This window comes from Haliaeetus leucocephalus, unplaced genomic scaffold (assembly GCF_000737465.1).
Source record: "Haliaeetus leucocephalus isolate CR32 unplaced genomic scaffold, Haliaeetus_leucocephalus-4.0 Scaffold626, whole genome shotgun sequence".
Classification (NCBI taxonomy): Eukaryota; Metazoa; Chordata; class Aves; order Accipitriformes; family Accipitridae; genus Haliaeetus; species Haliaeetus leucocephalus.
In genome coordinates this window covers 592,073-655,984 of record NW_010973062.1, presented here as the reverse complement: position 1 = coordinate 655,984, position 63,912 = coordinate 592,073, and the positions used below count along the sequence as shown (strand labels likewise).

The 63,912-nt window shown below is 39.2% G+C and overlaps 2 protein-coding genes and 1 long non-coding RNA gene across 3 annotated transcripts in view; 1 reads left to right on the top strand and 2 right to left on the bottom strand.

The window, feature by feature from the left end:
• Positions 1-9,032, top strand: part of UGGT2 (UDP-glucose glycoprotein glucosyltransferase 2) — an 87,499-nt gene extending 78,467 nt beyond the window's left edge. The window contains exons 33-39 of the mRNA XM_010578332.1: positions 403-487; positions 904-1,086; positions 2,356-2,516; positions 2,824-2,938; positions 6,590-6,706; positions 7,978-8,122; positions 9,010-9,032. Of these exons, the coding sequence (XP_010576634.1) occupies positions 403-487; positions 904-1,086; positions 2,356-2,516; positions 2,824-2,938; positions 6,590-6,706; positions 7,978-8,122; positions 9,010-9,032 (829 nt within the window). The remainder of the gene's footprint in view (positions 1-402; positions 488-903; positions 1,087-2,355; positions 2,517-2,823; positions 2,939-6,589; positions 6,707-7,977; positions 8,123-9,009) is intronic.
• Positions 9,033-12,404: 3,372 nt separating this feature from the next.
• On the bottom strand, positions 12,405-15,176 carry LOC104838517. The gene is made up of 4 exons (XR_775070.1): positions 14,972-15,176; positions 14,437-14,862; positions 13,096-13,255; positions 12,405-12,690 (listed from the first exon to the last, which is right to left on the bottom strand). It is a non-coding gene; the product is annotated as an uncharacterized LOC104838517 (long non-coding RNA).
• Positions 15,177-19,117: 3,941 nt separating this feature from the next.
• Positions 19,118-53,113, bottom strand: DNAJC3 (DnaJ (Hsp40) homolog, subfamily C, member 3). The gene is made up of 12 exons (XM_010578280.1): positions 53,010-53,113; positions 46,548-46,658; positions 43,369-43,493; positions 42,192-42,266; positions 33,657-33,809; positions 32,155-32,336; positions 29,913-30,032; positions 28,121-28,226; positions 27,884-28,004; positions 22,647-22,779; positions 21,673-21,821; positions 19,118-19,358 (listed from the first exon to the last, which is right to left on the bottom strand). The coding sequence occupies exons 1-12, from the start codon at positions 53,089-53,091 to the stop codon at positions 19,201-19,203; spliced, it is 1,515 nt and encodes a 504-aa protein (XP_010576582.1). The 5' UTR covers positions 53,092-53,113; the 3' UTR covers positions 19,118-19,200.
• Between the last annotated feature and the right edge of the window lie 10,799 nt (positions 53,114-63,912).

Sequence of the window (63,912 nt, the reverse complement as noted above, 5' to 3'; positions counted from 1 at the left end):
TCCTTCTGTTGGGGGGGGGGGGGGGGGGCGTGGTTCAGAAGCTTATTAAACTCAACCAAATACATTTCTAAAATAAATTATCTCAGTTGCCAAGTTAATATGAGGTATTAATCATTATGCTGATTTTGTCAGGCACATCTCTTAGAATAAAACTTGTTAACAGATCCACTTTTGAAATTGTTCCTTCTAATATTGCTCAGCCAATCTGGATCAAATAAATCCATCTCAAAGCTGTCTTGAACAGATGTTCTGTAAAGCTTTTTATTAGAAATAGACAGAAATTTCTCCTTACACAGGGTAAAAGAAAATTACACTTAAAAAATTTTAGCATCTTTTAGATGCAGCTGAAATGTAATGACCTGTTTGTATTTGTTTGTTTATTATAGACTTATATTTCCACAGAATTATGATGCTTTCTGTCCTGCGTCATACAAAAACACCAGTTAAATTTTGGTTTCTGAAAAACTATCTCTCCCCAACATTTAAGGTAGGGGAAACATCCTCCTTTTATTAATTTGTCTCAGAAATTTTAAGTGGTTTTAAAAAATATTACAACTGCTTAATTATATAATTAAAATTTCACAGTTAGAAATTATCTCTGAATGCATTAAATACTGATAGTTTTAAGTCTCATGTCTAAGGTTCTTCTTTTCCAGAACCCAAAGCCCTGTGATATAATAATTTATTCTTTTCTGATAGTCTCCAAGAGCTTGAAAGAAATGCTCTTTGTATTTATGTAGCTGAGGATACTGCTAAAACTAAAGAAACATTTTAAAATAATAATTTATGTAGTCAGTAACACCAACACAGCTGCAACTATGTTGCAACATTCCCTCTTTTTTCTTCTGAGTCCTTGTGTGTGGCATACATGTGCAATTAATTGTTTTTTGGTTGTTCTTCTAGGATGTTATTCCTCACATGGCTAAAAAGTATGGTTTCAAGTATGAGTTGGTACAATATAAGTGGCCCCGGTGGCTTTATCAACAGATAGAAAAACAGAGAATTATCTGGGGCTACAAAATTCTTTTTTTGGATGTTCTTTTCCCTTTGGCTGTGGATAAAATAATATTTGTCGATGCTGACCAGGTAAGAAAAAATAATTCTGTATCAATGTATGAGGAATTCATTCTGGCTTATATTAATCCAGTTTCATTCCCTGTGGCCATTTTATTCAAATGTTGGTCCCATAAGACTATTGCAATTGTACGAGCAGAACCAGTGGTGTTGCAGAACATGAAATGCAATAATTTCACTTGTCTTTAGTCATGTAGAAATTAAGAGTCTTATCACACTGAGTTGCCTTAAATTTCCTGTAATGCCCGTGGAGAGAGAAAGGCACCTGGAGAGATATGTGCAATCTAAAGGTGCATTTCACCTAAGGTTTATTTGAGTGATTCAGTCTCTGGCCTGATTGTGAGAGGACTTCTCCACTCACTACGAAAGGGGTCTATTAGTTCAGACTATCTGAACAACTTCTAGATATTCTAAATGGCTGATTATTTTTTTTTTTTTTTAAGATGAATCCTGCCTCTTTTGTTCTTAAATTTGTATGCAGTCTTTCACTCAGAAATTAATATTGTGTAACATACTGAAACGTAACATGCTGTCTCAGACAAGACATTGAAGAGTCTATCACATGGTTATTGAAAACCTCAGAATAAATACTATGTATTTTAGTCCTTTTCTGAAGCTTGAGAATAAATTAAATTTAGATGTAGCAATGCAGACTGCAACTTCTGCAATTTCCTCTGGATACAGTAGTAGTACTGGTCGTCTGTCCTAACTACTGTAAAGATTTCTCTGTACTCCAGAAGAGCTAAAACTTTTTTTTTTTTTTACCACTGATAAATTAGATTAGTGGGGTTTGATGGAAGAGTGATTGATTAGTAAATAAAGGACATATTACAAATTTATAACCTATTTTTAAAAGTACTTTACGGCTAAATAAAAAGATTTTTCAAACGATGCAATAATTTTGTAGTACCCAAGTTAATATAACAAACAGGAAGGATTTTTTCAGAAGGGAGATGCTCAGATTTTGAAAGTTATACTCCTGCATGAAGGAATTTAATATTAGGCAACCAGAAACAATGGTCCATAAATTAAAAATACTTTGCCTGTTTTATTTAATTTATTTATTAAATGTATTCCACAGACGGCCACAGAATAAACACATATTATTTTCCTTGAACAGTAATTTGGTAAATGTCATTCCAGTGGAATACTTTATACTCCACTGCTGTAGTGTCTGGGTTTTTTTAAATTAAAATTAAACTTTGGGAAGCTTGCTGCAATAACTACCCTCATTTGCATGCCTTAAAAACAGTATTAAATGGTAAATATATTTATATTTAGATTGTGAGAAGTGACCTAAAAGAACTCAGAGATCTAGATCTCAATGGAGCTCCCTACGGATACACACCTTTCTGTGACAGCCGTAAAGAAATGGATGGGTACCGCTTCTGGAAGTCGGGATACTGGGCATCACATCTTGGGAAAAGGAAATACCATATTAGGTAGGATAACTCCTTACATACTTTTGTGCATTCTGTGAATTTGATTAAAATCTGAGCCTTGGTATTGATCAGATCTTGGGGCATTCGAAAGCAATTGCCCTATAGTCATTCTCAGCAAGAGATGAATAAGGCATGAATTCTGATGACATATTGATTTCATTTTTTTTATTGTAGCTTCAGCTACTTAATTAAAACAAAATAATTCTTTAGGATAGGAACAGTTTTTGGTTTCTTGTTACTTTTATTAATGTTATCAAAAAGAAGGTGAAACGCTACAAATCTTATTTTATTTTTTTTATCTTTGTAGTGCCTTATATGTTGTGGATCTTAAGAAGTTCAGAAAGATTGCAGCTGGAGATAGGCTTCGGGGCCAGTACCAGGCTCTTAGTCAAGATCCAAACAGTCTATCAAATCTAGATCAGGTATATATGGCTTTAAGCAATTGGGGTTTTATTTTCTTTATCTTTCCCAATATGCATGGAATTATTCTGAATTTCAATGTATATGTTATATAATTCTGAAACTATTTGCCCTTTACTGCTGTTTTAGAACATTTTCAAGTGTGCATATGAGCACAGTTCAGAAAACTGAACACTAAATGATGATTACTTTAAGTAATGGTTTAATACGAAAAAAAATGAGGAAAAACCAGCATAGTGGACTGCTGTCCTTTATGTGGTTGTTCTGTGTGCATTTGTGTTTTTCTAATGATAATTCTGTATTCTGATAATGGTAATTATATTCTTATTTAGCAAGTGCTTTTTCCTCTTTCTTCTTTTTTTCCATTAAGTAAATTTAATTTTTGTAAGCTAACTGCTAATACACTCTGGTGGTTGCTGTACATGGTGACCCAGGAGTGACTGTAGTCTTCATGTCTATAACTCCACCAATTTTTAAAGCTGGGTGGGGTAAGTCAGGGTGCAGGTCACAAGCACGTAGGTAGATCCCAGATGTACAGAACATACTTAAATTTATTTTCTCCTGTAGTAGTAGAGGTTCTTTAACTCAGTAGAAGAATGATAATGCAGCTCATCTGATTTCTGCCTGAGTAAATAATACTTCTTATTTATGTCTCTCCTTGGGTGAACTTCAGAAGGCTTCGTAAGTGAGACTGTCCCTGCTTTTGTAATTTTCCTTGTGGAATTACTAAAGCACAAAAGATTTTACCTTCCTATAGCAGTAAAGGGATCCCACAGTAGCAAAGCCCACGTCTCTCAGTGCCTGCCTTCCACCCCCTTACTCTGCAGGCAAGTTTCTCTCTCTTACATAAGTACATTATTGCTACATGCATTTTTTCCAGAAATAAAATTAAAAATTGAAAATAGTAGTTCTTATGATACTGGACAAAGAAAAGTGGAAATACAGCTACACTACAAACTTGAACTAGACTGGACACAGGAGTTGGAACAGCCTTTAGCTGTAACTGTTAAGAGCAAAAGACTGATAGCAACAGTCAGATTTTACCTCTTTTTTCTGGACAACAGAATGAATTATTGGCCCTGTATCACACACTTAGAGAGTCCTGATGTGATAAGCTGTATGTTTTTCAAACATTGTCTTACCCGTAAGTACAAGGTGTATTTCAGAAAAAGACCACTGAGATTCAGAAGCTGGTTACAGGGCTTCCACCATAATTCTGCTTTTCAGAAATAGTAATTAGTTTTATCTAATGTTCTCAAAATATTAATAATGTATATCTTTCCATTTTAAGATTCTTATATTTTCAATTACAGCATTAATACATGATTGCATATAACTCTTGTAAGTCTGTTGGTTCAAATCAAAAGCCACTTAAGTGTCAGCTACCCTTCCCTCATTAGCAGACATAAAGGTAGCTAATTCTTGGCAGAACGGAATTGGAATTATTTTGGAAAGGGAAATATTTCAAAGTAATATTTTTGTAGTAATATGCTTTCTGACTGTATCAACAGGAATCACTTTCTGTCTTCGTTGCTACTACTTACACCAAATACAACATTTTTTGTAGAAATACAAACCACAGTGCAATACATTTCACAAGAGTCCTGGAGAGCTTTTATCTACTGATGGGGATGCATTATGATAAAAATATTTCTTTTTATTTTTGTTTTAAATACCTGACTGGAGTGCTCACTGCCCTTCTCAAAGAAGAAACAATCTCAGTTCTTTGCTAATCTGGTAGCACTGCTGCCATCATGGGTGGTAGTTAAGGTTATGCTAATATAAACCAGAAAACAGAAGTAGATAGAGTGGGGAAAAAAGGTACTTTTAAATGCCAAGGACAGTAAGTAAAGAACTCCTAGGGTGAAAAATTATACATGATAAAAACTAGACTTCCAGTACAGTATATTTAATTGTCCTTTTTAAAGAGAATTATGGAAATGTCTATATAAAAATGACAAAACAAATATTTGACAAGTATTTATACTAACAGCATTTCATTAAAAAAACAATTAATCATCTTGTTCTTTACTTAAAGAATAAAAATCAGCAGAAAGCACTGTAAGAGTAGAATCTTTTATTAAGAAGAAATGTTTTTAAATTTTTAAATTTAGGTTTTATTTTCTAATAAAGATGCTGCTGTAGAGGAGTACCCCTTTAAGGTTATGTAGGTTATCTGACTAAACATGAAAACACTCATACTGTAAATCAAATCGAAGAACAAATTTTTAAATGTTGTGTGTGAAAGTGTAGAAGACTTTCATTTCAGCAGTTTACGTTTTTTGGATGAACAAGAATTTTGGCACTGGCAGTAAAATCAATCTGGTCTTATGCTTGTTCTTTTATTTTTCTGACTCATGAATATTTCCTCTTTGATCTTCTAGATGCATTTTAGTGTTTTGTGGGTTTGAGGATAAATCACTTTCTTCTGAAAGGATAAGCAACTTTTTGTTCAGAAATTTTTTTTAAATTTGCTGCTGTTTACTTTAAATCCTGGAACTAGCCAGCAGTCTTTCTACTTTCTACCCCATATAACATTTGTAAATTCACAGCTTCAAGAGTTACTGTAGTAACTCTGGAATTGTGATTTCATTTAGAAGGTCAGAGAGGCACAACAGAAACACAATCTCTTTGCTCTTGAAATTGAGATGGTGATAAACCATTTATTTTATCTTCCTAAAATTCATGGAATCAGAAGTTTTTCAAAAAGTAAAACATTGAAATAATGTTTACATGTCTTGACTCTCAGTATAGTTATTTGATTTAATTTTCCTGTACTAATGTCTATATTTGAATTAAAGGATATGCTTCTTATAATGCAGGTATATGTGCTATTTTATTCTGTCACATTTAGCAATGTGAATTGGCAAAATAAGATGTGACTAATACTTATTTGAGTACTGACATTTATTTTTAAAATATAACACGGGGTTGCACATGTGAAGGACCTTATGAATGCGTCTACAAATTACAACTGTTATTTTTAACTGTGGCCAGAGTACATGCAGTGTATGACTGCCTGAAGTTTTTCTCATTTGTCAATGCTGTTCCCTACATTCAGCAAGCTATTGGTTCAGAGTTTTCATGTTGAGAGTACTTGACTATATGATAAAGGTTAAAAAAAAATAATAAAAATTAAGTGAAGTAAGGAAAGAGAGCCAGAGTTGCAGTTTAATAGCTTTTCCTTTTCATACTCATGTTTCTGGAATCCAGTGTCCTAGAAGGTGGCTAAATTTAGAAGAGTGGCATAATCCTGGATTATATGCTTTTGAGCTTTTTTTGCAAATTCGAGGGATGGTTAAGTTATGTTTTAATAATTGTACACTGTCTAATTCTGCTCAGCAGTATTTATAGTATGACATGCAGTATCTGAACCCAAAGTATCAGACAGTAGTATGGCTTATGTGAAGGTAAGGAAGAAAGGATGTAAGTACAAGAAAAAATTACTTGAGAAATGAGAGGTGGAACTGGCCATCAAAATGAGCATGACTAAGTTTTGAATCTACTTGAAAAAGAACTAGGTGAGCACTTAGAAATGTAAGAACAATTTTCAGAAATGGCAACAGGCTAAGATATTCTACTTTTAAGTAGTTGCCTGATAACCAGTTACATTAAATTCAATGCTAATTTATGATTTTACAAAATTTGTACAGGATCTTCCCAATAATATGATTCATCAAGTAGCTATTAAGTCTCTCCCTCAGGAATGGCTTTGGTGTGAAACCTGGTGTGATGATGAATCCAAGAAAAAGGCTAAAACAATAGACTTGGTGAGTTGATTTTGAGTTAAATTAGTTTTATAGATGTAAAAACTTTGCTGTAATTTCTGTGGCTTTTGAGATACCCGTGTGTGATGTCATGGAGGCAGCCTTGCTGGAAAGCACTGGAACACAACTTTCTTTCCCCTACAATACAGCAAATTTTCTCCCTTCCTCTGAGACCTCTCCTGTTTGCTCTGTACCAAATTATGTTAAAGCTGAAAACGGTACCCCAAAATTAAATGTTGCTATCTGTAACTGGACAGGATTGGGGTTTTTCACACCTGCACATGTATTTTCCTTATCTTTTTTTCCATGTTCAGCCAGGTTAGTGGAACTCTGATGAAGTACTGTTAACTGCCTGGGTATTGTGTGCTGCTGTTGTGCTCCCTACAAAGAAGGTTCCTCCAGAACCGGCTGTGGAGAGGACTTAATGTTATCATGATTTTCTCGGTCCATTTCACCACTATAAACAGGAGATAAAGCAGAGCTTAAAAAGTGTAATACTGAGGAAACTGTCCATATTTAGAAAGTGTCTGTCTGTCTTTGGGAATTGAAACACACAGAGAGAGAACATTCTGTCTCTGTCATTACCCCCATCCCATTCTTTCCCCCATTCTCATTTTTGACAACCCCCACGCACTGTAAGTAAGTGATGCTTCAGAGATGTAATTCTGAAGAAAAACAGACAGCTGGAATCTGGTGCAAATATTCAGTATGTAAACAGTTTTGTTTTCTTTGGATTGTTATGGTTGTTAAAATAAGCTTTTTTGTGCACTAAAGGTGGGTGTTCTCTATTCAAGAAAGATTGAAATTAAGTTACTAGACCTTCTTTCAATCCCTGTTATCATTTATCACTTTTTATTATGATATCCATTTATGTTATTTCATGGAAGTATTCAATACATTTTCTAGACAACACTAGAGGAAGCATCACAAACTTAAAAACCATATCAGATTCAATTTCAATATGGTACTGTATATCTTGTATCTCCCTGTATAACTTTGTCTAAATCTTAGTAGTCTTGTACTAGCCATGTCTCTGTTACCCATACAGTCAGGAGCAGATGGAAAAATGAAAGTATTTACAATAAAATGTTTTGCGTTATTTAAACAATGTTTACCTACAACTTGTGTGGGTTTTTTGATTAATATCAAGGTAACTGACTTTGCATGCTGTCCTTCAATGAAATTGTAAATGCTGACAGAATTATTTAAGTTCCTTGGAAAGGTGATATTTTCACATTTTCTTTGTTTACATCTAGTATGTTTTAAACTTTCAGTGCAACAATCCCCAAACCAAAGAACCAAAATTAAAGGCTGCTGCCCGGATAGTTCCTGAGTGGGTTGACTATGACTCTGAGATACGAAAGTTAATACAGCAAATTGAAAAAGAGAAGAAAAATCTAACATCGTTCTCTCAAAAAGGTAATTTACATGCATATTCATCTGTTAGCTTTTAAAAAATAAATAATATAGTTGAAAATTAAGATCAAGGTCAGTAGGCATCAATACTGTGTTTATGTATTTCCCTGCTCTTAAGAGAAACTGTGTGGGTTTTAAGAGTTGCATGATGCTTCTTTACACAGGAGTTACACTAAGGATAAAATCTTTTGTTTCATGCCAGAATCTAAGAGAAAATTTAGTGGTGTCCTATACTTGCATCTCAAACACAACCAACTGTTCCACATCATTTGAGCCACAAATATTAAATAAAGCACATTAGCCTAGACTTCACTTAGAGAATCTAAGGCTAATTAATGTCTATTAAGTAGTAGGTAACTGAGTCTCTATTAATTTGTCTCTGCATCTCTCTCTCTGGCTTACCTACATGGGGCCTTTTTGCACCAGACTAAATGGTGTTTTAGTTTACAAATAGGTTTGTTTGTGGTTTTGTTTTGTTTTTTTTTTTTTACTAAATTATTTTAAACCAAGTTAGATAAATAGCATGAGAAAAAAACCCAACTCTTACAGGACTTCCAGTAAGACTTGACTTCTTGGAATAATGTGAAACAAAAAAAAAAAAAGGTGATCTCAGCTCTCAAGGTTGAAGAAACAATTTAGCAGATAAACATTTAAGTGTCTTGAATCAGGGAACAACTTCACTTTTCGTTATAAAGAATTCTTAGTAGTTTTTACTCTTTGTGAAAGCTTATGGTCAACTTTTAGCGAGGATCTAAAGGTGAAGTTCATGTTGCTCAACTGACCGACTAGCAGTAAATAGAAAGTAAAGGGTTTTCTCCATGTTTTGCAAAACTAGTCATTAAGTCTGTATATAACTGGTTTTGATAATTTTTTTTCTCCTTTGGTTACAGGTCTTAAGCATGATGAACTTTAGCACAGCCTGTAAACAGCAATGGTGACGGCTCAACCATCTTCTGTGAAAGACTGAATGGGAAGTTACGAATGTTACACTGGCACTATTTGTAACATTCTTTAATGTGAAGTCAAATATTTTATAACTTATACTGTTATTTAAAATGTTTTAAATGAAATACAAAACCAGAAGAGAAATCCACAGGTACTTCATCTTTTTTTAAATGGTGAAGAGAGGCTTTCTTAATTTCTTTGGTTTTCTTTTCTCTCACTAAAAGACAGTTTGCCCAGAGGATTTTAGAATATAAAGAATGGTGTCCAACTCTTCAAAGATATATTGTGTCAGTCTAGGGGAGGACACACACATTAAATATGTACATGAAAACTGTTTTGTGCATATTACATGCATTAAGCTAATGTATTTAAATATAAAGAATTTTGGTTATATGCCCATAGTTTTCTCCCTGGAGAAATGCTGTGGTCATAAGAAAAAAATCTCAGCATAGCAAAGATAAGACATAAAAAACCAGCTTGTGTAATTTAGACCACAAAAATCTAAGTCAATGTGGGAGCTTACTAAATCAAGGAATGTCACTTTTCATTTATTATGCAGGATTGCTGCACTCTTACTAATTTAAAAAAATCTTTTTTGATTCTTAGGCGCCTTTTGGTCACTCAAATAGTATGTCATAAAATTCCATTATGTTTTTTGGTTACAATGGTTTTCCAACCAGCATACATAGCATCAGAAGGTTGGTACCTGAAAGCTGTTTCCACTCAGTTTTGATAATCATCATCCTGTTTAGAATTGAAAATAAAATACGTGAGTAATTTTGACTGTCAGTGGTGTCTCCTGTAACTTTCTAAATATGCACTCACAAAACTGTTGCTTTAATGGGCTGCTGACATTTTGATCCCAGGAAAACAGCAGTAAAAAGTTCTTGCAGTACACATTTTAAAATAGGGAATTTATTTCTTACACTGAAGTCTAGTGCCTTAAATACATACTCTGTTGTTTAGGCTGTGCTTGTTTCAAAATAATTGGATATGACCACAAATTCTTATAAGAACAACTTAATGTAGCCTTTCATTCTTGGTGCTTGAAATTATAAGAGATTTGCACAAAGTGGGTGAAATCACAATGATTTGCATAATATTTCCATACCAGCAAATAATTGAATAAATAAGAAAAATTAAGCATATTTTGCATGTACTGTCATTGTTCTCAGGTGTTGGTTACTTAAAATTTCTTACTGTAAGAGCGAGTATTTAAAATCATGCTTAGCTGATATTTTACAAGTCTTGGTAATACAAGACATGCAAATTTTTTTACAGCTTTTTATATTTTTCATTGTATTACCTTTATGCATTTGAACAGTTTTAACATCACATATGGATTTTAAAAGGTATGTTGTGGGCATTTTCTTTGTATGAAGTACCCAACGAAGTATTTCCTCTGTAACCCATCAGCAATAACCAGTAAATGCTCATGTCAGTTCTCTTTAGCTATCCCATTTCACTGCAGTATCTGTTATGCTTGTTCTCCAACATACTACTTAATGATATCAGGCAGCAAGTTGAACATATTTGAACACAGAACTTCTAGAAGGTATAAAAATACCAACTTAAAGATGGACTTATAATTGACTCAGCAGATCTATATGCACCATTACTATAAATTCAATGCGTAACAAGGGAACAACTGATACTCTGTATCAAAGAAAAAAAAACATACTGCTTGCTGCTTTTTTTTTCTTTTTTTAAGGTTATACTTCCATCCTGATGCTTTACGCTGTAGCACTGTTTCACATCAATCTGCCTTGGATTTCACGCTTGAGGTGTAAATTGGAAAACTTCTTTTTAAGCCAGAAGTTAAAGGTTCTTTAAGAAACCTTAGTTCTCTTTAATTATGATTATCTGTGTGGGAAATTTCTGTTATGCAGTATAAGAAGTGGGTAATACATGCACTGATTTCTTGTTCATTTTATCTGTAGCATCCTGTTCTTTTTAAAATTGGATTACTTCTACAGGCTTTAAAAAAGAAATAGCTCTTTAAATACTATTTCCTTGAGATTACTTAAATGATTAGAATGTAATTTTTAGAAATGTAATTTGCTGGAGATATATTGAAGTTTTAAAAGGTTTCATGCCATTTTCTACAGTGTTGTATGTATTTGTAAAAAATGTTTTACAGCATTTCTTTTTCCTGCATAATAATACATTCAAGGAAAGCTCTTTTTTGAGATATATATTGGTTTATAAAACAAAGAGAGTCTAGCAAATATATTCACTACTTTTCAAAGACCTCTTTAAAGCAGCACTTTGAATCATTACCATATCATTATATTTTTAATACCAACCCAATGGATTGTATATGTTGTACAAGATATTAAAAGGTACCACTGGAGAAAAAAATCATTATTTTCTGTTCTCCTATTTTGTATAATGCAATAACCATTAAATACTTGGTTAATAGAACCAAGGCAAAAAAATTGCAGCAAGTCCTCAAACCTCTTTAATCTGAAGAAGGTGTTTGTGCTGGGAAGCAATAGCAATGTTCAAAACTAAGAATCTGCTGGAGGGTGAGAACTGAAAGATACAGAGCGAGCTTATTTCTAGTTTCTAATCTCTGTGCTCTGCCCTGTGAAAGGGAAGAAAACACATCCTGGATTATACGAGTGTTAATGAAACCTGGTTCAAATCAGTAAATAAGCAAAGTAACATTTGAACTGTTAAAATGAAGAGTTTATACAATTTATATTCATATTACTATTACAGTGTCTTTTCTAGGTCTTACTCTTCTTAATACCAACTTGTAAGTTTAACAGAAAATGAACAAACCCGATGCTAGTGCAGTATTGTTGACAAGACAGAGCTTTAGTATTAAAAATATTTCTCAGTAAAGGTCTTTTTTAACCTTTTTCCTAAATCAAGCGCTTGCCTTCACACCGAGACTTCATAAAAATCAAGAATACGAGTTAGAAGAGACCACAGGGATCATCTGGTCCAACCTTTCTTGGCAAAAGCACAGTCTACACAAGATGGCTCAGCACCCTGTCCAGCCGAATCTTAAAATTGTCCAATGCTGGGGAATCCACCACTTCCCTGGGGAGATTATTCCAATGGCTGATTGTTCTCATTGTGAGAAATTTTCCTCTTGTGTCCAGTTGGAATCTCCCCGGGAGTAACCTGTCTTTTCCATGCGACTCCTTGTAAAAAGGGAGTCTCCATCTTCTTTGTAGACACCCTTTAAATACAGGAACATGGTGATAAGGTCTCCCCTAAACCTCCTTTTCTCAAAGCCGGAAAAACCCAGTTCTCTCAGCCTTTCCTCATACGGCAGGTTTCCTGGTCCTTTGACCACCCTTGTGGCCCTTCTCTGGCACTTCTTCTTCTGACACTTTTCGGCCATCTGCATGTTGAAAGTCTCCATTTGGGTTGTGAATTCCTCTCCCAGAGGCACAAGTTGCACAGTTAAAGCCACAGTCAGTATTGCTGAACCTCAATCTCTCTCTGCTGATGGAGGAGGTCTTGATTCTTTTGCCTTTGAATTCTCACTCTTTTGAATGAAGCATATTCTGGCAGCTTTTCATCACACATTGCCAGAAATATTGAAAAGGATGTCACAGAACTAGCTGTCATCAGTGTGTCACTCTGGACCAGATTTTGGGCTCTGATAACTGTAAAATACAGAGGTGCAGATGGTTTTTAAAGTGCCTTTTGCTCAACACAGAAATTATTTATATTCATGGCTTAAAAACAGAATCATTCAATGCTGCACTCACTCTTTTTTTAACCTAAAGACATGCATGAAAAACACATTAATAAAATTGTGTAATTAGTTACATGGTTGCTGACCTTTTATTATCAGATAATTATTTTCTTTCTTTGCAAGAGATAATGGTTCTGCACAGATGAAAGGCCAGAACAGTTCTGCAGGCCAGAAAGTGCTTAGTCTCTCTACACCTTTGAGGTGTTTTATCTCCAAGGATACAGTACCGTAAGGTCAGAGTTTCCCAGCACAGCACAATACGATTTAGCAGTGTGTAGACATTGCCTAGGCCAGCGAGTAGCCAGATTTGCACCCTGTGAAAGGGTTGTGGTAGACACTCCGATAGTACAAACTGCATCCTGAGCTGATGTTGGACTTCTTGAAAAGAGACCATCTGTGCTTGCAGATCCCTTCGTTTCAGCACAGAATGGTGGAGGTGAAAGAGAAGCAACCAAAACATCTCTCTTACAGACCTAAGGAGCAAAGGCACTTTCAGCAGGGTCATTTTTTTCTCCCACAGGTTTAGTTCTGAGAAGCCAGCTTTCAAACATGGTTCCTTTCAGTTGACTTGTCATATTGACTGTTTTTAACTTCCAGGTATTTAACAGACTGATGACACACAGTCAAGCTGACTCACTCCTTCAGTGTAATGTATCATCTCCTCTGCAATGTAAATGTTCTGTTTGGCCATGTGGATGCACGTAACACCTTTCAGCAGTGGTGTTTGTCAGGGCCCGTAGTTTTAGCTACTCATTCAAATGCATGAGGCACACTGTCATTCCACTATGATTTACCTCTCACATGGACATGCTGTGTAGTAACACCACATTTTCAATTCTTTACCACCCTTAACATGAGCCATCCTATAGCAAGCATCTGGCATTCTCTGGCAGTTACAACAGTAGGGAAACACATTTTGCCTGTAGAAAAATTCTTCACGTTTAGGAAGATGATGCAGGAGATACACCACTCTAGTGTTCTGAGAACTGACAGAACTTGGCAACATTATAAGCCCTGACAAACAGCTGCTCAGCTGTGACTCTACCAGTAGCTTCTCCTGTCTCTGGACATTGTGTGTCCCTTCTCTCCTCAGTTAGGTGGACACTCTGCTTAACAGCAATGAGCCTGAAGAAAAAAACCACCACCAGCCACACAACTGCCCAAAAACCAGCCCTACACCTCTGCTGCAACTCCTTCCCAAATCCTCAGAGAATTCAGATTTCAAGAATCTCTCCTAGACCGTAACTGCACCTCTTACTGTTGTGCTTTTTTGAGCTCAAGAAAGCCTGAAGTGCTCGGATCTACCACGTAGGCCACGGGTTTCCAAAGACAGACCACACCAGGGAATCTCACATAAAACCTGGCCTCTTAAAGAAGCCCTTGCTTCCAACCACCTCCCAAAAATCTCATCTCGCCTTCTGTCCTCTGTTCACCTTCACACATTTGGCAGCTGCAAGCCACGTAATTGTAAACTCAGACACCTCCGCTCTCAGCAGCTGTGTGCACCCATGCTCTTCACCACTGTACACACACACAAGCCGATGCGTACAATAAATTGCTTCCAACCAGGATACTCCTAAAAATTAACAGTTTCTAAGAAAGAGGTTAAGAAAGTAACAAGCACGTTTTGATGACTGATAAGAAGCTCGCTTACTTGGTCACACTGCTATTCGTGCGTGTATACACGCTCTGGATGCCTTCAGGTAGGACTCTCATCTTTACAGACGCCACAGATATAACTCCGCTTCATTTCTCACGTTGCTGCGCAGGGGTTATATTGGTGATTGAGCCCTCGGTGGCACTTTATGGCATCGTGTATGAATCGATGCTTTCTTCGGTGAAGTCACCAATGGAGTTCAAGCTCTACGGGAGTACTTTGAGGGCACTGACTGCTCGGAGGCCCATGATGCAGTTTCTGCTCCAGCCTCCTACAGACTCTGCCTTTGCAGAGCAGCGCTGCCTCTTGTTCCCTTTGCCTGGCCTTGAACCAAGCTGCTGCATAACTCACTCCTGCAGGCTCAACAACTTCTCACCCGCCTTCCAAGTTCTGGTACTTTTGTCAGCCCCATTGGAACACCTACTGGATTAAAAATAAACAGAAAACATCAGTTCACTGTCTTTAGTTTTCATCATTGCCTAGAAATCACACTTAGGGTAGGCGCTCGTCCCACACGGCCACAGCCACCCACCTTCTCTCCCCAGAGCTGACTGCGAGTTCCAGCCTCAGGAGAGTGGGCAGAGAAGATTCCTCCCCTCCCCTCCTGTCACTGGCAACCAAGGGGCCAGAGGCTTTCCCAGGACAGGCTGCTATCCAGAACAACTGGCTGCGATTTGATTCTGCCCCCCAGCCCCCCAGAAGAGAGCTGGGTACCGGCTGGGACAGTTTGTCAAACGCTGTCCACTACCTTCGACGTGTCCTGCTACCTGCACAGCTACAGGGAGAGGGGGCTGCACCCACCAGCAGGAGCTAGGAAGGAACAGGAAGAAAAGTAAGTTTTGAAACCCAAGTGTGAAGTATCCAAATGCTGCCTCACTCTGTACCGTACATGTTACAGCCTGACAACATTTGCAGCATTAGCTGCTTCAGAAATTTTAATTTAGACCCCACGCCAGTGCCTTGGCAGCCCTCTATACTGCATTTCTGCACAGCTCTAGCTTCAGATTGGGAGAGCACAGTGAGGAAAGAAGGGCAGACAAATACACTGCAGTGCTTTCTTGTCATCATAAATATCTTTATTGTGAAAAATACCATAAAATAATTCCCACAGTTCTAGAAAAAACAGTTCTTGCTTTTTAGATTTATGATTTTATATAAAGACATTTTATAATCTGAAACATTTGATAAATCTCTGGCTAGCTTTACTTATCCTTCTTAACACATAGAACTGCTACTTTGAGATTCGCTGAGGGCAAAAAAAAAAAATTATTCTCCTGTTTATTTTTTCTTTTTTTTTTTATGGATAAAAGAGTGTATTACAGAGCAAACAATACCTTACAATAAGGCACTTTTAAATACAACTAACCTGCTATGCTATACTGGCTAGTTTCCAGCGAAGCTCCTACAAATCACAGCCCTAAACAGAAGAATAATTCTTATTCCAAACACTGGTCTGAAAACCAATGACAATAACAAGCTTTATTTAAAAAAAAAAAAGTTTAAGCTGACACATCTTCTGCATATGTCACAAGTCTGAGCTCTTGAGTTTATAATTCACTCTGAATCTGTTTTAATACTGATTTATTAATACATCAGTATTAAGCATGTATCAAGGTAAAATACGCTCCCCCCACCTTCATTTTAAAACAAGTTGGAAACTAGGTTATTAAAACTAGAGTTCAACAGAGAAAGTTCGCATCTACATATAGGCCAATTATTGTAAAGATGCTTCATGCATATCTCAGGGTTTACAAACTACCAAGACATTTATTTCAATGTTCAGTTAGTGAACATTATTGCACTACAGACACCTGCTAATAAATAAAAAGGCGAATTCAGCTTTGATGTACATCGCTTGCACCACTAATGCTCAGTGTGTTACCAGCGCTTCATTTTCTGAAGTCACATCAGGAAACGCATCACCATATCTGGAGATCGTCAGAACGTAAATGCTTTCTTTTTAACGCAACTTTCTGTATTTTCGGAAGTACCTCAGAGCTACGAGCCAGCATCTGCTCCCTTAAAACTAGCACTGGAGTGGTAACACTTCTGGTAATCAGCAGCTGCTTAGTATCAGAAAGCCTTGTTCTCCATTGCCAGTTGTTGTTGTTGTTTTCAAGACAGTCTTCCACAGAAGGAATCTATGAACAGCATTCACACATCAAACATCTTCCTCCTGCTGCTGACTACATTCAAGCCTTTTTTTTCTTCCTTAATATGTCATTTTCCCTTTCCCATTAATTCTCAAAATAAACCTAATCCTTTTTGTTCCTGACTGCTTCCAGCATACAGCAGAACTGTCCACTGACTTCGAGAAACAAATCTGCACTGCTCTAACATCGGTACCTTGTATGAATAATTTACTTATGAGGGACCATCTTATTCCTTCCCTAAAAGAAAAAACCTAAAAACCAGGAAACAATTTTCTCAGCTATAGCTTTTAAAACAGAGAAGGGATGAGGAAAAAAAAAAGCTGAACAAAGGCAGTTCTTTAAAAGAAGATGTATCATTTCTAGCACTCCCCTAGCACACCAACGTAGCTGTCTGTGGTGTTTATTGTGACTTCCTGAAACCGAACAACACTCCCGTATGTAAAAATACGACATATTGCTTGCACTGGTCATTCACTAGTAATTTAAAAACAGCCCCTTCTGTAGTGAACAAAGCAATATAAAAAGTGTTTATACAGAGCAATGGCTCGCACACAAACACGTGCAGCCGGCAATCCACAGAGCAGCAGCCACCCAGCCCGCAGCGAGTGCGGCTGGGTCGAGCTCGCCCCACAAGGACAGAGGGCTGACGACAGCCACGAGAGGCCATCATACGTGAAAGCTACCTACCGGTCTTTTACTTACTGTGAGCGAAAAGCACATGCGCAGAGAGCTGCCTGCATCGGCTGATACCACGGGGTAACAGGTTATTTATTGGGCAGCAACTTCCTACGTCTGAGCCCTAGAGGTCCTGCGAGAACCACGCTGGCCTAGAACGGCGTGAACAGCGTCCTGAGCATCCTCTACAGAGTTTAAACAAAAAGCTTTCGGACAGGTCAAAAGTAGAAGTTCAACTTCTGGAAAGTCAGTCAACATGGAAAATATCTGATGCTGGAGTTTAATAGGCTGCTGGGGTGTTTCTGTACCATAAACTGTTAGGAATCACTACATACACTCTTCAGCTCGAAGATAAATTTCTGCTGAACAAACACTGACCTTTAAATTGCTGTTGAAAAACATTTTATGAAGCCACACGGCCTCACAATTATGTTTGTAAAGTACTTGAGGCAGGAGATAAGGGTTATGCTTCAATAGCAATTCTGCCTACAGTAATAAAACCCCCACTTTCAGACTGAAGGCCTTATTTGCTAATTTCGTTTGTTTTACTGAGGCTGCTTATGCTTTCAAATGCCATGAGTTAAAGTGAGAGAAGATTCCTATCAGCTGATTGTTGTTTTCCAGTTAAAATCCAATTAAGAAAACATTGATGAACTGTAATTCTTCCATTCTAAGAAAATGGCTGCTGATGAAACTCATCAGTAATTTCCATATATTCAGTTACAGAATAAGACGACTATTCACTCATAGCAGCTACAGTCCTGGTAATACCTCACATCGCATTCACACAGTTCGATCAATTACACTAAACCAATTTTAGCTACACACATATAGTAAAAATAAACCAGACTTTTGGCTAATGGAAAGTTAGTCCCTCTTTTTGCACACTAGCAGCTGTTTTTGCAGTACTGTGGCTGTTACGCAAAACATAAAATTACTTCAGTTTCACACAGTATTAACTCACTGTTCCATCACCCAGCAAGAAATGACAAGGTCTTATTACGTACAGGGTAAGGCCAGCGCTAATATCATATTCCTACCGTCCGCAGTACACTCACCTCACAACCTGTATTGGTTCCGAGTTTTACGTACAAAGAAGTGAGAAATTGCTGCATAGTCAGGGAAATGTCACATCAAGTTTTTTGCTCAAATCTCAAGCAGATATTTTGTTAAAGTGCACACTACTCAAAGATACCTAAACATCCCAAATCACATTCAGAAAAAGTCTCCCAAAAAACATCAAGTATATTTTTTTACTTTCATATTTGACAATTACCGCCAAGGAAATCATCCCAATTCATTTCAGGTTCATGAATAAATTGAGCAGACATTTTCAAATACAATTACTTACAAGCAATCTTCTTTCAGAGCAATTGTTCAGACTCATTCAGTACACAGCCGCTTCACCCTACCTATGGCACTGCCGACAGAAATACCGCACGCAGGTGGTCACTAGGGTTTCCTTTTAAGAATACTGAGAGATGGATCATTCTGCTGAGCACGACAACTAACAATTTGTTAACGTAGAGACTATTGTAACTACCCCTTCTGTGTTTATTAGGCCCCGATTCAGAAAAATATTTACATGCATTTTTACCTTTAAGCATATACTTAAGTCCTAAATTTATGTTTAAGTGTTGTCCTAAGTAGCCTCTTACTGCTTTTCCATCCATAGGAATAAACATGTCCTGCATATCCACAACAAATACATAGGCAACAAGAACCCCCCCCCCCCCAAACCAGTAGAGCTTGTCAAGTTCACCACAAAGCAAACCCTCTGAATACTAAAAGAAGGAGCTTTCTTCTAGTGCAGCAAGACTCTGGGTTAAGGACAGCATTAGAAATGAAGATTTTGGGTTTTGAATGGAGAGATTTTTTATTTTTCAACCAATTAAGTAAAAAACAGCAGCAGCCACCAGAAACAGTCTTGGCTCTAACTGAAGTGAAATTTGAATGTAAATGGTCCTCCTCCAGAACCAAAGGGGTTGAATCCTTGCCATGTGTTCCAGTTCCTGTGGAAGGGGTTACCCCCACCCTGCTGACTCTCCGCATCCAGTGGGTCCTCTCCTGCATCAAACTTCCGCCTCATTTCTGAAGGAAACAAAACCAAGGTGTAATCATGGCACAGTAATTAGGGCAGTAACACCAAGCGCATTTGATGACCAAGAACCAATTCAGACCCCCCCCAGGCCAGTGAGCTGCAATTATCACTTGTATTGGCAGCATCTGTAGAGCCTAATTTTGAGTTTTTCAAAGCTGTCCAGGAGACTGGCAGAGGAGAAGAGATTACCTCCACGGAAACACTATACGAAAAACTTCAAACAAGACTTTTAGTTTAAAACAAGGCAAGACAGTACCTGGCTGTCCAATAGGACAGGCATGAATTTCAACAGGGACAGGACAGTTGCACTTTGACCAACTGCATCCCACAAATAATTGAGACATTTTGTCCTTGATGAGTTTATTGGACCTATTCTCTCATAGCTGCATGCATTCAGGATGGCTGGAGGACAGACCGTGCTGTATCCTGCCAATTCTTCACAACCAATAAATTCCAATATTGATCGTTCAGCAACAGCACAAAGTCAGCATGCAGAGCCCCAGACTTTTTCATTCTTCTCCACATACCATTCAGGCAGAGCACTGTCTAGGGGACCGCAGTTTGGAGGCAGAAAGCATGTTCTTTAAGTAGTTTTGTCGAGCGGGGACAAAGCTGAAAGCCTTCCCCAAGACCCACAGAGAAGTCAAAGGCTACACCACTACTCTGTTATTTACACTCACATATAACTTTCAAGCTGCCTGCAAGCACCACAAGGTTTTTGATCAGCCAGCACTTTTTCAGGACACCCATTTTACCAAGACAGAGAAGGGAAGCAAAGGAGTTAGTTAGGGGGAAATCATGAGACTGGCTAGGGGAGAAATGTAGAACATGGCCTCAAAGTACACCAGAGCCCTATGATAATAAGCTTGCAAATCAAAGCTCAGAGATTCAGATGTCCACAGGCTTTATAGTTTTTCTTTACATAACCAACATGGTCACTAGAGCCAGAAAATGACCTGGGAAAAATATCTGGGTGGAAGGAAAGAATGTCATTGCAGTAAGAAGAGATGGAAAGCAATACAGATGGCATTACAAAAGCCAAATACGACCAGTGTTACTTTTCTTGCCCAGTTGGTTTGACAGGAACGGTAAATATGACACAAGAAACAGTTTCAAGAAGAAAGCAAATGAATATGTCCCGGAGATGCTGACAGGTCAAACAGCATCTCAAACACTCCCAGTATATCAATCTCCTAATTTGTGTTCATAATTATGAACAAAGATCACATTAACACAGAAAAAAGATTTTCTGACCAGAAGTGTTTGTAATGCAGTTCATCACTCCCAGATCCCTCCTTCCTCCAAGAAAGTCTGAGCCCATCTGCCTAATTATCACCTTGATGATCCTGAACGGTTAAAGATAAAAATGGGAGCCTCCGATATCTACATCTTTTACACACTTCTCTCTTTCCAGCGACCATAAAGAAACAGTTTAAAAACAAGAACTTAAAAGATGGCTCTGGTTGAGGTTTTGGGGTTTTTTGTTTGGTTGGGGTTTTTTTGTCAGTTGTTCAGGTTTGTTTGTTTGTTTGCTTGGGTTTTTTTAAAGGAAGTGAGATAACCACACCATTCCATTTTTTATTACATTCTTGAGACTAAATGGTCCGATCCCTTCTGTTCATCTCTTGGCAACACAGACATCAGATCTCCTAGTTGCCACACCACAGGGTCTCCCAGGACAGTGGCCACATTCTTCACTTTTCCCCCCCTCCTCCAGAGCTGACCAGCAGACAGTTAGCCCTGACAGGGCTCCTTGCTCCTAGGGACTGGGCTGGCCCCAAGAGCCTTGGCCATAGAGCAGCAGTGAGGGCATCCTTTCCCTCAGGCCAACAGGAGCCAAGAACCCAGTCCCCTGCCCTGGAGGAAATGCTCTGTTTGCAGAGCATTTGTTTGCACAGTGTATCTGGGCTTTGATACACACACCAAGGGCCAATTTTGAGGGCTTCTCTGGAGCGCTTTAGGTGCTGTTATAATCTAAATGTAGTTTGCAATAGAACTTTAGGCAGAAGGAGACACCCACATCCTTAAAGTGAGCATCTCCAAAGTTAATCAATCCTGGAAATCTCTGCAAGATGATATACTAAAAAGAGACTTTAAACACAATAAAAAATACCAGGTTTACACCTGACTTCATGCAACAGATTGGATGCAAGTATCAGTGCATTGCTTTCTCAAGACAGCTAAGGGGAGAAAGGGAAAAAGGGAAGTTGTAATGCTTGTTATGACTTACACTTGCTGCATTTTTACATTACTGTAAAAAAGTAATTTAAAAAAGTGAAGTCACTGCCTAAGAACAATCATTACCTGGGTCAGTGAGGACTTCTTTAGCAGCTGCTATATCAATGAATTTTTTCTCTGCTTTCTTCTTTTCTTCCTCACTCTGGAAGTTATCAGGGTGCCACTGGGATGCCAGCTTTCTGTAAGCTTTTATGATTTCTTGCTTTCGAGCATTTCTGGATGGATAAAATCATAGGTAACTTAAAATTTTCTAATTGTTCATATGCCACACTAGTGAATCTACAGATTTATTTTAAACACTGAGACAGTAATTAAGGGCATCAGGAAAATTATGAGGTGCTAGTTAACCTTCTGCAGGTGACAGTGAAGATTCTCTACACAAAAAACAGAGGAAGCAGGTTGCAACTTTAAACAAAGATTACTCACTCTTTCCTTCACCACCCATTTACTTTCCTTGGAAAGGTGCTACTGCCAGCTACTATGCAGAACACAGTTCCCAGTCTGAAGAATTTACACAATCAGGAGAGTAACAAAAAGCACAAAGAGTAGAGATCAAATTAGTTCACAACTGGAAGGATGACCAATTCTAGTACAGAATTGGACATTTGATCGGTCCTCATTAGAAAGAGAAGTTGTTAGTTTCTCAAGGTTAATGGCACAAGTATTTTAGATACCTTTCAGTTAGTCCTTTCAAACTCTTCCAATCTATCACGCTATCTGCCACAGTTTTATTTTTTGTTGCCTTCAGTAATTCTTTCCAGTCTTCATTTCTTCCCCAATTCATTCACTGACTCTTGGTCATCTATACTAAGAATTTCTTTCCTTCCTTCCCAATGTTGTTTTTTCATTCCTTCTAAAGGAATTGTAAACAAATGCTACTTAAAAGCTGAACACTGCTAAACTACTACAGTAGGAAAGTGAATGTACCAAGATACAGGAACAAAAACTAACACTCACAGAACAAATTCAAGTGATCAGCCCTAGAAGTAATGGTTTAATAACCAGCTTTCACATCACCATCTCAGATATTAATCTCTCACCTTTTTACTCCTAAGATTTTATAGTAATCCCTCTTCTGTGATTGCTTCAGCATCCTCTGGGCACGTTCTAGCCCCTCCCGAATCTGCTGGTCATTTTCACTATTGGCTTGAGCAGTCTCATAGTCTTTAATAGCTTTTATAAAAAAAGTGAATGAAAAAAGATTACACAACTCTTTACAAACTTCAGTTTAAAGAACTCAACCACTCACCAAAAGCAAAGTTTTGCTATTACCATATATAAACAGCAAAACTTTTCTTTCAACTTGCCATGGTTTTTTTCCAAATTATAAAACCTTGGAGTAAAGGAGATTAATTTTCACATATAAACTAGGTAAATTTCTTTCTTTAGGTTCATCACACTTTTTGGAAAGGAATGAGAAGGGAGGTTACTAGTGGTAGGTCAGAACACTCTTCTAGATGTTACAACAGTCACATGGATGAACATAATGAGCACCTAGGACTGGGACGAAACAGAAGTCAAGAAGCAAGTTTCAGCAACTAGTATTTGAAGAGCTCACTGCACAATATTAGTCCCACATTGCTGTTCAACTGAAGGATGCATTATACAGAGTCTTTAAATTAATATTCCTTCTTCTCCCACAGCTTGCACTCAATCAAGACAATAGAAAGCCTCTTCCTCTTTAATGACAATAAAGATGGATTTCAGATTACCAGTAAGTTCATACTGTTAGTGAAAGACACAAATATTTGCTTTTTATGCCTCTGCATAATAGGCAGACAGTTATAGTTTAAGGGTGTTTTTTTCCAAAGGCATGCTCTCACTTTTATTTCAGGAGTTGCACTTCTCAGGAATGAAAGCAAGAGAGATGCTGTCATGTACTCATGAATTTTTAAGAAGTTCCAGGTCTACACTTTTTTTCTGGGTGGGGGCAGAAGTAAACTATATTATTATTGTAAGTGGTAACTGAATGCTTAAGACACCAAGTTTAAATATTCTTTGATATCAAGATTTATCAGGGGAAGCAACTGTTGAAGTCTTTAATGAAACTGCTCTTCTTTCACTGTTATAATCCTCAAAGTCTTATTTGCAGATCCAAGTCTCCTAGGTTTCTCAAGTTAGACAAAGTACTTGCATCAGATTATTTCCAAGCAGATGCTATTTCTCAGCAGGTGTTACATTTGTTTTTCACTGTTTCTGAGCAAGACAGCAGGAAGTGCTAATGAATTTGTATTACCCAGACATCAGATACCACTGCAATCTTGTTTTGGTTATTGAAAAAAAAGTTTCCAAGAAGTATTTCCAGTGCCTCAACAATTTCATATGCTATTACAAACAAAACAAAATTTCTATTCATTTTCACATCAGCGGACACTGTCATTTGCTGCTTGAACAGAGCATTTTGGCTTCTGATGATATTTTCAATAATTTGTCCAGTCATTAAAAAAAACCCCAAACAACGAACAGGAGTGTACACTAATGCGTGTGCCCCATATATATTGTCAAAACTGATAGAAATAATGAAAATGCAGGGATTCCATTACACTGCATTACTGCTCCAATACTTTTAAGGACCAGCATACTTAATCTGCTTCATGTAATAATGGGAGGTCCCATCACAATGTCCTGCCAAATGCAGATCAGGTTCAACTTCACTGAGCACCACATCATCTACAGCATGCAGCACTGCTGGAAACCAAGCTGCTCAGGGGCCAAGTATTCACAATGACAGTACTAGATTTCTCTCTCTTTAAATTGACTCCCTTATTTAAAGGCTGCAAATATCATATGGGAAGGTATGTTTTTTAGTGCTGCACACCGCAGAGGCAATGTGCCCAGCACACCTGACGGCAAGTATATTTTGCACTTCCTCTCAGTTGGAAGAGACTTCAATTTTGATGGTACTCTCCAGTGCAGGAATTTTCTTCTTTCAGAGAGCTAACTGCTCTCCCCACCTGACGGGTGAGAGTTGGGAGCAGGTGGAAGCAGGATGACAGCTTCCTGACCACAAGAAGTTTGCTATCAAACCAGGAGACTTATTACTAATTCACAGTACGTCAAGTGAGATCTTTAATCAATTCTTCTCAGTCTCTGTTTCTAAAAGCACTAGTAGCTCACAAACCAACACAAGGATCACTGCTGCTTCTTACTGGCCTGCCATTTCAGAGAGCATCCTTTCTTCCTTTCATCCTGTCCCATGACATGAAAGGAACAACCAGTTTCCAGTATCAGTTTCAATTTAAATAACTTTAGTCAAATCTAACTCTCCTCCTTTCAACACAAGAGTCTTCACAATCTCTCAAATACTAATCACATTGTACTGCTAAACACCTTAGCTGGCTTTCCTATCTTCCCTGCATCTTTAAAACAGAGTGACCAAGATTGGCCAATATTCTGTATGCAGAATTAATTTCCTATCAAACTCGAGTAATTGCAGACAACCTACATCCACGCCAACTCTGCTGGAATAACTGAACCAGTTATGCTTTTACTGAAATAGGGACCGTTTCCTCTACAGTAGTACGATGGGGAGGAGGAGAGAAAAGAAAAAGGAAAAAAAAAAAAAAGAAAATGGATGTCCTGACCAATTTTGAAACAGCAAGGTGTTTTTTTCTTCTGCAACAAAACCTGTGCTGTATACTTTAGACAGACAGACTCCTGTACTTACGAGGTAAGCCAGAAAGGGAGTCATTACACATCTGTCTCTGTAGACAAGCCCTGGATCCCATGTGATTATAAAGTAATTAAAACCATTTGATGGGTATCAGAACTCAGCTATACATACTGAAGTGCATCTTGAACATTTAACAATAATCGCCTTCAAAGTTCTGAATTACAAGTACTTTGCAATTTCCTGTCTTTGAACAGGAAAATAGGTGCCTCCAGCTTGAAATTTTCTAGAGGGAAGAATGAGAATCAGTTTGCTCCTTTAAATATGAGATTACAATTTTAATTGCTCTGTTCTCTACAGCAGAGAGAAATCAGCCATCATTTTATAGCTGTTAAAACTGAAGGATGAGTGAAGACACCTTCAGGCAGACTAACATTAATGGACTATTATAATACTGTTTATGGAGGCTCTGCTGGAAGGCAGTGTAACTACAACCATCTCACTATTGTCAAGGGCAAGAGGAAGGCAGGGGATATGCTAAACAGTTCCACTTTAGCATGGTTGTCCACTCAGAACCAGGCTAGGCCAAGCCCAGCAGGCTCCAGCCCAGGAAATAAGCTCTCCCAGATCCTAGGTGTGTCCTCTCTGTGTTTCCTTATTTATATCCCATAATAGGGAAGTATTTGCTCCAGCACAAGACCAAGATGGCTCTGTGCATTTGTGCAGGACCTTGTTACAAAACTTTGTCCTCTAATTTGCAAAACTTGCCAGAGTCTCTCACCCTAGAAGAACCACAAATAGATGAGGATTTAATAGAAGATGTTAGAAAGATCCAAACTGAGATTCATCAATTTCAAGAAAACAAATAGATCAATTCTGTCCACTAGTAAAAAGCAGAAGGTACATCTAAGAGGACTCACAGCAGGGCCTGTTTGGCCTACCCCTCTCTGTGTCCTCCTCTCAGCTGAAGATTTATACACCTTGAGGGGAAAAAATAATCTTAAATTTTCTTTGGGTTCTTTTGCTGATACGCCTTCCTCTTAAAATAAAAAAAACTTTGTACAAGCCATAAAGCTATGTAGATTTGTATTCTGTACCTTTAACTATTTTTAGGGAATTGGTTGGGGGTTGTTTTTTTTTAATTAATTTGTAAATCTACTTTTTCCCAACACTGACTGAGCTTACTTCCACTGTACTGAAGTACAGAAGAAGATGGGGAAATGCCCAAAGGGGACCTCATCACTGTGAAATCTTCCTGAACCTTACTTTCAGGTTGACCCTACAGTTCTAAACAATCAAAAGATGGAAAAACATTACCCTAAGAAAAACAGAAAGGTAATTTTTCCCCTCACACTTTGGGTTTTTTTTCAAGCAATCACTTTGGACAAAGATCATCAGTTCTCTAAAATGCTGCTGTCTTCCACCCTTTTTCTCATAAGGGGGAAGAAGGCTTGCCAGCCTCCACAAAGAGGGACTAGGGCTAGGTCACTTCAGCAGTACAAGGTCTACAGGGCTGATGAAGAAGAGTGCCTGAAACCACACCAGTCCTCTTTATATCATCTTTTCATTTGAGTCAAGGAGGCCTAAAAAATTTAAAGAGAAAAAAAAAGTATCTCATTTCTGAAGTGAACTTCAAGAGGTGAGCAGTATCATCTCTCAGTGATTAATTCCTCAAAAAGACAAAAAAAACCCCTAAGTGTACTATTAATGAGAACAGCTGCCTCATGAATGTTTAAATCAAAAAGATTTCTTTTGTTCAGTTGTACACCTAAAGATCTAGTACCACAATAAAGAAAAGGAAAATTGTTCTGAGTACTGAAATTAATGGAACTAGTTTTCTGCAGATTTAAAACCTACAAGTCCTTTCTCTCACCACATTTGACTAAAATAGCCCAATGCTTCAGAAACTGCTGCATGACTGAGCACAGTGGCAGAACAGATTGTCCAAATTTCCATCTTAAGCCTGGTTTCTTGTGGAAATGAGATTCACTAAATTAAATTTTGAAGATTTTTTTATAGCACATTAGCACTTAGTTCTCTTAAAGAAGCTAGGCAAGAACATCATCATGTACGCAGACACCCACATTACTCAGTCGCTACCTTCCAAGGCTGTAGATGGGACCATGTAACAGTACGCATTTTATGGAAACCCTGTATGGAAAGTGCAGCCACAGGAGTTGAATCAGTTTACTGGTCTTAGCAGCACCACAGAGACACATGGAGGTGAAGCAATGGCTGTTATCTTCCTCTGCCCTCAACATATGCTAGGGGATAGAACAGTATTGTTTCATGCTGCCATCTAAAGACATTAAAATGAAGTTCCTAAAATGGATTTACATCACCCTAATTACCTTCTATCTCTAAATGCAATTGTCTGACATTACTGATTAAATAAAATGTGTTTAAGTTGAGTAAACTGTAGTCTCATAAAACATCCTGAACATACCTACTGTTGTAAAGACAAGTCTGCTGTAGATAAAACAAGTACATTCCACTTATACTAATCAAGACAAAATTACCAGCAGATATTTTTGTAAATCTGCAACTACCAGCATTGATTAGGTATAACAACATAGTGTAGAATCAAAGTGCATGTTAAAAAATTTTTGAAACACTGACTGCATTTTAAATGCCCACAAAGTATGTGCGAACAGCATACAAGTGTACCTTCTTCATATAGGTCTTCCAGCAGATAAGCTTCTGCTCTGTCTTTCAGGGCATTCACATTGGTTGGTTCCAGCTGCAGAACTTCTGTACAAACTTTTATGGCTTCTGTAGCCTGCTGATTCTAGAGGGGAGAAAATAAAACAGTATTCATGTAGATGTGGGGTTTGGGGGGTAGAGCGGGTGGTGGGTGGTGTTTGTTTTAAAGAACTTTACAGAGAAACATAAAAGCAGAATTACCTTTGATAAACAGTGGCAGATCCTTTCTTTGGCACGAGTAGCATAAATTGGGACTTCTGGCTCAGTTTTCATTACAGAATCATATTTATTGATAGCATCTTCATACCTGTTTAAATCATAAAGATTAGCATAATATCATAAAATGTAATAACTATTTCAGGGTGTTGGGATTTATTTACAAATTTTAAAATTCAGATTTTCACATCCTTCTAGCAATGTACCTGAACTTTAGTAGTCTTAAAGGTGTGCTGTGACACAGTATGAAGAAAACATGCAGCCACTTCAAGAATTACATCCCCATTCCCTTTTCTGTGCTATGGGACAGAAGAGCAGGCACTATGCATGGCAGGCTTTTGCAGAAGATAACTACCATCCCTCACCGTGCACAGACAACAGTCTCTAGATTTGCCTCCTGTTCAACACACCACTCTGCACTTGGAAAAAAGCATCTCCCTCTCTGATACCCGAGATAGACTAAGTCTGGAGTCTTGCTGTAAGCACTGTACTATTTGTATTTCTTGATGCGAAAAAGAAAAAAGTTCTTTATGCCAGCTTGAATCAGGCGGTTGGTTTCTCCCTTCCTTCTCTGCAAGCCACATCGTAAAATATATTTTTGCTGTGAACATTTCAAAGATGCTGAAGTTCCACGGTTTGAGTAAGAAACAGATTAGAACATTCACCTAAAAATGCAAACAAACCATTGAACCCATGGGTTGCTACAAGCTAGGAGAAATTCAGGCTCTCAGAAGCCTCCCTGAAAATGTGCTGATACTGGATTAAATAGAAGACTAAAGTGAAAAGAGTCCAAGTGTACTGCTGACTAAAACTGTCCTCAGTTGTGCTGATTCACATTCCTGATGTACCTCATTTTAAAAAGCCACCTTGACAATGTTTAATCACTTGTTAGGGGTCCTTACAGTTGGATGTCATGTGCTTGGGAACATGTAAAACTGAAATAAAGCAACAAGTAGAAGAATACAGAGGCATTGTCTATCATTTAAGAGGGTGCATAAAAGAAGCCCATCAGTCAGATCCACTTTTGCTATCAAGGCACCGCAGAGTTACTAAGTGGTTTCAGTCTAAAGATGTGGTCCTTTAATCAACAGCATAGTTGAAGTTGGAAGGGACTTTCGGAGGTCATGTGGCCCATCCCCCCTGCTCAAGCAGGGCCACCTAGAATGGGTTGCCCAGGACCATGTCCAGACAGATTTTGAGTATCTCCAAAGTGGGGAGACTCCACAACCTCTCTAGACAACCTGCACCAGTGGAAATGAGAGGGTGGTGGGAAGCATTTCCTTGTGTTCAAATGGAATTTCCTGTTTTGGTTTGCACCCATTGCCCCGATCCTGTCACTGGGCACTGCTGAAAGGTGCCTGGCTCCACCTTCTTCGCACCCTCCCTTCAGGTATTTATATACATCCATGAGATCACTCTGTAGCAGAGAAGGCCCAGGGGAAACAGTCCCAGCTATCTTAGCCTTTCCTCACAGGAGAGAGATGCTCCAGTCCCTCCATCATCTTAGTGGCACTTCATTGGACTTTCTGTCTCAGCAGCTTCATCTCCACAAAGAAGTTAAGTATGCAAAGAGAAGACAGTGGCATCAGAAGGAATCAGAATAGGATTGTCACTATGTGAGTCAATATTTATTTTGATTGTAATTTGAGAGCTGTGCTCAGTTATCCACTTCAACTGGCAGCTGCAAAAAGCATCACTTAATCAACTTCTCAATCAATAATAAGTTGGCGCCTCAGTAGTGATTTTTTTTTTTTTTAATATAGCAGTGAACACTTACCTGCCTTCTCTGATGAATTCTTCTGCTGACTCGATCTGCTTATTGAGTTTCTTTACTTGCTTATAGAGAGAAAAGCATTGCTTATGGTCTTGGTCCAGCTTCAGACATTCCCGGACTTCACTTTTCACAGGGAGGTAGGGAGGAAAAAAAAATCAAAACCAACAAAACACCGGAACAGAAAGACATCATCACACATTATGAAATTTCACCTAGAGACACAACGCAGCATCTATAAGCTGTCCAGAATAACAGTTGACTTCTTTACACAATCTGTCCCTTCATCCAAAAATCAATTTAAAGTGAGACAAAAAAAAAATCTTCCAGAACATACAGGGATATTCATCTAGTTTTGTTTTTAATTATTTTGTATCATCAAATATGCAAAGATTGAGAAGTGTTACATTAATAACTGACTAAACAGTAGAAGAAAAATATACCCTGGGAAAGAAATTATATTCAGCAGTTATCAGATACAACTGATTGTAATTTTCCTGTACATTTAACTCAGCTATGTTACAAAATAACTATGTAGAAGCGTATTTTATGGTGCCTGAAACAGGTAAAGCTCAGCTAAGACCCAAACCTCCTCTTGAAATCTCAGCCAAGCCTAAGCCTGACTTTTCACTGTGAAGACTGTTTAATCAGACTCTGATTAGGGTAGATACCTCTTAAAATAGTCAAAAGTCTTTAAGAAAACCTCCAAAATGCAATCGTATGAAGGAATAAAAGTTTTGTATCATATAGATGCATCATAGCACAACCAAGGTGTTATTTTAGATATAAATATTTCACGATTTATCATGCTCTATATCATCACATTTTCCATCTCAATTACAATGATTACAGCAAACAGAAAGAAATCACAAAATCTTATTTTGTTCCTAAGCACAGACAAAAATATCTGTTACTTTGAAATCGTTAAGCCTGTAAAGGTAAGGGGAAGAAACTAAGGGAAGGACAAGATTAATCACTCAGCAAGTCCAAAACCTGTAGAACTGTTTCTTAATATATCTTATGATGCAAAAAAAAACAGTATCAGAGAAGAAAGAAAAGAGGCTTATCCCTTCATTGTGATACTATTCTGTTCTTCAACAGCTCTCTCAATTGTACGTATAAAAATCTTAAGATCCTCCTTTAACAGGAGAAGTCCATGTGTGGATTTCAGAGGGAAAAAAAAAAACCCAAACCAAAACACCACCTGCATCACTAGGCTATATAATGGCCAGCTACCAAAAGTCACCACAGAAGTGACCTATGAACTCCAGAGATTAAGTATACTCTGGAAAGGGGATCCCTGATGCAAACCAATTAGTTATTTGGTGTTTACTTTTGCCCAGCTATAAAATGAATTCTTGCACTTAGAATCACATGCAGTTTCCATTCACCAGCCAAGAAAAGAAACTCAGGCTATTTCAGTTCCTTCACCTCTTACTGAACAGATTCTGTGGCAGAAACCATACTGGAAGGAGTCTGGAGATGAAAGTAGCACATCTGAGATGATGAGCTGCACAGAAACCACTTGTGTGCAAAAAGAAGGATTATACCATCTGTCCAGCTAAGCACAGAGTATGAAGTTAACAGTCCAGATTGGGCAAGGGCAGTTATCTGCAGGACTGTCGAGGCACGTATGGGAAAAACACCTTAAATTTAACTGAATATGAATAAAAGCGTAGGGCGTTACCAAAAAATCATCCAAAATACTGGACACTGTCTGCAAGAACAAAATATTGACAGCTCTGGATCCCCAACTCCTCATGCTTGGGACGCTCTTGTACTTTTTATTTATTCTTAAGCTTGTAACCTTTTGCTTCCACTCTTGAAAATAAAAATCTAGCCCCAAGACTTAATGCATACATTTTTTGTTTGCATTGTAGACATAACTTGAATGGAGGTTCATGGTTAAAAAAAGGCTCCACCAAAGCAAGCTGAGGGAAGCACTGTCTTCTAGGATGGAGAAATACAATAAAGGCAGTAAATATAAGCAACTCTGACGGACCTGCACTATGGCTTCTATTTAAGTAAACAAGATGCTAGGAACCATCAGTGGCTGGTCTGCTAAGATTAAACACAGTGTCTTCACTGCCAGTTCTTAGCTTCTGGAAAGGACCTTCCTTAATCAGATCCAGACCACAGTTGCTACTCCATCCAAAAACCAGACAACATAGATATTCACGGTTTATCATGACCCATATCATCAAATTTCTGTCTCAATTATAATGATTACAGCAAACAGTAAAATTACCTGAGTGACAATTCATGGTCCCCCAGCTGATAATATATTCTGCTGATTTTATAGAAGGCTTCAGTGTTATCATTCTTTAATTTGGCAGCAGCTTTCAAGTCACTAATGGCTTTGCTTGGTTCCCCTTCCTTTATATAACACTCAGCTCGAAGTTCCCGTAGCTCTGCATCCCAAACACAAACCTTGAGAAATCAAAATTAAAGCTTGTTTTTGGTCCATAACACTTCACTTCTTTTCCTTCCCAACAAAAGAAAAACCCCATTTAATTTCACTTTGCCAACTGCAATAGCATAAGGTTCAAGCTGCATGCAGAGCTCATGAAATTAGCATCTCTGCTTCCTGGTGGATGCTGTGATGCACCTGCCCAAATAGAAAACAAAGGCCTGAAAAATTTGTAAATGATTCAATGAACTCATGCAGGGAGATGAATTAAATCTACTGGCACTGCTTAAACTGGGACAGTCTGTTAAGCCTCCAGGGAAGGATATCAGAATCATAAATTATTATATCTTCCCAAAAGAACAGGGGTAATGAACAGCAAGGACCAAGCTGTCAGTTGTCCTCTAGAAAGAAGCCTGTGGGCAAGATTCAGCTACACAAGATTTGACCTTACTATCCAGATTTTAAAGATATATACAGAAGCAACGATGTCACAATATAGCACAAATAATAACTTAAAAGGAATTGCCTATCATAATTTGGTTTAGAGAATTTATTCTGGGTCTTATAATTTGTTTGTAAACCATTTTAGAGAATGAGGCTTTTCTGCTTTTCCACCTTCCCTCCCCATAAATAAACTCCCACACTTTGGCAGTTTCTTCACCAAAAGCTAGAATGTAAATTCCAAGTCAACAATGTTAATTTGTACGTGAAGAGTCTTAGCAGTTAACCGTCTTTTACTATGTATTTCTAGATGGCACACAAAATGCCCACATGATTGAGTTATTTACACTTACACAATCAGACTACCTATAGCGATTAAGATTCAACAAATACAGGTATCTAAGGAACAAGCTGAAAATCCAGATATCTATGTACATTTTTAACTTTGTGATTTTTTTTTTGATCTTTTGTTACTTCATTTTCTCAAGACAAAAATTGCCTGCATATGGGCAATGAAAAACCTATATGAAAAAAACCCTACACCTCCTATATTTAGCAAAACTTCATTGGTCTGAGAACAACTTTTTTCCCAGCTTCCCCAGGAACACTAAACTGTGGAAAAATGGGAAAGTATAATCAAGAAAGTTATCCGTAAGAGAAGTTTGGCTGAAATTGTATCTTTAACCCAAACTACAAGCTATTATTTTGACTTTTTTTGCAGCTGGTGCTCAGCATTCTCCACTCTCCAACTTCATTATGGACTCATGGTGCTCAGCAAAAACTGAGCCAATTATACCAAGTGTTTTCACATCAGTGAAGAAGTTATTAAACAAAAATACACAGATGTCAGACAGGAGCTCTTACTTCCTTTTCACAGTACCATTTTATTTAACACTTACTGCCAAGATTTCATCAAGAAGAGAAATAGCGCCTTCGTAATCCTCTTGCTGGTAGGCAGATAATGCTTGTGAATGCAGGCGCTGTAGCTCATCAGATTTTGTCAGCTGAGTCTGGGCTTCTTTTTCTTCATTATTGCTAGGATTGGATTTGAGCTGCAAACATCAACGAGGAGAGAGACTGAAATGCTTGTTCAAAGATCTCTTTTTGACCCATTAATAACCATATCATGGGGAACTGACTAAAGCTGCAAATTAAGCAAAATTAGTTTTAAAATTCCACTGGAAATGTTTCCAACTCCAAACTTCAGAAAAAAGACAGACATTTTTAGCTTCAATACAAGTTGTCAGAAGTCAGAGAAATCTAATTCCTCCCCCTACCATGCTTGATTATTTACCATTGGACACATCATACACAACAGTCATTGCACCCCCATCACCCAGTGGAAGTCATGGACCTCTCAATTGTAGCCTAGTTAATTCATCTCTCTGCAGACAGTTATTAAACACTGGATTCCTCAGAATCAGTAGAAAGTATATCCACATGGCATAATCATGTATCTCACTTTAAGCACAAGACATATTTATAAATTCATGACAGAAACAGATGCAACATGTCACAGATAGTATTACTGTAAAGCTGTGTTTCTTATGCTTTCCCCAGAAAGAGTGGCTACAGCAGCAAGTTAAGATACTACAGGTGGAGGAAAAGCTCAACTGGGATCAGCTGGGAATTTACACACTTTGCTTCACATATAGTTTTAGACAAGTCTGAAGTTTTGTCTACAAAGACTCTCATTTCTCAAACATCTCTGAGCAAGCAGAAGGCGTTACACTGTACTTGCCTTCATTTGTTTAGACAGCTTTGTATTTTCAAAGAAAGTAAAAAAAAAAACCAACCCAAACCTCACAGCCAACTCTGCTACCACCCAGGAAGACAACTATCGGTCAGGAAGAATCTCAGCCAGGAAGTAATTTGTAAGATTAGTGTAGTCTGAATAAGGCACCAGCTTCACACTTGTTGCTAATCAGAATGACTTCCAAAGTTTTAAAATGGACAGATCAGCAGGACTTGAAAAAGAAAAAAAAAATTTTTTTGTTTGGTTGATTTAAAAATCAAAACTTGTACTACCTTGCATTTTATGCACAGAACGTTGACTAAAGTTACTGAGTCTTCAAAGTCATCCAGTACTTTTTCTTTCCTCCTTTATCTCATAGTGGCCTCTTCCCTTTTTCTCATCAGCAAGTTCTTCAAACACTCATATTTTGTGCTTAAGTCTCTAGTGGGATTCAACATCAGCCCTCAGAACTCCTTTAACAAAATTTCCCCTGGTTCTAACACTTAAGTATATGAAAGGAAAAAGCCTAAATGCAACATCAAAAACATGCATAGATCCCACCTCTGTCTTAGATTCTTCATTTTAAGTCTTTCTGAACCTTATGCAGTTGTTTCATTTTACTCTGGCAAAAATCAAGTTGTACTTAGACCTGAAAATTCTCCTTTATCCCCTACACTGTCTTTCAGCAAGAAGAGAGGAATGTGATCAAAGAGTTTTCTTCTTTGTAGGCTGATTCCTAATGTAAGTCTCAAAAAGCTTTTCTTCTGGTTAGAACAGACACTCTGCCTATAAACCCCTGATGCTGTGCATCTTCTTTCGCCCCCAAACCTGGAGCTTGTAGTAGAGGCAAATTTCTGCACCTGTAATTTTAGAAGTTCCAAGACTACAGAACTCTGATGTTCTGAACTCTTCAGTTCCAACTGACTTGCTTAATTTCTCCCTCAATTTCTCAGCATTTTCGTCTTAAAAATCAAGAGCTTTTGCTATGGACTTGCTTTATGCTTCCATTTAAACTTATCTCACAGTAACACTGCACTCCTTAGACACACAGTATGTTTCCTGTAATTTATTTGGAGCAAAACTTTAGTGGAAAATGAAAAGCAATGTTACAATCATACAGACAAGTCCAACAGTAATAAAGAACATTTGAGTGAAACATCCTAGATAAAATTATGTAGTACAAACCGTACAGTTAACAAAGGGAGTTTTCAAGCTATCATTCAAACTAAAGCCATCAAGCATTTGTGTGCTACAGTAAGATGAAAATATACACTCAGATGCTCTTAATAAGTAATTACTGTATAGCTATGATGTTTTCATCAGTAACATTAACTAAAGCAAAAAGAAGCCTGTTCATTCAGCTCCCAGAAAAAACCTGGAAATGTGATGCAGTTGTTTGATACACTCATTTTCATTTACTTCCAGATTTTTCTTTTCTCTCTTTTTGCCCTGTGATTGAAGGACTGTCACATTATCAATAACTAATCACATTTCAATTATTTTTCATTTTCCTGTGGAGCAGTAAGCTTGGGGGTAACAACTCAGAACAACTACTAGCACTAAGTGTACTAGATTTCCAAGAAAGGAGCGAAATATTAAAAAAAAAATCAGATTAATTTAATACAGGTCTAAGGCAAACCTAACACTCCTCTACATGTTTCATCAATGGCCTCAAAGCAGAAAGTCAGAAGCCATGCTCCGCTAAGTTCTGCTGGACAAGCACACTGCTACCGGCGAACATATTCTCAGCACAGTATCCTTTGCTGTCTTTGAGGTTTACTTCATTTGGATTAGAACATTAAATTAGTTGCAGTTTAAGTTGCAGCAACGAGAGCTAGCCATCTGCTAACAGCAGCTTTCATTCACTACCAACATCCCCGCCAAACCTGCACCTAACAGTGCACCTAATACGGGAATGGCTTTGTTACTGTAAATAACTTTGCAGCCACGTAGTCCTACATCTTCCTTTGCAATGGCCTGCTAACAATACACAGAAGTTGGGCATTTAGTACAGCAATTCTAATGAAGAGTAGTTACAATCACCTTGAGAAAAAAACCCAACTCAAAATCCATACTCTCAAAGAGTACAGATTAAAGATACTCAAATGCTACAGATTAATTGTCTGTGTATCTTAGTACGTGTAATAAACAGACACTATCAACTTGAAAAACTCTTAAATACTGTTGTTAAAAAAAAAAATTGTTAAAACCCCAAAATGTTACAGACACGCTGTTTCTGTACCTTGCTTACAGTGGTCCAGTGCCACTAGCATTGGCATACATCTACACATGCCAAAGCTGTTTTATTTTCTTGCTTTTCAAACTGGTAAATACACAATGAAAAGAAATCGATTAGGCTTGTGAAAAACATTCTGAGGGGAACTGAAAGAACCTCCATGGTTTGTGTTATCTAAGATCAAGACATCCACTCACTCAAGAACAGTGCACAAAGGAAACCTCTGCACTGGCAGAGCAATATATTACGTAACACAGCTACGTTGGAAGGAAAAAAGCAAGGAAATATTTAAATAACTTTTATTCTTTACCCAGGAAGCTACAGATGAACACAGTACCACAGAGGAATGTATATGGAAACAATTTAATGTTACTTTGATCTAGTTAAGAGAGCTTCAAATACCCAACCCAAGATTGCCTAGTAACTTACTCAAATCCGGTTAACTTACAGTGCCATAAGATGGTCTCCTCCACATACACCCAAAATAGTATTACTACACATACCAACCAACCATGGAAAACTATTGTCCAGTGTATTTTGCAACAGCCGAGGGCTTCTCTCGATTAGAACACAATTTGCAGATGTACAGTGCTCAGTCACTTGGTCTTGGCTGACACCTAGTGGAGCTGGAAGCAGCACCTTCACTTTCCAGTTTTTAAGTGTTTTATGTTTCCAAGGAAGACAGAATTGCATGTTTAGGACACCTCAATTTACAGTATTTATTGCAACAAACTGCAACTGTGAACATTACAGTAAGTTTAAAAAAAAAAAAAGAAAAGAGATTTAAAAAAATAAAATATGACAGCTTGGTCCATTCCACACTTCCCAACAGACTAGGCAGAAGTTCTGTTCTATTTTTGTGCCTTCTACGGAATTCAGCAACTCAAATGCTTGTCATTTTCTCTAGGACACAGGCAGGGTCACAGACAATATTACAAGGCATATACAATAGGCTGCCAGGACTTGCATTGCTTTTGTCACCTTTTCAGAAGGCCTTCCATCAACCAAAGTATACCAATATTCCTTTTATTTTCACTAAAAATCACATGCTTAAAGGTAAAATAAATATTCCAGGGCTTTCATGGATTGAAGCCTTAGCCTTAGTGAGTGTTGGTGTGCCCACAGATCTGTCCTGTTGACTCCTGTTACTCAGAAACTACTAACCAAAACAGAAGGAACCTGATATTAAAGCATATGAACACTCAACCAAAGTTGGAGCAGAGAAATAAATACTATTCATACATATACCGTGAGCAATGACTTTCTGAAGTCACCTAAGGACTTGTGCTTAATCCCAGTTCCATCCTGGGCACTCTGAACACAAGAATTAGACCCCTCTGCTGACACCTGTTGAAAGTTTTATTACTCTCTAGGTCCTAGATTCCCAAACTGGTAGCTGAGTTGCAAAGGAAAAAGCTAAAGAGCTTCTAAAGATTAATGAGTTGTGATTCTGTACTGCTAGACAGAAAAAAAATCTGGCCCCTGTAAGGAATGTCATCAGTTTGGTGCATCTGTTGACCAAAAGGAGAGGTTTCTAGAAATGTAGTATTGCTTAACGTGTCAAGGCCTAAGTCTGAATCACACCCTCTATCCAAACCTCATGATTAATTTCAGCCAACAGGGAAGTACAGAGTAGGGGAAAAAAAAAAAACAGGGGAGGCAATCTAAAAATAACATATGAAGGCTGGGGTCTCAAGAGGCTCTGCTCGTGAAAGGTGTACTCCCATCCTTTCCAGTCAGGTATTCCCACTGCCTGCTCTCACACTGTCACTGCCTCACAAGACAGCCAGTACTGATATGCCACAGGGGGGTAGAGACACCCAAACAGAGAAACTACTCCGCTTAGCAATCACATAACTCTAAAGAGGTTTAGGGTGCTCATGAAACTTTTCCCACATACTATAAAACCATGTAGAAAGAATCTAAGGGTAAGAAAACCCTTTTTTTTCCCCATAAGTATAGACTAAAGGATAGTTTTACTATTATATGTACAGAATAGTTTCAATGATTCTTTTAAGCTCTATACAAAACTGCTGCTGTTACAAGGTGGGAAAATTTACCTGTGATCCTCCCCTCCATTTAGACAGGCTGAAGTTTTCTTACTCTTTCTCTCCCTCAAAAATGACTGCATGTCCTAAACTGCTGAAATACCTTTCAACGAGCATGACTCCGAGAGGAGGAATGGGAAGGAAAAAAAAAAAGGATTTTCAGACTCTCCACTGGGATTCAACAGACTATATACTGGGAGAAATCAGCATTTTACAGGCAGCTCATTACATCAGTCACCTTGCAGTTCTGGTAGGCATGGAAAAAAACACTGGTGACACTGACTCTTAATGCAAGCATCACACAGGGAATTACAAACCTTCTCACTCCTACATGTCTGTCCTTGAGTAGTCCGAGTAAAATTACTCTCCTTAGCTTCCACACCCTGACCTGGTTTCTCCAACTCAAAAGTGGGGAATATTTTAAAATCTGATCTACTCCCTTGAAGTCAACACCTGACCCAAACAAACAAACTCTTGTGTGAAATCACACAAGTGGTAACACATCTACTGTCATTCAAGGGCATACAATCTACTTCAAACAAGAAAGCCCATCTCATCCGCACAACTATTTCCTCAGGAAAAAAACTTAACGCTGAAGGTAAAAAACTCTCTACATTTACCACCCTGCAATTCACTTCTGTAAGCATACGACATCCTCAGGACCACCTATTCTAGGTAACATCCTGAAACCCTGCACACTAAAGGAAGTGGATTATTTTTCTTCCAATTAAGACTTCCGTCTCAGTGAAGGGGGATGGATGGGGTGGAGGCTTGTTTTGGTTTTTTAAATACAGCATTTCCACCCCATCTTTCCATGATACTCAACTTCTGCCACCTCAAACATATGACGAGGCTGCTACATGCCTACCGACTTAGTGACTGTTTGCAGATCAGAGCCTATGCACTACTAACGCAGGATGGCCCAAGTTCTTCTACAATTAAGCTCCAGATATGGACACCAAAGTTTGCTGATGTGCTACATGCTTACCCAGAACGAGAGCATTCTAGTTCACTGATATCCAACCTAGCCAAGTGAGAGGCTAGAGGGCTGTTCAGATCCTGACCTACATTTACTCAGCTGAAGAGCAGAATAATAGATTACATACTCTGTTCACATGTAAAACACACTATTTTAGGTATCCAAGTCCACAACTAAATTCTAGCCTAAAAGCTATTGAGATCCCACTTGCATTTCTTTGTGCCATCTCTGCCCTAGTAGTAGAAGGAACTTTCATTTCAAAGTACAACTTACTCCTTTTGGCTTCTTGACTACTGACTTAAAATACGAATCAAAGCTTCCTAGTGGCTACTATTTACCTTGCCCCTATCACTTTTGGTAGCAAAGATAAGGTCTGGATGTAAAAGTCTTGAAATCATTTAGAAAGCTATTCAATCTCTAACAGCCTTCCTCCTTCTCTCCTCCCTTCTCACTTATAAAAATACCCCAAAGAAACACAGAACGTTAATACATTTCACAGTATTGTGACTCAAACTTCCTCTCACCTTGAGATTAAATGCAATTTCCTATTTAAATGCAAACATACTGCCAGAGTACACTAGATATTTTAGTGTACACACAAAGAACTGGTACGATAATCAGACTGACTATCTGAAAGATTCAGAAGAAAACAAGGGAAATCTCTCAAAGAAACATGTGTTCTACTTAAAAGATTCAAGGTATGTAGGATAACTTAACCCCCTCCCCCATATGAATAAATTAATCCATTACAAATGATTACTTTAATATTGGCTTATTTTGCTTGAATACACTCTCCTTAACTGAAAATTGTGCTTTTCAAAACAGACTGCTTGCCATATTCCCTAAATACATAGGCAATATTGTTCACAGAACCAAGGAAACTGGAAGTAAGATTGAGGACCAATATGGTATCTTAAGTCACCTTCTGAGAAGAAGCTCTGTTCTACTTCAGACTTAAAACTTGACTGAAGACTGAAACTATTTGACTGACCAAAGGCAGCAATCTCGTTTTTTTCAGCTGGTTTCAAAAAAAGGCAAGCTACTTGACAATTGGCTGGAGAAGCATTACCATATGCAGTATTAAGCAGTACTCCAAGAAACGGTAACTGCCAAAAGATGCATACACAAACTCAGAATCAACACTGACATCATGTACTTGCCATTGCAGCAACTATGTCCTCAGTCAATCAGAGCTGAACGACATTCTCCCACATTTGCAAACAGCAGGACTGCACTGCAATCAGATGTGCAACTGCAGACCACACACACCTAAAACTCACTGAGGAAGCAGCAATAGCCGGAGGAGCCATGGCTATGTGAATTTCAGAATAAGCTACTGCAGCTTTGCTACAAACACAAAGACTGCCTCGTGCATTTATTCCTGCAAGAGTCATTCCTCCCAGCTGCCCCGCAGAGTATACAGTGTAACTGCTCTGGTTTTGTCATACATACTCGCTAGTAAGATTTCCATGAAACATCTGTAATCTGCAACGCAGAACTGCTTTTCCATCACACTCCTCCAAGAAAGCCAACAAGACAGCAACAGTTACACTTGCAAATTCTGGGGGTTTTGGCATAAGGGAAATGCAAGCTGTTCAAACTAGCAACTCTTGAAAAGAAGCAAGAATAAGAATGAATCATTTATTCTCATGCTTACAGAAGTTTTGTGCAACAGAGAGAGAAGCGAGTTTCACATATTCTCTGAGGAACTTTGTTCTGGGGTTAGATCAGCTTATTTTTGCAGTCTAAGGCCAAAACACACAAAATACCCATAAAAAAAAACCAACCCGAGTGAGTTTTAGGTGGGTAATATCTAACTGTGTTTGTATGGGAACTCTGGGCACTACCTGATCATGGAAAGAAAGTACTGTCAACATATTCATGAAAGATGGAGAACTCCTCAACAGGTAAGAAAACATGCAGATGCATGCCACTGAAATTAATTGATTTTAACAGCCCAGTGACTAAATTTAGAGTGCAGGATCCTTCTGCAATTAGTGAAGAGAAAGAGGAACCTTCAAAGGTTGATCCATGAAGCCCCTAGTGATTTCCCAGGGTGACCCAAATATAGTGATGTAAAGCAGGATTCAATTATGTACTTTGAGTCCCATGTCACTTATCCTTTCTTTCTGAATGAAGACTGATCCCTAGTATAGGTGTCATCAAGCAGAGATCATGAAGTGCCAGGCACGCACACACAAAAAAAAGAGACTTTAAAGTGCTGTGCACATCAGCAACACCTTCTGATTTCATCTTCATCACTGCATTGCAACTTTATCAGTCATTTATTCATCCAAGGTAGCTTAGCTACAATACCTTTAAAGAACAGGAAAGACAAACTCAGGCATACATATACATATGCTCTACAGCATCAGAGCTGCAATGAGACCTTGGCTCAGAACTCAACCTTAAAAGCAGTGATGTAGTTCAACTTACCACATTTTTGAAGTCATCCTCTGCTTCATCAAATTTTCCTTGCTTGAGCAATAAGTGTCCTCTCTGTAATCTTGCCTGAAATGAAACATGAGATAATTTATTTTCATTTATAAATTGGAATTCAGCCAAGTATGAACATAAGCTTCAGTTTCCTTTAGCAGGAAAAAAAAAGTTTCATTTTACTACAGATAACAAGCTGAAACAGAGATCACAACACCCATTCTTTGTCTTCTCAATTTGACAATGTTCTTACGAGGCCTCTTTGATGGTAACGGATCACTCTGCACCAGAACTGTGGGACAAAAAGCAGCCACAGTTTTTATGAGCAGCTGCAACTCATGGAAAGAACTCATTTGAAGAGCTGCACAAAACAAAGCAAATGTTTACCTTACAACACTTTCCTGATTATAACTGCTTATAGATTTTAAGAAATCTGCAGAAATAATAAACAATAAACAATTCCCACACTTAATTCTTCCACTAAACTTTCAGAATAATAGAAGCTATGTAAAAAGACAAGTTAATGACTTAGAAGATTTTGATTAATATGAGTATTTTCATACAACAATGAATTTAACATTTGCTCCTTCATTGTAAGCTGTACAGGACATGCCGCTGCCCATTGAAAAGGGAGACAAGAGAATCAGATGGAGAGGACTCCAGCATCAGTCTCCAGCTACTGAGACAGTCTCCATATACAGTATCCAGAAGTGAGAAAGGGCTAAGTAAATCAGAACTTGCAACAATCCCATAGGAAGGCAGTGAGATTAGGACAGTTCTTGTGGAGAAGAGATGCCTCAAATCAAATGCTGATTAAGACAGAAGAAAAACAGAGGCATCTGTGAGCTCTCTCCCCACCCCCTATCCCCCGGCAGAGGGCATAGCCTTAGTGACTGAGAGAAGAATAATCACAAGTGACAGAAGGAAAGTGTTTAGCAGAAATCCACAAGGAACATGAACTTAAAACTACTATTAGTTGTTAGAATAACTGGCTAGGCTGTACTCAGCATAGTTGCAAATTCAAGCACATACATCACTGCTATTCTTTTATCCTATATAAAGCCTTTTGAATGATAATGTATTTTCTATTTCTGTTTAGCAAAATCTGAAAAAATAACCTTCTTCAAAGCAGGGGGTTTTTTATGCTTGAACAATTTTCAATTCCAGTAATACTTACTGATGTGAAGTCCTGCTTTAATTCAACCACTCTACTTAAATCACGAATTGCTGCTTTAGATTTGCCCATGGCTAAGTACACTGTGGCTCTTCTGTAATAAGCAATGTAGTTATCAGAGTCTCCCTCTGTAAGTGAACGAACAGTAATCAGAATACTATCTCAAAGCAACTGAAACTTTGGGTACAGCAAAACTGTAATGACTAAAAATATATTATCTGACTTCTAAGCCACTGGAAAAAATGGTACGTATCAATAAAGCATAACATTTGTAACATTATCCAAGCAGTATTTTCTATGCAGTTTAATTATTTAACAATAAAGATTACAGTAACACAGTAAATGCCAAATAATTAAAGAGTACTGAAGGTGAAAGATGTACACATTTTTCAGCTTTGTACAGGAGAACAGCCAGTACGTACTAACGCTTTATCTCCAACTGCAGGCCTACATTTGAAAGCATGTTAATTCATCATTCTCCATCCCAGCCCCTGTCCATCATACAGGATGCAAGCAAATAATCCCAAAATGACCAGTATGTTAGTCCAATGCCGTCACAGACGTATAAACCCTTTACATCGTCCATTAAAATAACAGCAACTTCTTTCTTTAATACTAAAGTGGGCACCAACACCCCCTCTCAACGGCAGACAATGCATGTACGTTATCAAAACCTGAAGGCTAACTTCAAGGCCCACACATTCCATGTTATCTGCTGGACAAACTTCCAAGACACGGCAATTTTAACACTCTCTAGGTTACCGCATGTATGTACACCCTTACAGGAGGCAAACATCAGTCTCTGAAACCAAGAAGAATTTTCTTGATATTCTTCTCTATGCAGTATTTCAAAGAAACATGTGACATTTACTGTGACCTCTCAAGGAAAGGTAACTTAGACCACCTAAACAACCACATGCAGTAGAAGATAAGGAAATTTTTTACTGTGGTATTAAAAAAAGAAAATCATCAGTCCAGGATTTGTAGAGAAGAATATCTGTACCTGAGGAACAAAATAAGTATTTATCTTCCTCACCTTATTTGAGGTTAAAGTTGAACTTTAAAATAAATGGAACAAATAGCATTGCCAAAATCATATGGTCAGTAACCGAGCTTCATAGCTGGCCACCTCCATTACCAAAACACTAGTTCAGTTCTCACTGGAAAATGCATCTGCACTCTTCCTCTACAGTGTCTTGGCTGTGGAAATGCTAATGTCCAGCACTGAAATTTAATACTACTCCCATGCTGCATGCCACCTTGTATGTCAGCATTATGGACATCAAGTAAACTCAAATGTTACTGCCTTTAAAAAAAAAGGAAGTATTAAGTCCTACTGCATACAACTAGATGGGTGGAGTAGGCACAAATCAATAGCTGAAATTAAGGAACTTTATTAATTAACAAAGGATGAAAGACGGGAAAGAGCTAACCCAGAAAGCACATTCCAGCACCAGATTATGATCTTTCTGACAGTCAGAATACAGTTTTGTCTCAGTTCCCCAGTAACAGTAATGAACAGCAATTGACATTTACCCAGAGAGAAGGCATAAGCCATCAACTTGACAGGATTGAAGAAAGAGTTGAAAATTTAACTGAAGAGAAAGAAAATGGACAGAAGCTTTCTTGTATTTTAGATGTTTGCAAGAAAAGAAAAATAGGCTGGCTGAGACAAGACAAAAAGATCTATTTACCTCACAGTCTACAATGATGCAGTACAGGCAAAAAAGGATTAGAAAAATTCCTTCTCCCCTCATCTACAAACACAGTAGGCAAATCATGCTTAAAATCTTTCCAAAAAGTCAAAATACAAAGAAGAAAGAGAAGTCTGATCAAAGTTTAGGCAATCAGGCTCAAATCAACATACAGCTAAGAATCCCATTAAGGTCACAACACCGTAGTTATACCAGCTGCTCGAGGACTGCTGGCAAAGCTGAGGGTTTCACCCTATCCAGGCACCTCACTGCTCATCCCACCTCACACTGCTGCCACTTTTGCACCACCACCAGCATTTGCACGGCAACAGACTGAACTGGACTTTTCACCAAATCCAAGTTAAAGCTTGCCAACCAATGATAAAGGAATAAACCACGTTGTAACACTAACCCTGCTCAGATCCCACAGGAATGCTTTGGCAGTGACACACAAGGCAAAAGGAGTAACAAACCGCCTCTTGGTGGAATGAGGAGCTTCCATATCACAGAAAAAGAGGAAGTTCCCCCCTCCACTCCCTTTAATAAGGGAAGTTGATCTTAGAGAACTCACAGAAAATATCAGTAACTCAGAATCAGCAGATACTTCATTTACATATCACTATTAGACCAAGGCATAAATAGAAAAGTCTCTACAGTATGACTCATTAATGTGTAACACCTTGGTATTATTCTTCTCACAGAGAAAACGATGCACTTGTACACTTTATAACAAAGTCCAACAACTTAAAAAAAACCCATGCAATTGAGAAACTGTAGTGTTAGTGAACACTGCTCTTCACTGGTGCTGTCTGCCTCTACACTTCAATTAACAGATCTTAACAGGCAAAGTTGTTTTAAAATTTATAGGAACAAACATTTAACTCCTCAGTTTGTTGAAAATGCAGAACACCAAAACAAGAACTCACTCACTAGTTCAGTATGAGAGGGACAGTTAATACACTCTTCACTACCAGTTCAGTATCTCAAACTTGTAGCATCAGTTTCACTGAGGTTATCACCCACTTCAAGATTAAAAAAAAAAAAAAAAAAAGGACTATTTTAAATGTTGAAATTGTTACAGTGCTGAAGAGAAGAAAGCATGGATAAACTCAACCTTTCAAAGACATACTTTGAAAAATCTCATAAAGATGAAACCTAATCTCGATGGGATTAGATACATGGAATACCTCATCAAACAATACCACAGTCAATTATAATTGCTTTCACACAGCTAGCTTGCAGAGCAGCAGTGACGTAGTGTTCATGTATCATATAGTTAATTTAACAGTTTCTTTTACCAAAACATAAATATTCTACTACATCTCTGTTGGCTCCTGTCCAAACTGCTGCATAAAGGTGCCCCAACTTCTGTGACACATGGAATGCAATTTGCAAGAAAGCAAGACACTTAATAAGCAAATAGTAGGACAAAAAAACCCCACACCCAAAGGTATTTCAGTGCAAGAGTCACTTTCATGAGATACATACCTATAGCTGCATGAAAGTGAGACAAAGCATCTGCTAGCTGTCCAGCAGCCAATAACTTCTTTCCCATTTCAAGTTGTTTATCTACTTCTGCATTTATTCCACATTCAGCTCCTTAAAGAAAAACAAAAAGATCAAGGTTTTGAATGACCAGTTTGATTACACCAAATGCATATAGTGATAATACAATACATAAAACAGTTAATGATGTAGAGGCAGAAGTCAGATCCTCGCATACTAAACCAACCTGCAGCCTAGTAAACACATAGCGCATCTTCCCTGTCCCAAAAAGGATGTCAAAGTAAATAAACACTAAAGCACCGCATTCCAAGAAGGCACCAAATATGCATTTCTATGCCTGTCTATACATTCAGTAACATACTTTTGCACATCAAGCTTTATACATCAACTATAAAAACAGTTTCACAACATTTCTGTATGGGCTTTCAATTTCAAAAGAATCTGGAAAAACACTTACAATGCATATACAGCAAATATAAAAAGACTTTAAGTTAAATTTCATGACGCTACTGATAACTTAGGACTCAACTGAGAACTGTTAGCTACCTCAGAGGTTGGCTTCTCATCTACTGCACTTTTGTCTCATCATTTCCAAGGCAAACTGTTTCCAGAGCACAAGTTTTGATACGAACGATTAAAATTCTCACTCCCTTTTCATTTAACCGGTAGTATGGACATCTTACTAAACTGGTATGTTTTTTGAAGCGCCAGTTTTAGTTTAAAGCTAATAAATTGCTGCTGGTCAACCAACAGGGAAAGACTATTGTTGAGAAGTAAGTAGCTGAGTGCAAGTACATGCTGTACATACATCAACTCAGGCACAGAGGTTTTTTCATTAGTACTGCTTCCAACATTCTTCAAATTAGGACAGAACTTTACTACAACTTACCAGCTTATGACTATTAAAACTTTCAGACTATAAACAGTTTTCTTTTACTAAGAGCATACTCTATATATAAGTTTAAGCACAGCAATATATTAAAATCCTGAATAAATACATTACATTAGAAAACAATGAACTACAACTAGTAGGAATCAATTTCTTTCACTCAGGTTTTGTATCGAGCTAATTCAGATAGGCACTTGAATTAATCTTAAATACAAAAATGCAGCAGCACTTTGAAGTCCTTTCTTAGAGTCTGAATAAAAATGTTACACTACACAGACTGAACGAAAAAATATCAAAAAAATCTCACACTGAAAGGTGATTAAACAACAAAGTATTTGTAATGAAAGAACAGTAATTTCTGATCACCAAGATTTTAGAACTAGGAGCTCTTACCACCTGGATCTTAATTTAATTTTCCTTTCCTACTCCTTAATACAGTTCATAATTCTTTTAATTCCACATTATAAGAAAATCATTGAGCTGTCGACACTAAAATGAACAAAATGCCCTCTGTATCGACTGGAAAAAGCTCCATCTACTAAAAGATTGATAAGAATTCAGCAAAATGGATTCAAGGGCTTCAATTCAATAATTTGTTTCAGAACAATGACAGTAAACAAATTCCTTTTTTTAATTAATGGAAGTGACTTTAAAATAAGCCCCAAATCTCCAGTCAGTATTTTTTTTGTTTGTTTAAATAGATGAAGCTAAGATAGTAATTACTTAACATGTAGTCAATGTGGGGATCTTATGAAACAATGCATTTTAAAATCCATTCTAGGTATGTATAGCTCTAATTGATATAGATTATATATTATTTTATATATACACACACAATATAAAATATACATAATATAAATAGTGCTATTGATAGTGGAGAATTATTTATTGACAGTAATTTTTTCACACACAGTATTCTACTTCAAGGTAGCTTTTATGTGAATGTCCAATTTTCAGAAAAATGGACATTCTTCTTTGCCATTTTGCTGCTTCTTTAGCTTAAAGCTTTGATCACCAAGTAGTCCAATGTCCTCTAAACTGACAAAGCAACACTGGAGGGAAAAAAAAAACCACCAACACAACAAGAAAACCAAAACAAAACTGGAAAACAAACGCACTACAAATTTCCCTCGCTTTGGAAGTATACTAGCAACAAATGAGGTATCAAACCACAAACAGACTGAAGTATTTAACATGAGCTAAAACAAAGAAAAAATTCTTAAGCTTCATCCCTCCTGTCTCACCACACATATGAGTATCTGAAATCTTTCAAAACTTGTCAGTTTGGAGTGATATCCTGGAAGCGGGCGGTAAATTACTCTTCGATGAACCTTCCATCCACCTAAACATGGCCTTCAATTTTCAGAGTCTAAAGCATCTGAAGAAGCGTCCTTGTTTCACAATTAGGCACACCAGGATACCTCCAAGAACAGATTTTTCACAATAAGAAGTACCTACACAATTCAGTGTCTTTCATACACATTATGTTCAGTACAGTTTTACAGCTACATAATACTTTAGGCAGGAAAGCCATCTTTTTCAAGGAAAATACTTAAGATAATAAAGGAAGTGAAAAAGGTGACCATTAATAGTAAACAGGTAAGTAATAAAAGCAGGAGCAACACGGATAAAGAAATAAGGCAAACTGTGAAGGACTATAGGTACCCTGCAGAACAAGACTAATTACACTAGACATACATTAAAACTTGGCTCTGAAAGTTGCTGAACATCATGAACTGATGTAAGAATCTCCAGAAGCAGCCAGTGTAACCATGATGCAAAGTGACATTTACCGTAACTACTCAGGAACACTGCATGCTGACCTGATAGTTGGGCTGTTTGTTCATATAAATCTATTGCTTATTCATTTTCTGGCTGTAGGCAAACAATTGCTCTAAATAAACCACCCCACAGTAGACATGTGAAAACTGTTAACATAGGCACTGGAGTCTAAGGACTCAAATTCTCTGTAACCTATTTGGATATCTATTCACTCTTTGGTCTGGGAACGAACATAAGGGCTCAAGTTCAACCGGAGGAAAAAACAAACCAACCCCACAGAGCTCTTTCCAACAGACAGACAGTCATTAGTGAGCTGGATATCAAGGGCCCAGCACTACACCTGAAGTAGCTTTGTATGCTCCAGCAAGAAAATAAATTTATGCAAGAGGTATGCAAGCATACTGTTTATTTTTAAAACCTCCAAGTATTTTAATTTTAATATTATTTCTAAAGGCTGCCTAATTGTTATCTGTTCACCAAGGACCTTAAACAACCACACACAAGAGCCCCAGCTGTCAAATCAACTCAGATATTCTGGATAAATTCAGAGTCTGTAGCCCTGGCACTAATGCAAGAGGGGAGGAGGGAAAGAAAAAAAAAAAACCAAACCCAAAACACAACAACAGAAAAACCAAAACCACCCAACCAAACCCAAACTACTCCCAGGTAAGAATTGGTACCAGCCCTGACAACTCAAAGGAAGTCAGGCAGAAGGCATGTGAAAGATAAGCAGGTGCAGCTAACCTGTTTTTCCAGTTAAATACACTCACTTCAAATAAATTATAACTTCCTCATAGGATTTTTGTTTTATTAGAATAACTAGTGCTAACATGTGGGTACCTAAGTATACAAACTTCAACTCTATCCTCATATAATCAGTCACATCCACAGTGTAAAAAGCTTAAGAAAAGCCTCCAACTTGAAAACAGTTATTTTACATTTGCCTACACACTCCTCTTTATCCCCTGTAGAATTTCCACCTACTTTTTTTTTTTTAAATCTTGACACCAAGCTGGGTAACAGAACTATGAAAATAAACAGAATTAGTTCCAACCGTGTAGCAGAAACAGAATTGTTTCAAAGACAAAAAAGAAACATGCATGTTGCTAATCTTAATTACAATGATCTAAACTTTTTTTTTTTTAAACACATAAAAGAGGTTGATGATTGTCTTGTCATGCGAGTGCGACATCCTGCTTTTGGGGTGTTCTTTGATCAGAATGACCCCGTGTTTAGCACAACAAATCTTAAGTTTGCTGTTATTTTTAAACAGGTTTGGGCTTTGTTTTTATGTGTGTTTGCAAGTATGTTTTTCAAGGACAAGACTGAACAAAGCAAGAAGTGGACAAGCAACCACAGTTTCAGGAGCAATAAGAAAAGGCTCACAAGGAGCCTCAGAGCACCCAGTTGCGCCATGTGTACCTTCCACCCATCAAGTTTTTACACCCTCCGTTTGCAAAGAAAGTTAGTAAATATAGCTAAGACTGGCAAACCAAAAAGCCACTCCCACCTCCCCAAGTATCCTTTGCTATTTGAGGGGAAAAAAAAAAACCAACACCACAACCTCTCAAACTCAGGACAGAAACATAGGGTGTGGGGGATAGGGGCAAGAGAAACACTTAAGGCTAGCGGTCTGACAGTAACAAACTGAGCTCTGTATGCTCAAAGCCCATATCATCTTTCCCTTATTACATTTCCGTTCTTTTACTACTAGGAAGGAGAGGGGGAAGAGGAACAATACTCCTCTACCCTCTCAGTTGCCTCTTTTTGTTGCAGTTAGTGTGGACAAACAGCCATGAAGGATGAATCTTCCCAAGAGGTGATTTGTGTCAAATGGGAGCTTATTCAGTGCAAGTCGGGGTATTTGAAGAGGAGGAATTCAGGAAACACAACAGTAAGGGCTGAACTGCAACCTGCCACATCACCAAGTATTCAAAAACCTTTTTACTGAACTTGTTTACCAGCCAGATATAAATTAGTATTCATAGATATCAACTGTAAGATACAAAGTTAATACAGGCCACTGTTCCACTGACTCATGAATCAGATGGCACAAGGTAGACTTCTATTATCAAGACAGCAAGATGCAAATTTAAATGTGAATATGAACACCCTTGAGTTCAAAGACGAGTAATATTGGGGAAAAAAACCAAACCCAGATACTTAACGTAACCCCCCTAAATTCCCTAACTACGTACTCTGGAAAATTAACTCATGAACTAAAACATTTGTAAGTTCAGTAAGTAAGATCCAGAACCATCACTTCTCAGTCTGTTACTATACTGTACATCTTTATTAATTGAAGTTAAGAAAATATATCCCAAATGACGAAATGTGGCTTTGTCCACACAGCCATTAAACCATATACTTGAAATAGGTTGGCAAATCCAAACAAAAAATCCTCAGCAGGAACATCACTGCCACAGTCTTTGGGAAAAAGTAGTATACTTTGACCACAATTGTTATTTTTCCTCTAACACTACCAGAATACACATCCCCAAAAGGAGTTCAACACCACAGTATGTAGCCTTATACTACAGAGCATCTTTGCCACAGTATGTTCCTGCTGCCACTCAGCCAGCTGAAGTATTCATCAGTTTAGCACATCAACTCAATTTCTAACATCAAACCCGGGTCAGTCTTAAGTCTACGGGACTTATTCTGACTATTGACAGCTTCAGTTCCACTTCAGTCTGCCACTGCCAGTTAAACAACATTCCTCAGGTGACACTCTGACTACGTGCACAATTGTACAACCGAATTATAAATTTAACAGAAGCTTGTGAATAAAAGTTTGGCCATACAGGTGTTGCTGACAGCATACTCTGAAAGTAAACAGGCCACACAAAGGGCAGATAAACTTCTCTGCTGAACTTCAAATACTAGCGGTGAGAGGAAAAAAAAAATAAACAAACCAAAATCCACAACAAAAAACCATAAACGAATGCAACACAACTGACAGAAGCGTCAGCAAAGGTGTAGGTCTGGCACTAATAATGGCTGTGGCACAGGAAGACCACTGAAAAAAAGCCTTTGAACTTGGCAACTGCACAAAACTCATAGAGAAGTGAGAAATTCAAGGCCAGTACGGACCTGGCCAATGCTGTCACACAGTTGCACTCGAGGACACGACGGTATTTCCAAGCCCTCACAGCAGCTGGCACCCTATCAGCAGGCCACGGAAAACGAAGCACACATCAAGCCACCTTAAACAGCACGGCCAGAACTCAGATAAAAACAAACAGGTTACGAGCAGCGTAACATTACACACCCTTCGCGACAGCCCTGATGAGGTGGCAGTCCTCTACCGCCTTCTTCCTCACACCCGTTCCAGAAATACTCCCCCCCCCCCCCCCCGGGACGTCCACCGGGGGCGGCCCCCGGGCCTTCCCCCGGCCCGGCCAGCCCAGCCCAGCCCCTCACAGCGCCTACCTCAGGCCCTCCGGCTCCCCGCGGGCAGCCCGCGGCCCCGCCGGCTCCGCTTCGCTTCTCCACCGGCACCTCGGCCCAGGCGGACACCCGAACACCCCCAACCGCCGCCACCGCCGCCCAGAGCCCGGAAAGAGGGAGGGCGACCGGCTACCGGCTCCCCCCACCCCCGGCCAAGCACCGCCGCGGGCCCAGCCGCCTCAGGCTCGCTTGCCCCACGCCGGGGACGCGGCAGCCGCCCCTACCGCCTCACACACCCTGGGCCGGGCCGGGCCGCAGCTCGCCCGCGCCCCCTCCCAAACCGCCGGCAACAAGGCGTCGTCCCTCCCCCGGCCCTCGCTCACCCTGGTACTGCAGGTCGAAAAGGACGAGCAGGAAGGGCAGCGCGGAGCCCAAGCGGCCGGCGGAGGCCGCGGGAGACACCATCTCCGCCGCCCCCGTCCGCGGCGACAGCCCGGACCGGGGGCTCCAACTTCTCCGGGGTGGGTCGTGGGCGCCTCTGATTGGCCGCGCCCGCCCGCCCGCCCCCTCGGCCGAACGTAGACGGGGAGTCAGGCTGCACGTCCGCTGCCGTCACTGAGCCTGCGCGAAAGGGAGGGGTTTCTCCCCTCCTCCCCCCGCGCATGCGCAGGAGGGCGGGGCGACGGCGGCGCCCACAGCGGGGTTCCCTCACAGGAGATGGCGGCGGGGCAGAGAGTAAGCCCGGAGCGTGCCCATCCGCCTCTGTGTTTTTATCTCGTGTCTTTTCACCTACCCCTTCTTACCGCCGCCAGGCTTCTCCTGGGGTGAGGAGGGCTTTGTTCCAGGCCCGAGTTTAGCCCGTCGGAGGGTGCTCTGCAGGTGCCGGCAGGCCTGGAGAAGGAGGCGGGCTGCTTGGCCACGGCCAACCGGGGAGTGAAACGGCTGGCGTCGGGGCTAATGGAATGAGTTTAACACTTGCCAGTATAAAGGGCCACCTTTTGGGGTGCGATGGTTGCCGTTATCCTTCGTTTTTCAAAGACGGTATCTCTGGACTGCTCCTGGTAGAAAAATGGGGCAGTAAGTCACAAGTAAATTGATCCTGGTTCTTTATTGCTGTGGCTGACCTAGCCATAGAGCAGAGGAAGGCAAGTCGGTTTTAAAACTGCTTGGCTGTCCCTGGGGGACAATCCTGTTCTCCCCTGAGGCAGAGCAACAAAGCCAAGATAGTCAGCATGGCCCTAACTGTATGTTGACCTCCAGGCATGCCAAAAAAGTATTAGGGAATTTACCAGACTGCAGAAAAATCAGTATTTTCATGCTAGAAGTTTGTATCGTATTGGATCTGTAAATGGAAAGCAAAGCCTGTGTCAGATAGCCTGCAATCTAACACGTATTTTTGCAGAACTCATTACCTTTTTTACTAAGGAAAATAAAATGTATTTTTAGTTACCACAGAAAAACTAATCTTGCATCTGCCTAGTTGTTCATAGGTTGAAATTACCTGCTTTGTGTTGTTGGATAAACAATTCATATTAGGGACATATTGTATGTTCTACACCACTAATGTAAAAAAAAACAATTAAAAAACCTTGTTGCCAGGGGAAATCTGCTGAGAAAGTAACAGACTTGAGGCTTGAAGTCTGATTTGGCAACCACAGAGATTTCTCATTCCACAGGTAGTGTCACATTACACTTCTCACCTCAGATAATATAATTTATAAGCTTTTCTTGAAAGATCAGACTGAAAAAGGAAAAGTAAGTTATCCCTCTTCAATGTTTCATTTGGAAGATGATGCTTCAAAGGGATCACCTTGAAATCTGACCTGCAGAAGATATTCAGAAATAAGAACTTGAAATAATATAAGAAGTGATAGATGTGAAATAAATAATTGATAACATTCTAAAAGTGTCAGCATGAGGAGGAACATGACAACTCTAGCAGTATGGATAAGACAAAATATGAAAGCCTAAAACTGAACTGAGCAGAATGCTATCACTGTTATAGTAAATGAATTCCTTTGATTTTACCCGAGGAAAAAAGTATTAGACCAAAGCCAGATAAAATGAATATGAAAGGGAATTTACACCTCCAACCCTCTAAGATAACTGAAAATAAGGGCCTATTAATAACAAGATTAGGAGAAAACAATCTGAAGAAAACTCAGTACCTCATACTGGAATACGAAGCATAAAGATTCAAGGATCAAATCCCTTAAAGCAAGATGTAAAGTATTATGATTAAAGCATCTAGTATCATTTTGAGCAGATGTTTGACAAGCCGTTGATCCTTGTTCTTGGCCCTGAAATACTGAGCCAAGGTCAGTATTTCAGGCTGACACAGTAATCTAACAGTATGTAATGCCAACACTACAAAATGATCTGCTCAAGGAGAAAGCATTTATCGTTGTCACTCTGTGCTAGAAATGCCACCAGGTACACAGAATTACACAGTAATTCTTGAAAGAGACCATAAGCCGTGAAGGACTGTTCTTCATTATCATAGATGTCCAAACTTACATAATTTAGATACTAAGTATAAACCTGGGAGAAAAAAGTTCTTTAACACATATTCTCTTGTGCAATTTCAGAAGCAGACAAGATGCAGAAGAGGAAAAAGACTTGAAAAAACATGAGTTGGACTCGATGATCTTAAAGGTCTTTTCCAACCTGTATGATTCTATGATTCTATTATGACAAGCCAACATTATATTTTGGAATTCAAAAAATAGCAAAGCAGTACAGCTGTAATGCAAAAGGCTTTCAAAGGGATTAATCGAACTTAGACTGGTATCACAAACAAGTTTCTTCAGCAGTCTTGAGTTTTAGAGTGAGAGTGGATGGCAAAGACTACAGTAATGCTGAAATTGGTCAAAAGACAGCCAAAGAATTTTCTCCCAGTTACTGCTGGTAATAGATACAGTAACAGTAGATGGCAGCAATTAGCAAGGAATGACTCTTGAAGCTAATCATTGCTTCTAGTAGGGACGGTGAACTGAATATGGTGTCATATGGTGGAGATAGTTAAATCTGTAGTTTCTGTTTATTAACTGAGAAACCTTCTCAGACATGATATAGTAAGAAGCCTGGATTAGACGTGACAACAGACAGGGTCCTGGAAGGACCCTGGTATGCTTGGCAATACGTTTTAATTAACAGTCTCGATTCCAAAACTGCCCAAATAAAAGTTTCCCGATACAGGAAAAGAAGCAATATAGCAGACTATTAAGTTGCATGCACAGTCTAGTATGAAAATAAAGGAGGAGGCATGAGAGGATGATAACACAGAGATAACTATTCTCAGGGCTGCTTGTAAGAGGTTTCTCAGACCTTAGACCTTGTTTTTGTTCTCGCCCATGTACATCCTCATCAGAAACTTAGCTGTGTTGCAGCTAAATGAAATAGTAGTGTACATCTGGTTAACATGGGATTATTGTTTATGTAGCCACATCTTTTGGTAATTTCACATTTGGATTAGTGTTCCTAGGAGAGGACTTCAGGGAAATGCCTTTTTCTGGGCTCCTTTTGCAGTAAATGGAAGCAGAAAGGCTTCTACAACCTGCATTTCAGCATGAGAACTTAATTTACATGCTCTAAACTTACACTAGGAAAAGCTGATCTTCGTCCATGGACTTGAAAGGGAGTGTGAGGGACCAGGCTTGTTTAGGGCAAGGCTAGCCTCTGTTCCCTCTGTATAGTCCCAACAAAATTCTGCATGTACGTCTTTGTCATATCTGTGATGGGAGAAGTACATTTCTGGTGTGGAATTATTTATCCCTCTGTGCTATGGCCTTGTGTGTAGATGCTATATGAAAATACTAACTACTACCTGCTATTCATACTGCTATAAATATGCTTTACATAGCCCATTTGGTCTTATTTATTTATTTTAAGCATCTTGTAATACAGGTCCTTGAGTCTGCTGTATTCACTAAGCTATATCACTAGTTAATTTATCAACGGGGCTGTGTTATATGTAGGACAGAAGTTGGAAAACGGAAATTGGACATCAGTGTTTCCTTACACTTAAATTTATTTTAATCAGGGGAATTATACTATGTCTGCAACTTTTCTCACTAGCCATGGTAGCAACAACAAACTCCAAACATCTCAAAACGCATCTCCTGCCTAACTTAACCTTCTGGTATAATGAAGTGTCAAACAGGGAACGAGATATTAGGAACCCCATTTTATGCTTTACCTTGACATTTTAGTGTCCCAATTAGAGTTAGCCGGGTAGCAGATACTTCGGGGGTGATGGTGGTGGTGGTGTTTGAATCAGTCCCAATTAGAGTTAGCTGAGTAGCAGATACTTTGGGGGGTGGGGTGGGGTGGGGTGTTTGAATCAGAAAAAGTCTAGAAATAATTCAAATTAAAACCTAATTTCAATTTGGAGCAATGCAACACAAACAGTAGTTTTTCAAGTATTTTGATTTAAGATAAAAACTCAGTTCTGTTGATTTTGGGACAGGGAAGTCTTGACAGAAATTGAATATTTCATTTATTATGAAAACACACCCCTTTTAAAACATTTATTGTATTTTTTTAAGGCATAGAACATTTTTAAATTAAAATGCTGCTCTGAAATGAAAGTAAAAAACTTTGCTTCAAACATTAAAATATTGTTTTATTTCCGAAACAAAGCATTCTGTTTTGAAAATATATGGAAAATTTTAACATTAATGAACTCTCCTCTTTTTTTGATCGAAGCAATTCATTCAATTCAGCCTGTTTTCACAACTAGTTTTGATTTCCCTGAAGCTGTTTTTGGTTTACCTATCATTTATCACAATTTCTTTTCTCAGCTCAACTCTGAGTTTCAAACCTACATGATAACTCCAAGGTGTTTGTTTCTGTGGAGCGTCTCTTTGATTTTAAAAAATGTGGAAAATATCATTGACAAAGTATTGTGCCATCACTGGAGGTGTTCATTCCTATCTTATGTTCTGCCAAAACACCAAGGTCAGCAAATTTCACACTTCAAAGGATTTTGACTATGAAGTTAAAGTGTGCATGTGTGCAACCTTACCTCTGCCTGCTCTAGCAGACACCTCCATATTCTTCTTTCGCAAGTGGGAGTTTCCCATGTCTCTGAAGCAATTATTCAAGACATTTGGCAAAAGAGTACCCCTCATGCCCATTTTTACAAGCATGTAAGCCATAGCCATGTGATGCCATCTAGCATCCTCTTTTACGCACCCATCTCTGAATCAACAGTCTTCATTTATCCTCCGAGTGCTAACAGTCCAAAAAGGTGATAAAATTCGCCTTGCTGATGCAGCAGTGATGGCCTGAGGAAATGAGGCATCCTGCATCACTCTTATGACCAGATATCCAGAGGCCAAGCAGAGGAGATCATCTATATACATTGCCCTTCCTCACATTCACAGGTTTGCTCCAGCTAATCCTTTTTGCCATTCAGTATATCAATCTGCAGACAAGTGCAGCCTAAGGAAGAGCTTGTGTACATCCTGCAGAGTGGCTGGTATGTTGATTAACTCTTCATTTCCTGGTTTTCAGAAATTAGAGTTTTGCTGCATCCAGGACTCTGAAAAGTCCTGAAGGGGCACAAAGTCCTAAGGCATGTGCTTAAATTTTGAGTATCAGGATTGACAACATCTGAATAAAAGAGGAAAGGGGAAAGAGATTGCCCTTGTATGCTTTATACTTGAGTTCTGGTAGATGGTGGTTCATTTTTCTTTTTCATACAGTTTATTTCCTTCCCACGAAAACAATTGTGTCCCAGTCAGCGTAAAACTGCAATGTAGTTGCTAGAAAAAGAACAAATATCTAATGTATGCCATTAAAAATTCACCCAGAAGTTGCTAAGTATTAAAAACTAAGTCCTTGATTCAGTTTCCATGTTCAGTGACCTTCCTATTGCTTCAACAGTATGAATGGTTTCTAAATACAAAAAAGTTAATACCACACATCAGACAACGGACAGTGGATGTTTTTCTGAGTGCAAACCTGAGCTTGGCTGAGTGGAGCTCACTGGGTGAACCCGGTGGGTTGGAAGAGGGTATCTACCCTGCCCGGAGCTGCAGACCGCCTGGAAGCAGTGCAAACATGATTCCTGTTTCAGTGCCACGTCTCAAGCTCAACGACAGGGCTCTGGGGTGTGCTGACTGCTGAGTTACGGCAGACAGTGAGCCAGCCAGGCTGAGGCTGACATCACTTGAGTTGCTCTGCTGAGTATCCACAGAGGCTCCCAGTCAAACGCTGCTTGGCAAAGGAATGGCCGGAGCCAAGGGGAATCGCGGTCATCCTGGCTGAGGTCCTGCCTGCAGCCTTCACTGTCCTCATCACACAGAGGTACATAGTGCGTGCCCTGAGACTTGGCCATGTGAAAATTATGACAGGTCAAGAAAGGGGGTTGAATGGTCAAGAAAGTATCCCTGTGCTAAAATTATGGTAACTGTAATTACCTTATTGTTCACGTACTGGGAAAGAAGTTAACAGGAAGACAAAAAGTCTTCAGAAATGAGACAGAAATTTCAGGTTACATTCACCCAAGAAGTGAAAAAGCTTCATGGTGCTGTTCTTGGCATATGACTTAGGTGTTGACCACAAATAAGACAGACAGGACGCTATTACAATAATATCTATGTGTAAAGTAGATGAAACTCACAATCAGTGAGTTTACAGACATGTCTTTAGAGTTAAGTTGAATTCCCTTCATGTTTAGGAGAAAGGAAGATAAATTAATTGTGTGGCCGTCTCAGTAAAATCCCGCTAGACTCGTTATGTGAAGATAAACCTTTCAGAGAAACTGTTTTATTTGAAGAAAAGAAGATTTAGTTGGAGAAGACTCTGAAGTACCCAAACTTGAAAATGAAATTTGTTAAACTACACGGGGCAGTGTCTCTTCAAACTGCTTAATCACAGCTAGTGGTGTGTGTTGGAATGAAGGACATGGCACAGAGGAGACAGGAGAGTGGCTCATCTGTCCTGGTTTCAGCTGGGATGTAGTTAGCTGTCTTCCTAGTAGCTGGTACAGTGCTATGTTTTGAGTTCAGTGTGTGAAGAATGTTGATAACACTGATGTTTTCAGTTGTTGCTCAGTAGTGTTTAGACTAAAGTCAAGGATTTTTCAGCTTCTCATGCCCAGCCAGGGCACCTGACCCAAACTGGCCAACAGTGTATTCCATACCATGGGACGTCCCATCTAGTTTAGGAACTGGGAAGTGGGGGGCAGGGATTTCGTGGCTCAGGGACTTGCTGGGTGTCGGTCGGCGGGGGGTGAGCAATTGCCCTGCGCATCATTTGTACATTTCAATCCTTTTATTACTACTGTTGTCATTTTATTAGTGTTATCATTATCATTATTAGTCTCTTCTTTTCTGTTCTATTAAATCGTTCTTATCTCAACCCAGGAGTTTTACTTCTTTTCCTGATTTTCTCCCCCATCCCACTGGATGGGGGGGGAGTGAGTGAGCGGCTGCGTGGTGCTTAGTTGCTGGCTGGGGGTAAACCACGACATCATCCTACCTTTCTTTTCTTTTTAATGTTCTGTTTTCCTGTGACAAAAATATATATTTAAATAAATTCCTCAGGTAAACTAAACGATGGAAAGATTGAACAAATGGAAGTACTATAGGCATTAATATTGAAAAATGTGCCGCGGAGGGAGTTGGCAGGAAGGAAAAGATTAAATAAGCTGAGAATCTGGCTGGATTTATTATTATACCTGTACCATGCTACTCAAGGCATCTTTCCACCAGAGTGAATGATTACTGGTATGCATCACTCTGAGAGTGCTGTAGGAGAAAGATTACTGAAGAGTCTATTTCTCAGTTCCCAAGACAGTTTTTCCCCTGCCCTCTCAAATTAAAACACCTTGCAGGACATGTGTGGCGTCCTCCTCCATTCCACAAAACACGCAGGTAATTTTTTCACGGAACGCACTGCATCAGGGCCTCAAAAGCACCACCTGGCCCTGGCTGTCCCTGCCCAGTTGCCCCCCACCTTTCCCAGGGCCCAGGACCCCATGTCATCTCCCCTGGGGTCCTCAGCCCCTGCCCTGGCTGTGGAGCCCTGCCCTGCTGCCCCATGGGGAGCAGCCGGCCCACGATGTGCCCTGACACCTTCCACAGCTACCCAGGACACTTCCCAAATAGCCATGACCAAGATGCCATCATATTTCACCCCACCATCGGAATAATCTCTCCTTTTTCTGTTCTCCAGTTGCAGATACCCTCTATAAGCCTCACAAATACCTTACCCCAATCAATACCCTAGGTTTGCTTCTTGCACTTTAACTTGCCTTCCTCATCCCATCTTAATTCTTCCTTAGCTCTTCTCACCAGCTTTCCATAAAAATCTTTCTACTTCCTAGAAACCTCAGTTCTTCCCTACTCCTTTTTCCTGAATTCTACCAAAAAAACCCATATTCCTCGTCGCACTGGAAAATCCTCCTAGAACAGATCATAGTTTCATAGTAGTTTCATAAAACTGTCATGCACACAAACTACCTCTAGAGGACTCTGTTAACTGCAAGTCCTCTAAGTAGAGGACTTAAGTAGTAAGGTAGACCTAACATATTTGATAAACTTGGACCACAAACTGGGAATGATCTTTATTTAAATCATTCCCTGCAGTAGGCTGCCATGTGGAAAATAATGTGTTAGTGCACAATAATGAGATGTACAGGCTAAAATAGGAAAAGTGTGTAAAATTTGAAGTGTGACTGGGTAGAAGAAGCTGGGAATAAAAAAATACAAGGGGAAGAAAAGGTTTTGAGTTAGGACTCTAGAAAGTCTTAAGTGCCTCAGTGCAAATTTAGATTCTTAAAATTCCCATTCAGCTATCATCTGTTACTGTAAAAAAAAAAGGTCAGTAGCTAACTGGAGAATTTAGTATCCCACTGTCTCCTAGGCATCTAAAGAAAAAAATACACCACCTTGTCTGAAAACACCCAAAGCACCATGCCTTCAAGAAATGAGCTGCTGAGAGTCTTCATTGTGCACAAGGCGGGCATACCTTAAGCTAGTTCACCAGAGGAGCATATCCCACACGTTCTTACAGTACATCTGTTAAATGTGACGATTACTGAACTTCAGAAGGCGGCCAATGGAGAAAGTTTACCATCTCTCAAGGCAGCAATTCAGAAGGTACATCACCTGCATGGCTGGGTATCAGCTGAAACCTTCTAGACAGAGGTAGGTGCACGTTGGTTTTATGGTGGTTGCACACCACTGCCTGTTTATGTATGGACAGTAATCACCTGTCTGCTTCAGCCAGACTGCGGGCTATCCTCAACCTCCTGCATCAAGTCATGCTGATGGGGAACAGCTAAAATGTTCTTGGTCGTCTCCTAGTAAATCCATGCATGTTTTAGGAAAGTACTTTTGTCTCCAAGCTATATGATATAAGGTGAGGAAGGAGGAACCAGGCACCAATGTGGGTTAACGAATACCTGCTATTGCCAAGTGAGGCTTGCAGCAAGTAGTTAAAGATTAATTGAGCTCTGGAAGGAAGGAAGAGGGAAAGAACAAGACACTGTCTAGGAGACAGGGTGATGTCCCCACCCTCACAGAATAGAAAACTTGGTTCTAGCTCTTGTTCCAAGAGCTGCATGTGTATTTTATATTAAACAGGTAAGCAACCAAGATCCAAGTGTTTCTGCACACTCCATACACATCTCCCCTCATCAACGGATGAGAATCTCCAACATTTTCTCACCCAGTTAGTATTTACTTTGATATATAAAACCAGCTTCAGCAAGACATCCTTTGAAGACATGCTGAACAGACTATGTTAGGGCATTTCAAGAAGGGCATGGGGTATAAAACTTCTTGGGCACAGAAGGGACTGCACTTCCACATCTTGCTTTCTGAGTGCTCCAACTATTCACATAATGTGCTCATCAACTTGTTTTGCCTATTTGCCTCTAGGCCTGACCCAAAAAGGCTGTGACTGTCACATTGCTACTTTTAAAAGTCTTCTCTTCATCATTAGTGTTAATTAAGGTTTACCACACTAAAGCCTTGATATCTCCATCTGCCTCCGGCAATGCCCGCTTTAGCAATTAGTGCAGCCCAACAGGAGCAGATCTGCAGAAACAGAAGTCAGTACTGAAGGCCTGACATCCACATTTTACACAAGTTCAGGTTTTCCTTCAGACTAGCTCTAGCCTGATCCTATGGACTGAACGCCCATTAGTGAGTGACTGGAGCACACTGAGGTACGCTTAAGACATTAAAAACTGGATTTACGTATTGATTACTTATTTTTTTAAAATCTGGTGTACACAGCATGTATGCCCACATCAAAACTGTTGCAACAGAATTTCATGGTTCGGGAAGGAAAGCTGGCATCTTGGTAAGTCTCTGAACATGAATGCTGAGAGCCAGAAGTTTTCCAGAGTTAATTGCCTGTGTACTTTGGGAAAAAAATGGTGTCTCCCTGACTGAATGGAACTCCTCAATGAAGATTAGGTGTCGTAATGTGCAACGGTCATCTCCTCCACAGAATTTGCTGACATGTTTTATATCAAACACAAACTATTTGAAATTTTCCTCCTCGCCGCAAAGACTGCACAGCATTTATTCTGGAAAAAAAACACAGTTCAAAACCTTGCAGGGAAGAGGAAGAAAATCAGGAGGATCTGATGTAACCTGTAGCCATTGCACTGATTCCACCGGCAGGATGGGACGCGTTTTTTCAGTGAACCCAACCTCTTCGCGTAAGGTACCTTCAGGAAAGCGTCCTCCCGCCTTACGTTCTCGCTGGAATTCGGTGTCGTCTTGTTTTGGCACACTTCGGGACACCACTCATGAAAGAGCCACCCCCCGGACCCCCCCATGGGAGCTCACGTTCCACTGGCTGCAGCCCCCCGCGGTCCCCCGGCAGGGACTCCCCTGAGGAGGACGCTGCTTCGCGATTTTAAATGCATCGTCTTCGGCGACTTGCGTGGCAAAAAGCGCCTTTAATTTCAAAAGGCAATCTTTCAGAAGCTTCTTGTAACTTCCCTTATATTAAAGAAAAAAAAGGAAAAAAAGGCTGCTGCTGGTCAGAGGGGGTCGGGACGCCGCTCCTGGGTGAGGACCAAGACAAAGGACGTCCCGCCTGGGCATAAACATCAAGCCGAGAGCCGGCGAGCGGCCCCCCGGCTCATCCTCCGCGGCCTGGGGGCGGCGGGAGGCGAGAAGGAGAAGAAGGTGGTGGAGGAGGAGGAGGAGGAGGCAGGGGAGCTTCTTCCCTCAGCGGCACGCACCAGTACCCGCCCGGGCCGGGGGCGGGAGCGGCCGCAGCCCCGCCACCCCCTCGGCGCCCGGCGGCGGGGAA

What these genes read in the sequence shown, in the direction of transcription:
- DNAJC3 (XM_010578280.1), bottom strand. Translation starts at nt 53,091, where the DNA reads ATGGTGTCTCCCGCGGCCTCCGCCGGCCGCTTGGGCTCCGCGCTGCCC. An exon ending in TCTGCCACTGTTTATCAAAG is followed by an intron (nt 28,005 to 28,120) that starts GTAATTCTGCTT and finishes TCTCCCCTCTAG; the next exon opens with AATCAGCAGGCTACAGAAGC. An exon ending in AAAATCTTAGGAGTAAAAAG is followed by an intron (nt 21,822 to 22,646) that starts GTGAGAGATTAA and finishes TTATCCATCCAG; the next exon opens with AAATGCTCGAAAGCAAGAAA.